At 38.1% G+C, this 56,526-nt stretch overlaps 1 long non-coding RNA gene across 1 annotated transcript; it reads left to right on the top strand.

The window, feature by feature from the left end:
- Positions 1-30,946: 30,946 nt before the first annotated feature.
- Positions 30,947-49,028, top strand: LOC121314166. Its single transcript, XR_005950081.1, has 3 exons — positions 30,947-31,366; positions 46,212-46,244; positions 47,930-49,028. It is a non-coding gene; the product is annotated as an uncharacterized LOC121314166 (long non-coding RNA).
- Positions 49,029-56,526: the final 7,498 nt, after the last annotated feature.

Here is a 56,526-nt window from a genome sequence, read left to right as displayed (position 1 = left end):
GAAGGGTTTTTATGACTGATTATGAAAGCAGCACTTTTTCAGTTGCATCTGCAACCAAAGATTAGGTTTTGCTGCGTCACTCCTGATAACAAAGAACCCGCATGGTTTAGTCACTGATAGTTGTGTGAGGCTTATTTATTCAAACCAACATGCATGATAATTTCTTAAAAGTCTAATAAGTGCCTGTTTACTTGTTGTTTATATAACAGGTCACTTTCATTTTGTCATACTGTCTTTGCTTTGTGCTGTCTCTAGAGACATTTTCTGAGCTAGGCCATGTCCACTGATGTAAAACGAGATGAACACTTGCAATCTATAGGTTGAATACAATCCTGGCAAGTCAAGATGATGACTTCAGAAATTAAAATTAGAATCACTTCTAAATGCTTTGATCTACATATCAATGTCAACATGCTAACTTTTGAAATAATCATCATCATACAATATTTTAATATCTGTTGCTTTACAACGCTGGCTGATATATTATTCCTATTGGGGTTTTCTCTCTGGTGATTATTAAGTGCAATTATTTCATATTTGGGCCAGCATGGGCATTATGGAGTGCGTGTTTACAATGTTTAAATCGTAATTGAGACTGGGGATAATAGAACAAGTCTAAGTGGTAATGTAGCTATGGTTAATCAGACTGTACCCAGTAGTGTAACTGCAATGACCTTGTGGGGTTTTGCTGGGTGTAACATTGTAATTTTAAATAAGTTCATCCATTCTTTTATCATTTTATCTTTACTATGTCTTTGTACTTAATAAAAAAGCGATCAAACTGGTTATCCGACTGTAAAAATGACCTGTATGCAAGTTTACCTTTATTGAAGTATCTCTAGAAGGGCATAACAACCTGCCCCACACAGAATTATAACAAAATAGGGTATATGACAAAAAGTACAAGGACATAGGAACTTCAACCTACAGACTTGTGTCAAATAAGAGGCAACACACATTTTAACATGGTGAGCATGCAGCACTGACTAGCTCGTATACTGTGCAATGTTCCTAATATCTTTCGGTTTATTATTTTACTCTTTAGACCCATATTGTAGAATACATGACATGACCGCATACGTTTTGCATATTAACCAGAGACAGTTTTTTCATGTTTTAACTCCACCTTTTTCAGTTCCCCTGTACAAGAATAAGGAACACTAAGGGCAAATAAGGGGATGATTCACAAAAGTTTAATACATGGACAGACCTTAGTGAGAAAGCAGTGGAACCACAATGGAATTGTACATAAAAATGTATATATAAAATATAAAAATATAAATATATAAAAACAAACAAGAGACAATTGCTAGTTTTATATCAGTAACATTCTTTCATTCATTACTTGCCAGATGTCGTAAATATAGATTTGTAATGGAGGTATCCTTCTGTACCAGGTTGTGTGATGCACTGCCGGTACAGGTTCTGCTTCCTGTCAGTGAGATGAGATGAGGTTAAAAGTTCTATAACGATGAATGCAGGCGAGCCTGATCTTTTGCTTAGTGGTTAAGATGCTAGCCGGTTTGCCCCCAGCCTCCAACCTGCTACACTTGTAATAAACCTAACAATCATGTATATAATCCTAACACCAGCACAGAGGGCAATGCTGTATTGTCTGTTATATACTGTGATGGCATTGTCAGAATATTTATTAGCACTGATGTTTTAGCCTACATAAAGCAAACACTAGAAGCAGCAATTCTGTTTCTAAGATTGAAACACAAAATCACCTTTACTTTAAACAAATAAGTATCCATGCTGTTTGAGGTGTTGTCATCAAACCACATTTTGCTTGATATATTCTAATAATATTAATTTATCACTAGCTATGTGAAATCTTGACTGTAGGTATCTGTTAAAAGCGATGACTAAGCATAGGTAAGTAGAAATAACTAAAGAAACTAGTAGGATTGTGTGACAAAAAAAGTTTTGACTAGAAGTCTTTATCAATGTCTTCTTAGACAAAGCAATAGTGTTTTATTGAATACAGGAAATGACCACTGCTCTATTGTTATATCTGTGTATATGTCTATGTACATGCTTTTATACATTTTAATACCATACATGTTTTTACTTTTCTCAGTTTACGATATGTAGACCTCTATTTTAAAAACGAGACTGCTTTCCAGATAATTTACTTAATTTTCACCAACATGTCTTGCTCATTATATTTATAAAATAACTAACCAGGACCCAGCCCCCCCCCCCCCCTTTCAATAGCAAAGCATTTCTATTTCAGACAGAGGCAGGCTTATTAATCACACACAGGATGTTATATAATGCTCATCCATCTATCAGTAACAACCTAGGCATGTTCCTTCTAAATATTTCTTCTGGAAAAACAACTAGTAACTGGGTCATGTTAGCAAACTAATCTGAAAAATAGAGAAAACGACAACTTATCAGACATTTAACATCCAAATAAATACGCATTTGTGCACAATGATAAGGAGGGTAAGCTGCAGGATCAGCAACTGCATTGCAAGGGCAGCAACTTATCAATAAAGCTGCCTCTGCCATGTATGTACTGCACCCACAGCAAGGTGACATCTGTGATTATTTGTGCGCAGCCTCTCTCGTGTAATCAGCAGCCTGAGGGGGAGAGAGAGAGAGAGAGAGAGAGAGAGAGAGAGAGAGAGAGAGAGAGAGAGAGAGAGAGAGAGAGAGAGAGAGAGAATGGCTCACTGCACTGCAGAGCTTCAGTAATCTAACTACAGTAAGGTCGTTTCAAGGTTGAACAATGTATACTGTATTTCTCCTGCGGCTTTCTAAAAACCTTGTTAACCATTTATTGGAATCAGGTCCATGATATTGAATAGAAAATGAAACATTGTGAAAATGCACATCAAGTTTCATTAAAATTAGATTAAAGGTGCTGAAGACATAATTTAATCAGTACACACACATACAGAAAATGGCATATTTTGAATGCTTGTAAAATGTGTATAAAGTCAACAGTTTATATCCAAATGCAACACATAGGTCTACAGTAGGCTAAGAGTCTAAAAAATAGCAATTGACAATTACAGTAGTGGACAATATTTCCATGCTAAAAATAATCTTGTTTTAATAGGTAAATAAAAGAGATCATCAGCCATCTAAAACATCAATGCTATATTCAGGTACTCTTATAACCAAAGCAAGCTGCTCTATTACAGACAGTGCTGAAGGAATGGAAAAACGTAGTTTTTAAACAAAGTAAAGGATGTAGAAGGTATCTTTTATTGTATAGCCTGTCTAATCCAGCCCCTCTACACAGTGACATTCTGTATAATTCGGCATGATTTTTGAGCCCTGACCAAATCCTTACTTAAATTATGGTATGAGTCTTGTCTATTCTGGAATTTTGCAGTCTCTTGCTTAAAATCAATGTAAATATGACTGTGCAATCCGACAACAGGTCATGTGATTTTTCTTTTGTAAGTTTAAAACTAGTATAAAAAATAAAACAAAAACAAAGCAAGGTGTTGCTGTGACAGGGTAACATCCTGGCCCAGATTGGTTACTGGCAGGAATTAGAGTCAGAGACAGAAAGCTGCAGTTCTAAAGCAGTGTTGCGCACAAAACAAGCACAAAAACAGGAATAAACAAAACACATCACGAGGGCCACAATAAAAGGTTCAAAACAAAACACTTGTGGGCTGGGCATTAGCCTTCACTACCAAGTTACGACATAATACAAGAATCACAACACAAATACCCATCCCCAGACTAATACGGACGCAGGACAATCCGGACGTGTGGACACCGGACCCTGCGGACGTGTGGACGGTGGACCCTCTGGATGCCCAGCTGGTTTTCACCGTGCTCCCCATCAGCGGCAGGTGTAATGGCTGCTGATGTTGGCTCAGAGGTTACCCTACTGACTTTAGAGCGGCTCCTCCCCCTTTTGCTCTGGAGACAGCAGAGACTCCTCCCCTTCCGGCTCTGAAGATGACAGCGGCTCCCACCTTTTGCTCTGGAGACAGAAGACTCCTCTCCTTTCTGGCTCTGGAGATGACAGTGGCTCCTCCCTCTCTGGCACTCGGACAGGAAGCACCTCACTCTTTGGCACTCAGGCAGGCAATTCCTTCTTCTCTGGCGCTGGTGATGGCACTGGCACATTTGCTCACCTCCGGTGTGGCAGAGCAGAGCTCTGCCCTATATAGATAGGCAGGGATGGGGTTAAATTCCCCTACCTGCCTGGGTTTATTGTGTTCAGGTGGCTGGGGTTGATTAGAGTAATTAACGATCAATCAGCACCCAGCCACCTGACATAACAGGAGGGATCAGTTTCCCATTAGGGAGGAGGGAGCTGAGGAAGCAAGCAGACAGTTGTGCTTGGTTTTGTGTTTTTTTCTTTTTTGAATTTCTAATCCAGTGAAGCCATCACCCAGCCTGGAAACCTTTATTTTTGTAAGTTTTCTTTTGTATTTTGTTATTTGTGTTTAAATGTCTTTGTTTTTGCGCTTGTGCCCTTTTATTTTGTGTTAAATTGTTAATAAAAGTATTATTCTTTTTGAACTTCAGCCTGTCTCTGGGCCTCTATCCACTCGCCAGCCTGTCACATCCAGGACTGGCTGCTCCTCCCCTTTTTCCGTTTTGGGGCAGGCAGTTCTGTCTTGTCCAGCATTTTGTCAGGCAGCTCCTCCTACTCCTCTTGGAAGGGGCAGCATGCCATCATTTGCCCAAACTCCCTGCACACAAAGTACCAACCTTGGTCCTCCAGGCAGCAGAGGAGGGCATCAAAACTACTGTACCAGACAGTTTGGGAAGCAGAGGGGCCCATCTCTGGCTTTCGGTTAGCAGCTGATCTTGGGCTTTAAGGTGGAGCCCCTCATCCAGGGACTCCACCTCCTCCCTTGCGTATGCCATCATAAAGCAGGGGTCTTCGTCTGGGCAGTCTTCTTTGTGGTGCCCAAACTCCAGACAATCCCCGTAAATGAAAGCCCCCTCAGCTTCCCGACGCCTCTGCTCCTGAGCCCACACCTCTGCTAGTTTCTCCATAATTATTGTTATTATTTTTCTAAATGTTTTAACTGCAATCCTGCTCTGGGTGACTATCTAACTTCCAACACCACATGTGACAGGGTAGCGTCACAGCCCAAGCTGGTTACCAGCAGGAATTGGACAAAGAGATTTTGTTGAGGCATTGTTGTGTTTATTATACTGTGTACATACAGTAATAAAGTAATTTTCTTTTAAAGCATTCCAATAGTTTGGTCATTTTACTTTGTTTTAGGTACATTATTCAATTTTTTACAGCAACTCTGTAATTCAGCACACTGTCTAATTTTCCGGTCCCAAGCCACTGTAGTACCTTCAAACTAAATCACTTCAATATCTGAAATGGTCTTAATGTGTTGTGGTTGTTCATTAAATTCCTTTTAATAAACAAGTGAGAACAATTTGTCTTTGAGAATGGTGACTAGAAAGACAGGTATAGATAACAAATCAAGAGGGTACACGTGGGTCCTTAGGAAGGCAGCTTTTGAAACTGAGATGGCAGATTGCTTGTGGAATGTGCTGGCATTCTTACTTGAGCACATTAATGAGTTATTCCCACCTGCTGTAGTTAGTCAAAGCCTTCTGCTGGAAACATGTCTTTCCAGATTAAGCTAATGTTTGTAACCCCTTGTGAGAGGGAGGGCACCGTTACTGGACGCATAACAGGACATGTGTTGCTAGGCAACCAATTGAGCAGGTAGGCCGGGACCTCAGGAGCAACAGCAGTAGGGGATGTTGATCCCAAACAATATAGAGAGGGTTTCGTAGAGTAGTAGGTTCCTGGAGCAGGACGTCTCTTTGTGTGGAAAACTTTTATTTTTAGCTTTGTTTTGTTTTCTTTAATAATTCTGACACTAGGGTTGCCGATTGCTGATACCCTAGTGGCAGCACTTGTGTATTAAATCTGCACTCCTGTGTGGCATGTCAACACCCAATACTCTGTCTGACTCGTTATTATTCAATGACAACCCACGCAGGTAACACCTGTTACACCACTCTAAACAATAGCAATGACTGGATGACACACATTGATTTTTGTTTCCTTTTAGGTAGTTATCAGGCACCCATCCTAGAATAAACTACAGTGGTGGCTTTACTTGCTAGGATACATCTGTGCACATTGAGCGTCTTTTCCATTTTGCACAGTATAAACAACACATTATACCAATCGATGGCTAGAAGTAAAGGAAAAGCAAAACACATTTCCATTCATTCATTTACTCCAGTTGTTAGTTATATATTGTTTTACTGCAAGTCAGTTTTCCGACGTGTCCTTATGAGGGTTAAATAACCACCTTTATTAGAATACAAAGTCTTATATGTATGAAAATAAATTGACCCAACAATGGGTGAAGAAAAATAAGTTGAGTAAAATCATCCCAGTGCCACCTGCTAAATAACAAACAATAAAATAATAAATCTTTGTGACGTGTTCATCCCGGTGAACAATAGTTGACTACACAAAAAACAAAACAGAGAGCCCAAAAATGAAACATGAAACAAAAACTAAAAATAAAAGTGTATATATATATATATATATATATATATATATATATATATATATATATATATATATATATGGTCACCTACACCACTTCACACATTTTGCTGAATGCAAAAAAATGATAAAATAGTTAACTCCCCACATAATGCAATATCTACTTTTGTGTGAATAAAAGTATGTAGGAAAGAAAAAAATCTAAAAGGAAAAAATCTCCGGGGGCCCTAGACCTTCAGCTGCCTCCCCTCCAGGCTTAAAAATATAGCATAAGCATACATAATAAATGGCATCATATAGCAAAATGCAGTTTGTTTTGTTTTTTCTTTGAATATAACAAAGGATATGGTAGGGCTGGATCCTGGAATAAAGTCCTTCTTTAGGATGCTGGATCCAGATGTTTTTGGGCAACGAGAATGTCTAATATTGTTCTTTTTTTAGTACCTCATAAGCACTTGAAGACCACCGATCAACCTTTTTTTTTTTAATGACATGTGCAGGAATGTTTCGCTGAGCAGCTGAGGTTGCAGCTCCAATCCTGAAGGAATGGCACGAACAGTTTGAGGGAGAAAGTCACCTTTTTGGAGATCTTGGAGCCTTGCAGAACACCAGGACCTGGCAGGTTCTGTGCAGTTAGAAACAGCAGGTCCAGAGACTTTGTTTACGAAAGATAGAGGACGTCCCTGAGCTGCAGCAGGACTTTGACAGACAGCAGGGAGCAAAAGGGAAATCAAAACCAGCACAACAATCTACATGCTACAAATGCATGGAATACGTGACCCGAGACCGAAGTTCAAGATCCACACAAAACACCTCGACAGGCAGCTAAAAGCAGAAAGAGCAATTCATGTAAATTAGTGCAATATTTTTACGTGCTTTAAAATGTACGGAATACATGACCTAAGGTTGAAGTTTAAGGTCTCCAATGCAGGGGTCTGATAATGTTTCAAGGAACTGGTTTCCATGGTGATTTTGCCATGCCAAGGAATCCACAGTAGTAGAGACTACGTCGTTTCTAGAAGGACATCATTGAATGGGGAGAAGCATCCGGAGTGCAGAATGTTGATAGAACTCCAGGACTCCTTTGTGATGGGTGGTTTGGAAGATGGAGGTTAGAATAGATCTTTAGATGTCATGCAGAAACATTTGTATCCTGAATGTTGGAGAAGATCATTGAATGTCTCACGGTGACATCTGCAAATTAAAATAGATTTTTGTTGGATCCGTTGAGATGGTTTGTTGAAATGGAAGATTGGTATGCGAGTGAGAGATAGGACATCCAGTTTATCAGGGGTTAGAAGCAATAAATTAGAGAAGCAAGTATAATACATTCTAAGGTGAGGAGCAGCTTTGTAAATGCGTGTAGAAATGTCTCTTTGTAACTTAACTGAAGTACTGCAGAACACGAAGAAACAATTTAAATATTCAAAGGCTGTATTTCAAGCCACAACCACCTAGCAAATCGACCAAAGCGCACCACTGGCCCACGTGCAGAACTAGGAATTGATCTCAATGAATATACAGACAATCAGAAAGTCAAACCAGACATATCATTAACAAATAGGGCGTTGCGTATTTCGAATGCAATATATGCTTATATATAAATAAAATGAAATGCTGGATAAAAAGGCACATCTCTTCTTACCCCCTGCAAGCAGACGAGTGAGTACAGCAATGACAGATACATCATGTCTAATCAAACATGACAGGGCAGCCGAAACACAGGGCCCAAAGCAAACACAATTCACAGTGGATTAGATTATTCAAATATGCTAGACCATTCAAATACATTGAATCAATGCTCAGATTTAGTCTAAATTGGCATCCATAACATAAACAAAAAAAAATAAAAAATAGACATTCACATTACCGGCACCTCCAGTGGCAAATGCATGAATCCTGTACAATGACTTTCCTCAAAAACTATCAAAATGCAAAACATTGTTATAACTCCCAAAATGAACACAAAGGGTACAATAGGTACAGCTATAGCTTCTCAAACAAACAAATGCCCCTCAAAACAAGCTACAATACGCCATGCTTCTGCATATTACAAACCAAAATCCACGCATTTAATAATAAAGCCTATGCATTTTTACAGTATACCTCGTTTCCATGGACAGGCAACTCGAGTTGATGGAAAACTCGATTTGGTGAAAAAGGAGGCGTTTCTGAGTTATCACGTGAGTTGGCAGAACAACCTACTGATTTCCCCCATAAATACTTGCGATTTAAAGGTCAAAACATGAATTAGCTGTAGACGATATTAGTCAATTTGTTGTGGGTGTCGCTATCTTTCTGTTGAGCAACTCACCAGTTCTGAGAGTCGGTGAGTTCGTTGAGTCAGCGTTGAGTGTCACTAGCTCTCAACGGTGAGTTTAGGAATGATTTTAAGAGTTGTTGCCTCTCAGTGTTGAATTCAGGAACGCAGCCAAAGCTTCACATGTTTTTGCGCAAGTGTTGTGTCGCAGTTCTGAATTTGAAGTTTATGCAATTTGAAGAGAAGTAACAATATGACTACATTTTCCATTCCTACCTTGTGGATTCTGAGTATGAGGATTACCAGAACATTTGGTGGCAGTCACTGAGATGAAGTGCTTGATGCAAAATGAAACATTGCAGTGTTTGTAAGATGGATTTGGTTTCTTAGATGATTCCTGTCAGGACGTTTTCCTCCCAAATCCTGGACTGGTTTATGCTTGGAGAATCGAATCCACAATGCGAAGATAAAGGACAATGTAGACAAGACTTGTGGGGGTAGGTAATCAAACAAACGACAAGCGGTAAACTTAAAAGCATGACTGAGTTTGCAAAATAGGTTTACCTATAGGTTCATAGGATCTTACAGGTAATAGGTTTGTAGATTAACCAATGAATATACCAAGCACTTGTACTACAGATTTCCTGCTTAAAACCTTGCAAGCTTTATATTCGTTACTGAAGTACAAACATGCATTTCAAATACAATAAATAGTATAAAAAGTGCAATGTTCAGCAAAACGTATAAAAGAATAAATACACAAAAACAAAGCACAGTTAAGAACAAACTACATGAATAGTGCTGTGTGGAAATTTGGCCGGTGATTGTGAACAGGTGTAGAGGTGATGCAGTGCAGAAGAAATCACAAACAGTCCAAGTAATGAGGTAGGAAACGGGGGTTTTAATTATAATCCGGGTCTGGTGACCAACAAAAGAAAACCGCTCTGGCAATACACGATGTGTAATGCGTGGAGCCAAACAAATGGGTTTACATTCCCAAACAAAAAACGTTATCTGCCTCACAATATTAAAACACGGTCACCAGTCCCGGGTGCGTGTAGTGGTGCTCGTGGTGGGTGATAACAGGTTATTTGGTGATAACAGGTTATTTGGTGACAGTTCGTGCAGTGCAGTCCCGGCTGGTGCTGGCCCAAAAAGCGACAGCTCCGGAACGTGTTTAGCTGTCTAGTGATACAATAAACAAGACAATTACTAACACTCAAAACAAACAAACACTCACGAATATTCCTCGTCAATTTCTACTGCAGCTCTCAGTCCTTCCAGGTTTACATATACAGCCCAAGTGAAGGAAAAGATTAACGTTTCTCTGGCCCCTTTTATGCTACCCTGCATAATCCCTTGGTAAAGGATTCCAGCTATGTCTATAGCTTGCAGCTGATACCTCGTTTACCTTTCAGATCAATACGTTCCTGCAACAGAGTCTCGCTTCCATCCAGGCTGACCGACTTCCCGACCTTGGAAACGAACTGTCAGGCCAGCCAGTCCAGATACTTTTCCTTTCGCTATTTAGCACCCTCACAGGTCGAGAGGGAGATTTACAACCAGAACTCATTGTATTTCTGTCATATGCTGTCATATTGATTAAAAATCACCTTTAGTCTAAATCATCATGCAAGAATAATATTTATAACAAACTATAAAAAGAACAACTGTTTTGTCACAGACGGTTCTGGCACGTCCCTTTTGTGCTATAAGTCATTAGATCCTTTTGCACGGAAGGCCTTGGTTGCAATGGTGTGTGGTTCTTTGATGGACCCAGGTTCATTTAAAATGTGTTTGCTCACTAACGATGGGAATGAGAATGTAGAGATGGGAGTCCAGCTAACAAGTTTTTGCAGGTATCAGGCTTTTAAAGACTGTCACCCACACCTGTGAGCAGAAACTGACTCACTATGGGCAGAAACTGACCCAAGACTGTCACAGCTACTGGAAGCAGGCTGGTCTTTGGGATACAAATTGAAACTGCAACAAATATTGTAATGACTGTAAAGAATATAAAACCAGTAGAAAATATTATTAGCAGATCTGTGTAAGGCCTGTGAGAAAGAGTTAATTGCACTGAAGGTCAGACTGGCCTGCTGAAAGTTCCAAACCTCCCTTATCAGGCAAAAACAGCCTTAAAATACTCTGATCCAGTGAGAGCAGAATGGCAGAAGCTATGGGGCACAGTTAATATGCCAGAAGCAATCAAACTAAGTTTGATTATAGTAAGAAAAAACAAAAGTATTTAAATAAATAAGAAACCTAATATAATAACATTAAGTAAATGTATGAGCAGTCCTAAGTTTTAATATTCAAGGTTGCATTTGCTGCTAAGCAGGTGCCTAATTAAAGAATATCCTCTTGCCTTGTGTATAATGAACAGGTCCTATTTTCAAACTGTGGGAAACTGCACCACAGATACAGACACAGTCAGTTTTTTCAAAGTTGTGGTATTTCTGTCTGACTGTGCAGAGTTTATTGGTACAGAAACTGACTTTTGTGGTTGAGGGGGTGAGAAAGTAAGATGCCCACCCACTGCTGTATGAGTTTGAACTCAAGTCAGTTGTATAAGTTAAAACACAGAAGCAATACCAGTGTAAGATTACAGGTAGTTTTGGACATGTTTAAGCAGACGTGTTACTTTGGTTGGATAAATGAATGAAGAAGAACAATGAGCACTGCTTTGCACAAAGTACCAAACTGACTGTCTCAGGTATGTTTTCTGTGGCTGACACTCCTATCAAAGCATTAGAGTCAGTCATAAAACCTACATATCTTTCTTAATTTCACAACTTATGATTAAATTAGTTGTACGAGTGGCCAGTACATTAAAGAAAATGAATGAACTAAAAACAGTGACTGTAAAACTTTTATTAAATGTCATTGTGTGTAACAGGTTGAATGAGGCAAAAATAGCTGTCCATCAGATAATGGAAGCTGATGGAAAATTAAAAACGGCTCCTTATTCTCCTTTGTCCATACTCCTGTGTTACATCAGCCTTCTACTGATTTGTTTAAGCAAATCATCTACTTGAAACTAAAATAAAGAATTTTTAGGTTTTACTTTTGCATTTCCCTATGACGAACAAAGGACTCTCACAGTTCCACAAATAGTAATAAACTTTGCGCTGCCTGAAACACAAACACATACAATATCATCCAAAATATCAACGTGGACAGGAACTGCGTGCAGACCTATATGAATACCATTGGAGGCCATACTATGTACTGGCCACACCAACTTTTCTTTATCATTTTCTGTTACACAGCTGCAGTTTTTGGATGAGAACATATTTTACAGCAGCAGGTGTTTTATATTAAGGGTGCATTCACACTTGGTTAGTTTTGGTTGATTTTTTCAAACAGTTCGGTTAGTTTTGGAAGCATATGTGAATGCTCCAAATTAACTCAGTCCCTTTCCATTTGTTTTAATCGAAACAAACTGAGTCCTTCCCAAGAGGTGGTCTCAGTCAGTTTGAGCAAAAGGACTGAATTTGGTTTCTTTGTTTGCAATGTGAAAGCACGTCGGTTTAGAAAAATGTTGAGAACCAGCAAAAATAAGTCATTTTGAAGTGAACCAAGTTATTTTGCACATAGGGGCTAGGTGCATATTTGAAAACAAAATGATCTGAGTGCTTTTCCTCCAGAGATCGTTTCTAAGTTAAATCAATGTGGTTTGTTTAGAAATTAACCATATGTGAAAAGGCTCTTAATTATACCCTTACTAGGGGAGTAACCTCTATAATTTCCATGACATTTTCTGTAAGTTGGATGTTGTGGTGGAGTGTCCCGCCCCTTTGTGTTTCTTAGTTTTTTATGTTGTATGTAGCGTGTTAATGCTGGTGTTTATGCATAAAATACACAGGATATAAATATGGGTTACCAGCACAAGTGTTTAAAATGTATATTTGTATTTAGGCATGAGGATTGCACAGCACTTCATGTGCAGGTAAAATAATATGTGAGCACGGGGCATTGCACTTTTATTAATTCACGTGCAGTTGTACCGAGACTCCAATTGAATGATTGATTGGCAATCGAGTATAAGCTGCATGTTTAAAAGCTCGAAAAGCTGCATGTTTTCACTCACTCAGGGTTGTGTATTCATGAGTGGAGAACCAGAGAGAGAAGGAGAGATTCGATTCTACTAACAATTGCTATTTTGTGCTGGAAGCTCCAGCATGGTACTTGTTCTCTGTCCATCCATTTTGTTTGTCTGTCTATTTATTTTGGCCAACGTGCCCTTTATTTTTAGTCATGTGTTTTATTTAAATCTTTTGTTTGCTATTATTATTTAATAAAAAACTGGACGCCATAGCGTCTCAGGTTCACCTCCATTCCTCACTGTTTGGAGTCTGTATTTCTGGTCTGATGTCACCCCTGCAAAGCCATCCTGTTCACAGATGTACAAAACATCAGTGATCAAAATACATAATAAAATACATAAACTTAACATGTATATATATATATATATATATATATATATATATATATTATATATATATATATATATATATATATATATATATATATATATAAATTTCCACTATACTGTATATCACATCAAATAGTTTTGGGGGAAACAAGGGACAAAGGTGTCTGCTTTTCATGAGTGACATGACTCAGACCCTGAAAAGCCAATTGACTTTCAGGCTGAAAAAACTACAGGCCAGGGACTGCAATTCATTTTATTCTGAGCTCTCTATTACAGTAAATCACAGAAAGAGAGATGCACCTGTGCAAGTCATTGACTTTGGCTATATTTGATCCTGCTGTATGAAAACTAAAATTCCATATCAAATAGACATTTTTACACCTCCAGTTTATCTCCAGTCTGAATGCTTTTCACAAAACTATGAAGTGTTTAGATATTCTGGCCAAAGTTATGTCTATTTATAATATGCATGTGAAAAATATTTAAACAAACAGATGGCTCCTGTATCAGTGTAGTTCCTCAGAGAACAACCTGCTACCCAATTACTGTAAAAACCTTTGTATAAGTCTATTTTTTAAAAAGGGGGGAGCGGCTTATATACCAGTGCAACTTGTCCACTGTTTTTTACGGTACGTTTTAGATATATGGCTGCAATTTCACTTTCACTTAGAGGAAACAGATTAAATATGTATGGTGGTTTAACACTGTAGTGGTTAAACTGAACACTGTTTTATGAGGAGGAGGTTGAATGTCATCAAAACTTGCAAAGAAAATGTACAGAATGAAATTTACTTGTTGCATAAGTATGACATTTTTGCCCATTCTTCACAGGAAAATTGCTCCAATTCTGATAGGGTTTGTAGCGATCTTCGATGGACTGCATTCTTCTCGGCATAAATTTTCGATTGAATTCAAGTCAGGACTTTGACTGGGCCACTCAAGAATATTAATTCTTGTCTTGTTCAACCACTGCAGTGTGGCTTTGGCTTTGTGCTTCAGGTCATTGTTATGCTGAAATGTAAATTTCCTTCTCAGTTTCAGAGTCTTGGCTGACTCAAACCGGTTTTCCTCAAGGCTTCAGCTGTATTTTGCACCATCCATTCTCCCCTCCATCCTGACAAGCTTCCCAGTCCCTGCTGAAGAGAAGCAACCCCATAACATGATGCTGCCACCATCATGTTTGACAGTTGGAATGGTGTTGACTGGGTGATGTGCAGTATTAGGCTTGCGCCAGATGTAACACTTGGAATTTAGAACAAAAAGTTCAATTTTTGTCTCGTCTGACCACAAAACCTTTTTCCACATCTCTGCAATATCATCTACATGCTTTCTCGCAAACTCCTTAAGTGCAATAAGATGAGGCTCTTTGAGTAATGGCTTCTTTCTTGCCACCCGTCCATACATGCCAGCTTTGTGTAGGAACCGGCTTATCGTTGATGTGTGAACACTGACTCCCATCTCAGACACAGAACTTTGCAGATCTCTCAAGGTCATTGTTGGCTTAAGAGTGACATCCCGAACCAGTTTTCTGCTTGCCTGGCTGCTCAGTTTGGGAGGGCGACCTGATCTGGGTAGTGTCTGGCTGGTATGATGCATCTTCCACTTTGTAATGATGGACTTCACCTTTGAAATTTCTTTGTACCCTTCTGCTCTGTGCCTCTACCACTTTATCCCTGACTTGTTTCTAAAGCTCCTTGATCTTCATGGTTGCTTTGTTAGATCACTATGTGATTTGCAGCTTGAAAGTCTTTATATACCTGAGGGAAATTATCTACAAGTTAAATCACTTTGAGTAAACACAGGCTGAAAGCATTTCACTAATTTTGTGACCTTTCAAACAAATCATTTGCACCTAAGCTGATTTAGGGCTGCAGTAGCAAAGGGGTTGAATACTTTTGCAGATGAGATTAATCTGTTTTTCTCTTTAAATCTTACTTGTTTATGTTCTATAAGCATTTTTTAACTTAATCAATGTGGAGTAGTTTGTGTAGATTCTACATGTAAAGTCTAATTTGAAAGCGTTGTGGTTTACACTCAGGTGCAAACAAAATGTGAAAACTTTGCAGGGGGGTGAATACTTCTGCAAACCACTGTATATATTGAAATAGCATTCAGGTATGTAAATAATTAACTATTTATAGTAGCTACCATGCTATCTTATCTCAAGAGGTTTAAATTGCTGCTGTGCAATGTTTTATTCAGATGAAGGTTGAACTGATATAGTATACTGCTGAACTTTGAACCTTTTTTGCTAAAAGACCAATGGACAGCAAATCACAAATATGAACTTTAAGTGAATACAATGTTATTGGCTAAATTATATCAAATGAGTTATATCAATACTCATATTGTTGTGGTTTGATAGGCTTTAAAGATGGTACTATACATGGTTCTATACAAATTTAACATCCCATTGAAATTGTAACTGTAGAAGAAACCGATTTAAACGTGCAGAAAAACATAGGTTAATGTAGTGCTTGTTTTGATTTGATTTTAAATTAATGCAGCTTGCATTCAGCCTCATTTGTATTGCAAAAAAAAATAAAAACCTGTTGTTGGTAACTTGACTGTAGTACACGTATCGCAGGGCTTGCTGTTTTGAGGGTGATGTCTCGTGCATTCTTTGTATGTAAAGTCTGTGACTGAATAAGGTGGTTCTAGGAAAAGATACTAATGGGGTGCTGGGAATAGATGCTACCACTGCAACACATATAAATATGTTATATTAAGTCAAATTGCTACAAAGGAACACTGTATGTAAAGAAACACCAATCAGCTTATAAAGTCAATAGAAAATAACTTATTTCTAAGTCAGTCAGGCTTGCCTTTTGGTTTCATTTATTTCGGATACCGACTATCGTAGCTATACTTGACCGAAGAAGGGAGAAAAATATCACAACTTTTTTCAAAGTAAACTGAACCTATTTTCCTGTTGTGGATCTATAACACCAGTACTCTAGAGACGGTTTAGAATGTTATTCTGTAGAATGTAGATGTTTTGAATGTTATTCTGTGAGATAATTTACTTTCTCTAATTATAAACTGTTCAATCATGCTAGCATAATAAATGTATACTTTTAGAATTATAATGTTATTATCTAGGTGATTTACAGTAGTTCCTGATTTCATGAGAACTGTTTGATAGTTAACAATTAATTTACCCTTCCTGATAACGTGAAGGTTAGGAAAAGGTGATGAGAAAGTCAAGATGGATTTCAGGCAAGAATTTACATCACACGCATTGTGATTTATTTATTTATTTATTTATTTATTTATTTGTTTGTTTGTTTGTTTGTTTTTTAATTGACATGATAATATAATTCTATGGCAGGTAGTAATTTACCATATGGAAAAAAAAAATGTGTATGTGTTTTTTTTTTTATGATAATACGATAATCAGTCATTCAAGTACACCAACTTAGTTTTTGAAGCAATCATTTACTTATATATCTATCATGACTTTATAATGAAAAAGTAATTTTAAAGTGTCATCCATACAATTCTTGCAATTGTAGAATGTTTCATAGACTAATATTTACAGTCACAGACAAAAATATTGGCATCCTACACTTCATATAAGATAATTCAAGAAAACATGTTAAATACAAGCATTTAGTGAACATTGGTCACTAATTCATATGGCAAAGGCCAAAATACACAATTTCTGGAAGTTTAAAAAACAATCTTTATAATTTTTTTTAAAAAAGCACTTAAGCAATCTCAAATATTTGCTCATGAGGTATCATTGCACATTACAGAATGTGTTGATACATGACTCTATTCATTCAATTCAATCACATCCATGTCTACAGTTCCTTGACTGCTAACCCCCCACCCCCATATCATGATTGAGCCACCTCAGTGTTTAACTGTAGGTCAGTGAAGGCTCTCACTTTTTTTCTCCAAACATACTGTAATGCTCAATCATTTACCTAGCCCTTTAAGAAGCAGAGCATTGGGAATTAATAGATGACATAGAGGAAATGGGTGGGTTAGAGGAACGGATATGAAGAGAGACAGAGTAGACAGAGTAATGGGGTGATCAGCCTAGACATGTGAGCCACATGAAAACATCTAAATAAAGTTCACGTTCAAACAACAACACTATGTTTGTATTATATTGTCTAAAAGAGAAGACAACATTGCACATACTATGGTCCATTTTGGGGAAAAAGTTATATTTTAAACTCATCGGACCAGAGAATAACATGTTACTTCTTCATTTCTCAAAAATAAAAACAGCTATTGTCATTACAAGGGACCTTTCAGGAGTTCTTATAAAAGTAAAGCTAATTTGAATGCTTATACGCCTGGTGTGACCTCATTGGTTTCCTGATCCTATTTGATGAATTGGCATTGGCAGGTATATGGAAATTTAACAAAAGGATCAATAGATTTGCCTCTATATCCAGTCAAATTCCCTTCATGTGCTCTTGTGTGATTTAAACAGTTCAGGTCTGGCAGACTATTTATTTTAGAGTGCAATAACTCCTATATGTACTGGATGCACTGGATGAAGTAAATTCACGTATATTGCAAAGCGGGGAAAAAAAACAAAAAAAAACAAAACGTTAATACTAATTCTAAAGCAAAAGTAAGCAGTGGCGACACTGAACATGGGGGCAGGATGCTAGGATATGAAAATGCCACAGCCGAGCAGAGTTGGCTGGGCTGCAGGTGAAAGGATTTGCTTTGTGGATATCCCAGGTAAAGTGCATGCTTTTAACACTTGTTCTCCTGTCCTTGAATGAAAAGCACAGGAGCGTCTTTGTTTCATTAAAAACCCATTTTCTGTCAAGACCGCATAGGGCAAGCCATCGACCTGGGGGACCTGAGTGGTGGTTTATTTACTTTGGAATTTTATGCTGGTCGATGAAATAGTGAAGCGCTGATGGGCAGTTGTTCCAATGTCACCCCCTCGACCAGTAATGCTTTACATTTTTTCAAACAGTTATTCCTCATCAGCACACGTTCAGTCCTCAATGACACAAAGTGTAAAGTCCTGAAGGGAACATGCTCTTCCACTTTACTGAACCACAGTTCCCACAGGCAGGGTTTTCTCACAGACAGAGGTGGGACGCGAACCCAGGACCTCCCACTTTGAAGCAAAGTGGCGATACTGCTGTACAAAACAGCCAGCTCCCTTTCATATTTTATTGTGTTGCCTACCAGCCCTGACCTCTACCCCCATGCACGCTACACCCCCATGCACGCTTACTCCAGAACCTTCCTCCCCACTGTATTGGCAATTACCAGATAAAAAGGTACGGGTACACCAAGAAAAAATGTTTTACAATACATAGGATCATGTTTCATTTAATGTCACCTTATTATTAAGAACTCCATGGATTTGAAAGCGGAGAGAAAGCGGTATGCAGCTACAACTATTTAGTTGTATGTTCAGTTAATTGAAAAGCTGGAGTGCTGTCTAATCTATAATGGCTGGCTTTGTAACCACAGATGCCTGGTTCTTTGATTTATTCAGCCGCTCGAATTGATCTTTTTATTCTTAGTAGTATAGAAGGATTCTTTGCTCTTTTAATACCTCTGAAGTCAGTGCTAGTTCCACAACTATTGTGTTTCTTGGAAGTCTCCAGTGCAAATAAAAAATAAAAAAAAAAAAAGCTTTTTTTTTTTTAAATAAAACTATCCAAAAAAACAACAAAGTGTACATAAAAAAAAAAAAAAAAACATTAGAAATATCATTAAAATGTCTAACGTTGAATTCATTACCATAATTTTAAACTAACATTGGCATTAGAGGGTTTGCTTTAAAAAAAAAAAAAAAAAATCCTTGTAAAGAAAAAAAAAACATTCAAGTTTATTGACAGTTATAGAGTAACAGACAATATACAAAAAAACCTACAATTTCAAAAAGGTATTATCAACTGGTACAGTACCTGTGTGAGTTGGGTATACAGTATAAAGCAATACCACTGTATAAGCCCACTACATATTTTCTTCCATGAATGCCAGCCAGACTATTCTCTTGATTCACATTGGGAAACTCTACTGTTGATTGTTTCTAGTTCTTTATTTTACTAAAAAAAAAAAAGGGAACCTATTTCCACTGAAGCAAATGCTTAGTAAATGTAGCTCTATGTGTACAAATGCATTATACAGAGGTCAGACCAAAACGTGTAAATGGACTGCACTGTGATACAGACTTTTAGCAAGTCATGTAAGTGGCCTGTCCTAAATGACTGGTTTGGTTGCACACATGGCATTCTATAAAAGATGCATCTCTCAGCAAGTCAATTTCCAGGCAATCAACGGACAATTCATAGGTCCTCATTTGGAAGCTGTTTGCATATCCACGACAGCATTTGCTAATGTTCTGAAGAGTAATGGTAGCTTGACAAACAACTGAGAAACAGCTGTGGCTAAAAGCAGAAGTGGCCAGAAAACCATGCTGTGTGACTGTGATGATCGAACATAGTAGTTGTCACAAATAAACAAGAATCCAGATACCAAAGTTTCCGCAGAGTTTAACGTGGGTGTGACAGGATGACAGCATTTACGTGTAGATGCTATTGTGAGTACAGTATTGCTATTCTTGTGTCTTTCTTTAAGGTTTGTCCAGTTCTGTGCTGGGATCCAAGCATGATGCACTGTAGTTAATAGTCCAATGCAAAACAAGCTTGGATCGTTTCAAATCATTCGCAATGAGGAATGCTTGGGAGAGGAATTTTATTTTGTAGTTTTAACCTGATTTGTATTAGTTTTTGTATGTTGTTGTTATTGTTGTTGTTGTTGTTGTTTATATACTTTCATTTTTTGCTTTGGTCAACCAAGACGTTTTCAATAAATAAATAGCTCTGTCTTTCTTTTGAAAAGTGTGGTTGCATTTATTCTTTAGCATTTGTTCACCACTCAGTGGGACATTAGCACCCAGGTCTGGTAAAAGAGAACTGTGTGATTGGAATTGCCGCAACAAATCAGTGCCCTGAATATACAGTATCCACGCATACATATATGTATGAGTATATAACATAATACACAGACTGCAGTGAATTATAAAAAGAAAATTGGATGAAAAGTGAAGTACACATTTTTGGGGCATTTTCCAGCTTTTTGAAAATCAAAACACATTATGATTTTTTTTTTATATAGTTTACATTGCAAGAGCAGTCCTTATCTAACCTCATAAAATAAGATCGTGATAGAGCTTTAACGCAAGGTGATTGTGTAGAAGCTAATCCAACTTTCGATATTTCATACTGCAGAAATAGGTGAGAGGCTGCATTTTTACAAACCAACTTACATAAATCATGTGATGTATTTTAACCTGGGTGGATGTAGAACAGCATGGTATGTCTGTTGTAAGATATGACAAGATACATGCAATAAAAACAGGCTCTTATTGTTGCTATTTGATTATGGAGATTAATCTAATCTTCTCAACTAACTGTGCCAGGCGCCTGAGACAGTTAGGCAATTTCCATGAGAAAATAAGTCTCACCTTTTTCACACTCTGTTTTGGTAGTACTTTCGGGTAGCATAGGTTTCCGTGTGGTTTTCTTTTAGCCAGAGAAATTCTTCTTCCAAATGCAAATAACCTAATTAATATTAAAATAAGGAAGGGTATATTAAAATATTTGTGTCTGACTTCCAATTTGGCCTTGCGCGACTATTGAGATCCTACAGCTTTCTTAAAACGGGTTTCCACAAACGCTTTAGGTTGTGCAGGTTGAGCTCTGCAAGTGCAGCCTGCCTCATTTAGCCACCAAAAAAAAAAATGGAATAAAAACAACTACGGGAAAGAAAAACAAAAACCGAGATAGTGTTACATTGTTTTTTTTTTTTTTTTTTTTAAATTGTTTTATGCATTTATATTTATTATAAACCTATTATACATGTACATATATCACAAGTTTTTCTACAGCAATTCTGATCCTTATGGTCTCTGAATGGAGCTAAAATACCAGCACTTTAGGTTAATGATATAAAAATGATCTAGTACAGTACATTTTTTTAAAATGCTGGTAGTAAATCTACAATAGGCTACAACGTAATTATCATTTGTTTTAGCCACTTCGGCAGTGGGTGGCGTGCTAGCAGCCTATTAAATTGATATGCTTGCTCAGGTATTTTTATGTCATGCTGATTTACGATCATGTTGATTTACGACATATTCCTGATGCATACCTGCAATAAGTTAGATTCAAGTGTCTGTGATTTATGAATCTCAAAGTGCTGAATACTGACCACCCCAAATTAGAAACCAGTTAAAGGTTGACAAAAGACAAATGTTCCAGACTACTGGCTTCCAGATGTATTGTATATGCAACAGAACACAGGTCTGTAATATCACTTCAGATGTTACTGAGACCAGATACTGAATTATTTGATATGTCCAGTAGCCCTTCTGGGCTCATAGAAGTGGACTTCATTTTGAGTCAAAAGGCAATACCTGCATGCTGTGCTGGAGTGTTGATTAATATGCACCTGTGGGTCATTCCTGTGGAAATTAGAATGTGTGACCTTGTCCTGGATAAAGTGACCTACCTCCACCACCACTATAGCCATAAACCTTCATAAAACAAGATACAAAAAAGCATCTATTTAGTCTATTTTGAAGGAAGGCTTCATATGTTTTCTATATTAAAAAGGTTGTTCTCTTACCCATGTTTAATGATCAATAGATAGTTCATGTAATGTGTTTTCAAGTTTTTTTAATTTATTTATTTTTTGTTAATGTTTAATTTTATTTGCCCTCCAAGGTTATACAAACTTGGATATGTAATTTGTTAACTTTTATAACTTACTATTCCTCCAAGCTGGCTCAAAGAGAGACAAAATAGTATGCAAACTTCAAAGGGGGAGGAAGCCTGTGTTCCTACTGTCTAAACAAACCAGACTACAAACAAGGTCTGCTTTACATATTTATGGAGCTGGAAGTGTCCATCATCCCTTTATAATACAGTAGTACCAGAATATCATATTTACAGTCGAAGGACCCTCATCTATATATATTCACATCTGTTTTATGATCTTGTCTGTATGTTTTTTTTTTTTTTTATGGAATAATGTTAAGTATACATAGTATTTAACAAGCGTATACCTTTGTATAATCAATAGGTTTAGCTATAAAATATGACTACTGAATGCTTAAAAACACTTTTCTACACTCACAGGCTGTTGCAATGCAAAAATTGGGCTTGGGTCACTGGGGAGTGACTTCTATTATCTTTTATCACCCTCTGCTAGGGATGCAGTGGGTAACTCAGATACATGTTTGCAAAATAACTGGGGCTGAACCAGCAGTAGTCGGTGACCTTAGGGAGGATGTCAGTGTCACAGAGATCTGTTCTTGGAATGTTTTAATGACTCGGAATGAGAACGCCATGAAACCAGAACCAACTGAGTTGTTTTATTTAAAGATACGTATACAGTAATTTCCACATACAGCCAGTCTTGCTTTTTTTAACCTTTAATAAAACAACAATGGTGATTAAAGCAAAATTCTAAAGTTTGCATACAAAAGATCATACCTGCTTTTTAAGCCTAAAATGAAAACAGAAAAGATAATGAGGCTGATATTATTTGAAAAATCCTGTTGCTAACTATTAAGGACATAAAGTAATTTATATAAACCAGAAAAGGGATATAAGGTACATTTTCAGTCGGCTTTGAGTTTCCCATTTCACTGTCAAAAAAAAAAAAGTATTTGCCAAAAACAAAGCCTGTTATCAGCTTCATTTTTTTTTTTTCTTTTGTTCCTTCGTCACAGGTTAGTTACATTTTAAACCAAATCTTAAAAGGGAATTGAAAACAAATACTGTACAAAACAAATACTCTGTGTGTGGGTGGTTCACTGATAACATGGGAGTCAGAAAGTTGTTGAGACGTCGTACAGGCGTACAGGACTTATTAATGTACTGACCTTTAGGGTAATAATCCATAATCAAAAGGAAAATCAAAACAGGAATAAACCCCACTGTAAATAAAACTACCTTTAAGCAGGGTCTGACCACCTCCTCTAACCTGTGAGCCACGAGATCACATGATGTTCTAAAACAAATAATGTCCCAGGGACTGTACTTCACCAGTATGAGTACGTAGGAACTAATAATGCAGCTGTCGTCTTCAGACATCTCCGCTGCCTTCTCTCGCTCTCCAATGCTGCGTGCTGCTGTATCAGGAACAAGCAGCCCTTTCTGTTACTCTGTCCATATACTTTTGTTCTCTTTGTTATTCTAATGCTCCAGCCAGAGCGTTCATTGTATTGTATCCTGCAAGGGCTAACAAAAGGAATAGGAGAGCGTCATTCTTATGCGATCCACTGTCTTCCCAAGATCAGCCCCCAACCAATCAAAGAGGTCCATGCAACACTCCCTCACTCAGCCTCTTTGTGTCATCGCCATTATTGACAGACGGGTCAAACAGGGCTTACAATCGTATCCTGCAGGATCATACATGTGCCTGATAGCAAGCACAGATTTCCTCTGTCACGTACCCTCCCTCTCAGAATGGCACAACTGGTCCATTCTCAAATTCTACACAACCCCCCCACCCATGCCTTCCCAAAAGAAAGAATCTGCATTTTGTTGCAGTTTTCCTGCTTAGTGGACTACCGTGAAGGCATATGGCTACAGAGCCAAGTACCTCTGCATGATTCAGTGTTGTTATTTTTCATTAGATGGAGTAATGCTAAGGGGGCATGATCTGTAATCTGGGTGAAGTGTTGGCTCAGGAGGCAGTACCAGAGTGCCTCTACTGCCCACTTCACTGCCAGGCACACCTTCTCGATGGTACTATAGCTCTTTTCGTGGGGAATGAGCTTCCTGCTGATATACAGGACCGGGTGCTCACATTCCCCGTACCTCCTGAGACAACACTGCCACAAGACCTCTCTTGACGCATCCCTCTGCAGGGTGAACCTCTTACTGACATCTGGATTGTACAGCACTGGCTTGCTACACAGTCTGTTCAGAGCAAGAAAGGTCCTATGTGGGGCAGCCTTCTGGGTGAGGTCAGTCAAGGGAGCGGCGAAAGTGGAAAAGTTCAGGATGAGCTTCCGATAGTAGCATGCCAGTCCCAAAAAGGAGCTCATCTGGGTTTTATTCGTAGGAGTCAGCCAGTCAGCCAAGGCTTGCACCTTTGCAATCAACAGTCTGATCTGGCTGCTTCCTATTCGATATCCCAGTTCTTCCCAATTGCACACTTTTTTGGGTTAGCAGTGAGCCCAGCGTCCCCCAAGGATTGCAGTACTGACATTACCTTACATAGCTGGCTAGGTCAATCCTTGCTGTCAAAACAGTGCAAATGTACTGTGGTGAACTTGTATAAGGGATTGTGGCAAAGTGGTTGATTGTGTACAGGTGCAGAGGTGATGGAGGGCAGGAATAAAACAGACAGAGATTCAGGTATGGAAAAGGGTATCTTTACTTTATAATCCAGGTCTGGTGACAAAAACAATGATCCCCGGCAATACACAGCATTGTGTAATGCAGAGGGTTAATAATAACGGGTTTGCAGTCCCAAACAATAAACACAGGTATCTCCCCCACAATATACAAACATGGTCACCAGTCCTGGGTGCGTGCTGTAGTGCTCGTGGTGGGTGATACAGTTTAATGTGTGACAATAGTGAAGTGCTGTTCCGGATTTTATGCTGGCCCTTAAAGACAGCTCCGGAATGTATTAGCCGTCTATGAAAACACAAATAACAATCATAGACAAGACAAACAAACACGATATTTCACAAATACTGCACGGGTCTTTCTGAAGGAAGGAACAGATTACGATTCTCTGTTCCCCTTCTATGCTGTCACACATGACCCCTTGGTAAACGAATGCAGCTACCTTTACAATCTGCAGCTGCTACGTCAGTTTCTCTTCTGGGTCAATATGTTCAACTGACTTCCCGTCCCGGGGAAAGAACTGTCAGGCCAGCCCATCCAAAGAACTCTGTTCTCGCTGCTTAGCGCCCTCAGAGGTCAGGAGGGAGACTTACAACCAAGATTGTATTTCTGTCACAGGGATATACCAACAATCAAAACAATCTATATTGCCTTACTTTCTTCTTTTTCGTTTTTGCAGTATTTTTTTGTGTCTGATTTATTTATTCTGCCAGAAGTTTCTGTAGGAGTGGTGTTTGGTCAGGTGTGTCTGGTATCACACCAACACTAACAAAATTCCAGTGGTAGCATTTCACATTTGATAGATCCTTTGAAGTTTTTCTTTTAGAAACATTATTAAATCAGCTGTTTGAGATCATTACATGAGTTAACAATGGACTGCCACATTTAAATATCATTTGTAGCTTAGAGCAAATACTGAAAAAGAAAGAGATTTTCAAACTACGTATACGGAGTAAAATAACAAAACTTTTGAGAGTGATTATCTGTGACCCATATAATATGTGTAGAGTATGAGTGGGCTAAAAATCCACAATGCCCGAAAAAAGTATTTTCACGTAATTTTCAACTTTTGCAGCACTAATGGTGACGTAGTATATGTGTGCATTAAGGCCCGTCAAATATATGGATACCTCGGGATGTTGTGTGGCACGAGGCGAAATCGAGGGACTCCGAGAAGTCTGTACATTCAATGTATACGGATACCCGGAGAGCCTTATTGCATTTATAATCCAGGTCAAACAGTGGATTTGAAAAAAAAAAGCAGAAGTCAATTTTAATAAATATCCATGTGCCAATAAAGGGATCACAAAACTACTTTTGGGATTTCTTTGCTGGTAGATAACAAAGCAAAACGCTCATTAGATTTTTCCTTTTATATCGAACTCATTTAACAATCCCCCACTCCCTTCATGCAATGGACTCAACCACAAATATGATGTGTCATATTATTAGGAAGCCAATTAGAAACATCATCAAAAAATCTCGTGGCATTGACTGTGTGTCATTTTCTTAGCTTTCGGTGGGGTGGTAAAGTAGATAAAAAATATGTTTTGCTCAATTAGTGCATTTTTGCTCATTTTGAGGGTTGGACTGTTTTGTTGTTTGTTTGTTTTGTTTTTTAAATAATGAAAACAGGTTTACCCTGTTGCTGTATTATGTGTGTACAGCACCTAGAGCATACTTTGTAAAGAAAATAATAATTATGTTATGATTCAAGATTACAGGCATTGCAAGATTCCATTCAGAGTTTAAAGATCGATTTTGCAAAATAAGTTTAGATTTATTTGGGATTGTTGTTTCTCATTCTTTTTCAGTAAATTGTTCATTTTTTTTATTCAAAATGTGAAATAATAATATTTATAAAAATTTGCAGGCTAGTTTTCATTCACTTTGTCAAAAGAAACATTTTGGCATCTGTGTGGAATTTTGAATGCAAAAATCTAAATAATCTTTAGTTAAAGCATTTTGAATCTAAACCATTTTAACAGTGGTGGTACAGTAAACTGAACTGTAGGTCACAAGTTATAATCCAGTTGTCTCAAGAATTCAACCAGCATGACTGAAGACACATGATGAAGAAGAAGTATTGATCTAGCTGTCCTTAGTCAATTCTCAGGCATGCTTTTTTTTTTAAATTAAGCTTTAGAATGTGGACAGAGTACGGAAAGGTTACCACTGATGTAACATACTGTAGGAGGTGATGTGAAGGACATGGAACAAACACACAGAAATTTGCACTGGCTAATATATCCCCTTTGGTCACACAATTTTAAAAAAGTTTGTGTGAACTCAAATGAGTATGCCCTGTCAAAAAAACACTTCTGCATTAGCCTTTAGGGGTCCATTTATTCAGTGCCTGTCAGGCGCGTCAGATCCAATTTATTTTCACACGTGCTGTTTATTTTACACGTGCTGTTTAAAAGTATTTTTTTTCACCGTAAAACAGGTTTAAAGGTGCTGCATACATTGCCTATAGTAAGTATTCACACCCTTTGGACGTTTTCACAGTTTGTTGTGTTACAACCTAAAATCTTGATGCATTTAAATTGGATTTTGATTTACACAACCTACTCAGCACTTTCAAAGTGTGAAAAAATAGGGGGGGTGAAAAAACAAATCAATTAAAAAGAAAAACCTGAAAAGTCTTCATTAGATAAGTATTATCCCAAATTGAGCAGCAGGGTAAGAAGGGCATTGGTCAGAGAAGCCACCAAGAGGTCAATGACAACTGTGAAAGACAGTGTTCCGTTAATACAAAAAAATGACATCTTCTTCTGAACGTGGCTTGTGTTCGGTATGGTTGTCTCAACCTCACCTCTTGAAAAAAAATGAAATAGCTTGGTTTTTTTGGGTGGTTTTCATGTGTGTGTGTGTGTGTTTTTTTTTTTTTAAATGTTTTTAATATCGAAAATAGTAGGACACTAAAGAAGCAGACGTTAGCCTCCGTGATTTGAAAGGCAACATGCACAAGGCATGTACGCTATTAGAAAAGAGGTTCATATTTACACTCTTTTGGCAGATTGATTTGGAATACAAATTGTTTGAACGATAACTTTCGAGACCCTTTGCTACTCATTAGGGACCTGCAGTTATGAACCGTGTTTAGTGTGGATGCAAATTGATTTAAGCACTTTTGAACCCTTAACTCAGTTATAAAACGTTCATGTGGCCAGGGCTTGAAAACATTTTTAAATAGCATACAGGCAAGGATTGCTGTACTGTACCTGTCAGTTTGTATGGTAATGTTCATTGACTTGTATATATATATATATATATATATATATATATATATATATATATATATATATATATATATATATATATATATAATAAAAATCCGCCAGGAAACCTCTGGTGGCCCTAGCGGAGTTTAGTGTTTAGTGTAATAATATCGAGGGGAGAAGAGCAAATGTAATATTCTACTGCTGGGGAAGGACTGGTTGATTTTAATTTTGGCTGCTGATGTTGCTGGACCCAAAGACAGGCTGCAACAATGACAGGGAATACTTCAGGTAAGACTGTGGATTTAAGCTGAGGAGGAAGATTGTTGATTTCTGGAGGCCAGACATCTGTATAGTGTGCAAGTTATTTTTCTATTTGGACATCATGTAGGACCCACCTCTATTTAAATAAAAAGAATGGACAATGCTTCTAGTGAATATAAAGGTAACAGTTTTATTAGAAATAAAACAAAATAAAGGAAAAATTTAAGGTGGAACAACTAAAGTAATTCAGAAAGGAAGAATTAATTAAACTAAACAGTACAGAAAAGAAAATATTAACAACGACACCCCACTTCCAGTAGTTGATTAGCAATCTATGGGAGATTCCTTTAAAGGTTACAACCTCAGAGTCATTTAAGACAAAACTTAGTCTTAACAGGGGTATCATTAGTAACACAAATATTTACTTTTTAATATTTGATAATCAAAGCATCGTTAAATCAGTCTCATATATATATATATATATATATATATATATATATATATATATATATATATATATATATATATACAGTGCCTTGCAAAAGTATTCAAACCCCTGACCAATTCTCTCATATTACCGAATTACAAATGGTACATTGAAATTTCGTTCTGTTTGATATTTTATTTTTAAACACTGAAACTCAGAATCAATTATTGTAAGGTGACACTGGTTTTATGTTGGGAAATATTTTTAAGAAAAATAAAAAACTGAAATATCTTGCTTGCATAAGTATTCAACCCCCACACATTAATATTTGGTAGAGCCACCTTTCGCTGCAATAACAGCTTTAAGTCTTTTGGGGTAAGTGTGTACCAGCTTTGCACTGGGAGTGATTTTGGCCCATTCTTCTTGGCAGATTTACTCCAGGTTGTTCAAGTTGGTTGGACGACGCTTGTGGACTGCAATTTTCAAATAGTGCCACAGATTCTCAATGGGATTGAGATCAGGACTTTGACTGGGCCACTGCAGGACATTCACCTTTTTGTTCTTGAGCCACTCCAATGTTGCTTTGGCCTTGTATATATATACATAGTTTTGGTGTACAACGCAATTCTTACTCTTGCGAGGTAAAGACGCTCTTTGTGTCCAGACAACCTATTGAGAATTATCTATTATCAACACAGATAAACGCAGGAAGATAATTAGTTTGTAAAATGTAAATCAATTTGTATAAATCACGTACAACAAACAATTACTTTAGTGTTGATTAACTCAAAGCATGAATTGAAAGCAATAATACTTTTCTTACGTTTGCCTCTGTATATTACAATTCTGTTAAATTCATAAACTAAATCATATTATGACCCTCTCTGACACTATATTCCCCCTTTCTTGAGGGCGACAAGGTCCTGAGATGTGGTCCTTCAATGACAAAGTCATTAAGCAGGGTCATTTCATTATCATAGCAAGTTAAACTGATGTTAAGCAGCATGCATCGCCTATGATAACAAATAACCAAAAAATTCCTTTAGCTTTGGAAACATCTACCCTATATGAAAACATAGATTACACAACATAACACATTGCTATGCATAGTTAGTAATACACCAGCCTCTGAAAAAAGTTTTTCAACTTGGTTGCTAGTTATATGCACCAGGTTAGGGCTTACCTAACAGAGGTGACGGATTAGTCAGTCTTGTTTGTCTCATGATCTTCGCTGTCAGTATCTAACATGTCTAGTGAGGGCAGGGACCTAATTTGAACTGGTTTGCTCATTTGGTAATTCATCACACCCTGACCATTGCTCACTCCTTCTTGTAACACCCTGATGCTGATTACCAGCACCCAGATTAGTACACTTGTCATCACCCAGGAGCAACATCAAGATTACCAGGTCTACCACTCCCCAGTCGTGAGACAGCACATTTTGTTTAATTTCAGTTTCCAGGACAGTAGTTTGGAGTCCTGTCTGATCCAGGGCAAACTCTATGGTTTTAGTGCCCTCCGTTTATTATTCTGCTGAGGGTACCATCCCATTTCAATTTGTAACCTCTGAAAGCATCTACAATTTAAATCTCGATTTCCTACCTCTCAGGATTTAGGTGATATAACGTTAAATCATCAAGATGCACAATGGCCCCTTCAGGGACTTGTATAAAAACAGTCTCATTGGGCAGTTGCACCTTAGTGGCTGTATCATGCTGGTCATATGTTATCACAATCTGATTGAGGCATGTTGATCATCCATTTATCCCCTACTCTCTCCACTTTAGTTTCACTAACCTCCTCCCTAACAGTCATGGTAGCTTTTTTCAACACCTCTTCCATCAACTGAAGAGGTATGAGATAAGTGGGGATCTGTCCCTGAGCCAAGCTTCCTACCATGGAACTAATCTCTCGAAGTAAATCCTACATTAGCATCCTAACCGTTTGCACATATGCATAATCCCATTCAATTATATCAGCGATTCTACCTATGGTATTGTGGCAGGCTGGCGAGTGGATAGAGGCACAGAGACAGACTGCAGTTCAAAAAAATATACTTTTATTATAAATAGATACAAAAATAAAAAGGCACAAGGGCCAAAACAAAGGGATTGAAACACAAAAAGAAAGACAAAAAAGCAAAATGTACAAAATAAAGGTTTCCAGGCTGGGCAATGCCTTCACTGGATTTAGAAAATTGAAAAATCACAACCAACAAAACACCAACCTGCTTCCTCAGCTCCCTCCTCCCAAATGAGAAGCAGTGGCCTCCTTTTATGTCAGGTGGCTGGGCGCTGATTGATCGTTAATTAACCTAATCAACTAATCAACCCCAGCCACCTGAACATAATAAACCCAGGCAGGTAGGGGAAATTAACCCCATCCCTGCCAATTTAAAAAGGGCAGAGCTTTGCTCTGCCACAGGTATGAAGAGTATGGTTCAACGTGGTGGAGTGAAGGTTAACAGTGAGTACCATGCCCTGCAGTGTTACCCCCAGGTTTTGTAATTGCTGTTGCTTTTGCTCAGCTGTTTCTAAAGTGCCAGCCTTAGCCAGCTGTTACTGCACCTGCTCTTCAAAGGGGCAGGTTCTCACCAGTGTCCTGTGTGGGAGGATCTTGAGCCACAGAGGTGACCACAGGCAGGGCCATCTCATTCTCATTGCTCTCATTACTCTACCCTACACACTTCACTGTTGAGGAAAGCTTCAGCTGGGGTGACTGCTATCATTCCGCTGGGGTAGGTGAAGTACGCCTGTTCATTAGCCCTTTCTCCACCAATGACCTGGGTAGTTGGCCAATTACCGGAATGGTCAATTCAAAATCGTGGAAGGCACCGTCTATTAGGAATCCCATGTCTGCGTGAACAGGGATCCTGACACCACCTTTGTTATGTTCTGCACCAATAGGTAAGCAGATATATGGTTTAACTCGAGTCTGGGGGTATCACAAATCATCAGGTTTAGCTTGCTGAACTGTCAACAGAGTCAGAAGAAAGCCTGACTTGCAGGTATTTCAGTAATTGATAATCTAATGTTTATCTGGGTTGATTAGTTCTCTTATTAATAATTAATTGACGTGTTACAAAGATCGAGGATTTACTATGAACACAGATACATGTGCAGACACAAGGAATGATTAATCACCAGAAGTATTTTATTAAGTACACAAATAATAAACAGAAATCAGAAAAGTCAGAAAGTAAATTTCTTAGACAAAACACCATTCAAAACTCTTACTGCATTCATGCTGGCTAGCAGGAAATTGAAATATGGCACTGCCTGTCTCCACACACACAAAGCAGCTATTCAGCAGCTCAAGCAAGCTGTGACTTAGCTAATGATTTACACAAACACACACAAACACACCCACATAAAAACATACAATCTTAGAATATATCACATTAAACTTATTAATGGTATATAGATAATAAGTTAAGGATATGGCAAGTTTACTTTTAAAAAAAAATTCTTCATACAACAATATGAGGTAGATTACTTATAGTTACTACATGAAGTTTCACTAAAATTTAATTTACACCCAAAGTGTGTAAACTAAATAATTAACAGTTCAATTCTATGTGAATGTGTTACAATTAATTAATTTAGTTCCATAAAAGGAAAATGCAACTGGAATTATACTCAATGCTTTTGAAGCTTAGAATTTTGGTCTGCTGGTTTGGAAACTAAATCTGTTGAAGGGTACAGTACAAAAGGCTCTCCTCTCAGCAGCAAAGTCTTCAATCCCACATTGGATCAAACTCGGCAACAAAGCTTTCAGTTCTTGATAGAATCAACAAACAGCTGCAACAAAGCCTTCAGTCCTCGGTATAGGATCCATAACAGCACCCTTCTGTTCTGTCCTCTTCGCTGAATCTTTTAGCTACGCAGGTAGCAGGGTACAGTTTTTTTTTGGATACTGTGGCTTTAGGTTTGCAGCAGACCTAGATTGGTTTGTCTTTTTAAGGCAGTGTCCTTTTCCACTATGACATCACCAGTTTATGTCTTCTTTGCGTGAAAACGATTGTTGTTGCAGATGTGAGTTATCTGTCCATATCAACTGTCCGCTCAGCCTAATCCCCTCCAGGCGCCCGTTACCTAATCAGTAGGTCACATAGTTCAGTATGTCTGCAAGCAAGGGGCCCCCTTCTCAAGACACAGCAGTTTGCCTTATTTCTCAAGACACACAGTTTCATTAATGAATCCAGTTACATTTCTAATACACATTCATGTATTATTATCATATTCAGGGATCTGTCCCACAGAGTCGAACTGGGACCCCTGCTGTTAGTACGGGGTTAGTAGCAGCTTGGACGGGGTCTACTGTTGCCATTACATTGCACCCTTGTTTCCTATTGATGATTGGTTAAACAGACTTAGGAAACCTGATCTGAGCTCACAATCGCTTCCGCTTGTACCTATTCCCTTTCTTTGGATACCTAAAACTTCCATCCTGCCCTGTGTATTTACCCGAGGGTGCCTGGTTGGACAGACTGTGAGAAACTTTGACTACAGGGACCTCTGTCCCTTCCAGACTCAGCTGGGAGTCGGCTTGCTTAACCAATACATGGTGCCCTTGTTCCTCACTGCACCATCTTCCTAATATGAGACATAGGTATAGCTATACTTAGGAACTCAACAGTGAACTGGACAAAATGGTTTTCTCCTCTGAGAGGTGGATGCCAATTGCTGAGGAGAGACTTTAGAAGAGAGTTCTAAAGTGTAGCAGAAAGGGGATGCGATTAATATTGAGTATAATCCAGCAGAGGGCTTCATATAGTGAATCAAAGATCTTAGGGCTGCTGCGGCATCCGAAAGTTAATATAGTAGCAAAGTAAAATTGCAACGTCCAACAGATACCAAAAAGATGATGGAGAAAAGGAAGTATAGGCATGACTTTGCAGGAGTCAGAAATGCCTGCTTTAGCTAACCAGGAACCCCGTCCTGGTATTTTGATGGAATGGATATCATAAAATATGATGATTTAATGAAGAGAAAACTGATCTGAGGGAATACTGCTGATGGAAGAGCCACGAGAGGCAGAGAGGTTTATGATGAGACTCTTCTTGTCTGACATTTTCCTTGTAGCTACTCCAATGGGATTCATGAGGAACTGAGGGAAGGGAGGGGCTGAAAATGGACCCTCCCTGAATCCCTTTGAGATCTTGGAATTGATGAGAGAATCAATGACTTCTGGTTCTTTTATAGCAGTTTGGAGATGTTTAAATGTAATAGAGCTGAATTCATGTTACTTGTCAAATGCTATAGCTAACTTGAAAGCTGCAACTGTTTGATATGAAAACATGTAAAAAGGTCTAATTAAGCAAATTATCAGTTCAACTAAGGTTTTAATTAAGTAATTGAGAACTCAGTTGGAATGAAAATCAGTAGACACAGTGGTTCCCAGGACCAAGACTGGGAAACACTGCCTTACAGCACTTAGGCAATGAAAGAACATGTTTTGTTTAGGTTCAATAGGACAGCAATGGTAACCTTAGCAACATGGCAACCAATACTATGAATTTTGTGTTATAGAATTACCATCCAAGATTCACACACATTGTTATTGCACTACACAGGTTATATTTCTAAAGGATACAGAGGACAACTGTTCCCATCAGCTGGTGTATTAAGGCAGATGCCAATTTCAGACATAGAGGTCAACAAACATCCTTTCTATTGGTCAGTATTTCATATTCCCTGAAAGTTTTCTCTGCAAAGAAAGTGCTAAATGCATAGTGGTTACACATGCCCTTTAACAAATATGCCAGAACATATTATTTGCCTACATATTTGAACTACTGTATGTAATCCCAGATCAAGTTTAATTGGCTTGCACAGCAGCTTTAGAGCTAAAATACCAAAGCACTAGGTTAAAAATTCAGCTTCACAGGATCCCCGTGTGGCTTTTCTGGTAAAAGGGAGTTATAGGTTCACTGGGAATTCCAGAGGGAGCATCTCATTTGCTCTGGCAGTCCTTGGGTGAAAGAAGCAATTGGTCTTGGGATTGGAGGATACACACTGACCTGAGGAATTGTTGTAGTGAGCGAATGTAATTTTACATGTTAAACTGGGGAGAAAATTGGGAACTAAATTAATTTTTTAAAAAGAATATAGGTTCTAATGTGTCTAGTGATTATTACTATTCCAGGGTTATTTAATACATTATCTTCAGAAGATAATAGCTTTGTATAATTGTGCAGGATAAGAAAATAAACATGCAAAACCAGTAGTGAATTGTTAAGATCATAGTTTTCATAAAGACAAAAGGTAAAAACATTCTACAAACAGTGTCTAAAATCCTTTGCCCTGAATACCCTTTTCTTGTTTTATCACAGCAAAACACAAAGGCTGCCATCTTATGTTTCTGTATTTGCAGGTCTACATGACTAGCATTTTTAGACAGGAGATTATGTGACTTGCATTAAACAGAGAACACACTGCAGAGAGACATGAATGAAATGTTAACAGTTCACAGTCTGCTGAAAATCCTCTTCACAATAGTGTTCTTGGACAATGACCAGAAACTAAAAATGGGCTTGATTTTTTTTAACTACAATTAACATACAGTAGACTAAAGGCCTAATTTATGAAACGTTTACCGTACACAAAACATGATTGCCATACACAGTTCTGTCCCTGTCCTGTTTACTTTTCCCATTTCTGGGCGGAAAACAAGGATTTAGCGGATGAAAAATGAAAGGGGCGGAATAGCATTTAATTATTGATGTTTACATATGCAAAGCAGCATGTTTAACACATATAACGAAATGCCATATATTCATGAACTATTCAAGAAATTCTGACAAGGATTTTACGCAGGCAAAAATGACCCAAAAATTCCGCTGACTGAATGTGTCGCAAAGCAGAAAACATAGGTGGAAGCTGTGTACGATTGGGGGAAGGGTATTTAATGTCCTGTATTGCCATAACATGTTAATGTGACACTACAACATATCAGCATGGTTTGTTTTGTATCACACATAGGATAGACTAAAACAACAGTCTGCTAGCTATTCATTTGCTTTTACTCGTGTACTGTTAAACGCTATTGTACATATCTATAGTTTTACATAATGTAATATGCACAGAGAACACATTAATGTTATCTTAATATGCCCTAAATACATAAATAAAACCTCCTACAATAAAGAAACATCTCCCCAAAACCTAAATACAATTTGTTTTTGGAAAAATGTAAATATATTCTTAACCTCAAACAAAAAGAGACAAAACAAAAAACAGGTCTGACCTTCAGTTGAACTCTAATTTAGAGTTGTAGTCCTGAGAGCTATGCGTTATACATGTATGCAGTGTGATGTAGTGGTTAGGGCTCTGGACTGTTGACTGAAGGGTGTGGGTTCAATACTGGGACACTGCTGCTGTACAAACCCAACAGTACAAATGAGTACCAGAATTTGTATATAAAATAAATAATTGTAACACGTGTTGGAAAAAAGCCAAATAAGTGCCTTATTATTATAAACAGGCGAGAGCGGCATAATGAGCCAATCTTTATTTCATATACCCTATGATAAATACCCCCTTATTGATAAAACCACCTGGAACACTCAGTTCTAAAGTTTCATTTGGGATAAAAATGATGCGCATAATAAAACTAAGTGAGTATAGCATAATACTATTAAAATAACCTACCCAACCAACCTTCAAATACCACTATTGATCAAACAAATTTCAATTGTTTGGCACAATGGTACAAGATTAATCACAGTTGTAATTAAACACATTTACTAAAATTGTTATTAAACATAGTTACAGTGTACATTTTTCTGCAGGTTCTTTCTGGCTTTAACAAAGACGTTCTCTTGGTTTCTGGCTCTGTCATATTTTTATCCCTGCCGCCACCAGTAAGTAAGCTCCTTCACGTCTCGACTGGTATTTTTACTTCTAATTAGTTAGTAAACAGGGTGTGATGCGTTTACTAAAGTTCTTCAATGAATTAAGATTAATACTGCACGAAAGAAGAAGATAGGAAACGTAATTCAGCTTGAAATCAAGGTTTTAACAACATAGTGTCTTATTAGCGTGAGCAATATTATCACCACCATTTGAAACCATGGTTTTAACAACATAGCATCTTTTTAGCATGAGCAATATTATCGCTGGCCTTCTTGTTCTTCTTTTGAGGGTCTAAGGTTCTTTGCTGAATTTGTATAATTCCTTTCAGAATATTCATGAACGCTCTAGATTGTTGCAGCTGCTTCCTGGTATGCTGTAGATTAGTTTCACTGCAACTGTCTAGCAGCAATCAGACCTTGTGACCTATCACAAAACAAATGGTCCTAATAAAAAAAAAAAAATTTAACAGAAGATAAAGGGATGTCGTAATAATACGTTCAATGCTACAAAAGAGGAAAATGTATTTTAAAACCTTGGTTTAGTCACACTTAGAAATATGTGTTTTTGTGTCTGGCAGCCATCTTGGCTGAGGTGTGGAGGAACAGCCCGAGGCCACATTTGCATAGCCACATAGTTTAATTGGTTTGTGGGGTATGTGATTAGTTAATTGAAAAAATGTGGAATGTTTTAATTGATTACTAAGCAGTGTGGAATGTGGCCACATAGTATACAAAGACAAAGGAAAGTGTTTGCTGCAGTGGAAAAGAGTGAAAGATGGTTCAGTGAAGGGGCTTGCGTAGCCTGACCAGTGGGAAAGGAAATGAGAGTATGAGTGCACTGGGATAGCCAAGGTTTGGGGGCTGTTTTGTTTATGGATTTAATATATGCATATGGTAAAGTGGTTTGCAGTGAGATTGCCACATCACTGACCACATTAAGGTGAAGACTTCAGGTATTGTGACTCCGCCCCCTTTCTGGATGTCCGACTTCCAACTTTTCCTGGAATGAAATGCCAACCCATCCAGTCCGGAGCACACTGTTCCTGTTGTACAGCGCCCTCACAGTTGTAGTAGTGCAATAAAACACTGTGACTACTACATACGTTCTGTAATTACAAAGTATATATATATATATATATATATATATATATATATATATATATATATATATATATATATATATATATTATGCAAATATATATTTAGATATAAAACAGTCTTTCGTAAAAGATCTATATTTTTCAGAACAGCACTAAAGTGCATGAAGGCACATTCCACATCACAGTTTGCATTGTTTATTTTAAATAAAAATGAAACATGCTGAATAATGTTAACATATTAGATTACATACCGCTTTGTAGTATTCCATATACTTAACAAACAACTGACGAAAAATGAAAAATGTGACATTTTCTAAATCTATCTGTACAACATTATGGCACCATTTTGTAGTTCATTTGATCACACGATCTTAAATAAAAGTTCTAAATTATGTTCATATTTTATTTTATTTTTGTTATTGTAAGTGAAGCAAAGCTTTTAGCCATAGATGTTCATTATATTGAAATACATAGTTCTCTCTCGTGCGTGTGCACCTGCATTTCAGAGTAACACATACCTGGTAAGTTAAAAACACTCATGGCCTCTGTCATCGAAATCGTTACCATGAGAATGAGACCACACCCTGATAGTATTACTGACCACAGGCATCTATTTTCTCTGAATTTTTTCATGAAACTCATCTAAACTAGCACTGTTGGTGCACCCTAAACATGTCCTGGATAAAGGCATCATTCAGTATTCAAGATCCTTTCACCCAGGAACTATGTTATGCCAGGATTGTAGATACCTATGGAACAGTATCATTTGATCCTGGTAATGTATAACTCTCCCATCCACTTTGTGCACTGCGGAATCTAAATTTGAGATCCACTTTAAGAAAAACAAACAAAATCCTTGTTTCAACCTCTGATACTGATTTTGAAATCCAATCTACATTAAAAAGAATAGGGCATTTTCACAGCCGATAGTCAGCAAACACTTTTAACCAATACACAGAACAACCTGATAAGAGGCAAGCAAAGAAAAGGCCTTATCTTAAATATAATGTTCCATTGTTTGGTCTACAGGCAAGTACAAAACCGGTTCTGTTCATTTTTTTTTTTTTTTTTTTTTTTTAAAGACAACACTAGCTTTCATCAATGTTGTTGTGCCTAACTGTTCAAAGGCTTTGTGGGAGCAGCAGCAGGTGGCTGGTCACTTTTCTGCACGCCAGTTCCTCAGCTTGAATGGACTAAGGGTGCAGCGCTTCATGCTTGGCAAAGATACCCTTTGAAGAAGATTGTTTTTTTTGTGTAGGAGACTAATACAGAGAATACTGTACTTTATCAATTAGGAAAAGAGAAAAAAAAAAACTAAAGTTTTCTTGTTATTATATTTCTTGTTATTATAAATTGGCAAACATCCTTGTATTCAATGCAAGATTCTTCCATTAGTAATGTATTAGTATTTAGACCATATTAATCCTGGCATTACACTTTCTTTTCTTTAGGTTGATATGCTTATTTAATATAAACATGAAGAATATGAAGAATAGACCAATGAAATTGTTAAAACCTGCAGATAAGTTACAGCATATGACAGAAACTATATTTCAAATTAACCTAAGCTAACCATCACTGTTAAGAACATAAGAACATAAGAAAAGTTACAAAAGTGGGTAGGCCATTCACCCTATCTTGTTTGTTTTGTTGTTAGTAGCTTATTGATCCCAGAATCTCAACAAGCAGCTTCTTGAAGGATCCCAGGGTATCAGTTTCAACAATACTGGGGAGTTAGTTCCACACTCCTGCAATTCTCTGTGTAAAAAAGTACCTCCTATTTTCTGCTCTGAATGCCCCTTTATATAGTCTTCATTTGTGACCCTTGGTCCTTGTTTCTTTTTTCAGGTCGAAAAAGTCCCCTGTGTCGAAATTGTCAATACCTTTTAGAATTTTGAATGCTTGAATCAGAGCGCCACGTAGTCTTCTGCATATGACATGCCTTTTAGACCCAAGGTCACCAGAACTGTCATTTATAGGACGCTGTGTGGTCCAGTGGTTAAGAAACGGGTTTATAACCAGGAGGTTCAAATCCCAGGTCACTGTGTGACCCTGAGCAAGTCACTTAACCTCCTTGTGCTTCGTCTTTCGGGTGAGACGTTGTTGTAAATGACTCTGCAGCTGATGCATAGTTCACACACCCTAGTCTCGTATGTTGTAAAGCGATTTGTGATGGTAGTCCACTATGAAAGGCACTATATAAAAATTAATTAACTGAACACAATATTCTAGATGAGGTCTTACTAATGCATTGTAAAGTTTTAACATTACTTCCCTTGATTTAAATTCAACACTTTTTACCATATATCCAAGCATTTTGTTGGCCTTTTTTATAGCTTCCCTGCATTGTCTAGATAAAGACATGTCTGAGTCAACATAAATTCCTTTTTCATAGATTCCTTCTTCAATTTCAGCATCTCCCATATGGTATTTATAATGGACATTTGTAATGCCTGCAATTATCCGTTGTCGATGATATGGTTGTTTAATACTGGAAAGAATTTGATCTTCAAAGCAATAAGTAGCATGGCCACTTCCAAACTAGCATTATTAGCATTATAGGAGCCCAAAACCATACTGCTCCACAGCATAAAGGATCCCTTAAAACACTTCCAAGTAAGACCAGTATATGCTAACATCTGGAAATTATCAGAAATATTTATACATTAATGGATTGAAATAGCAATCACTGCTTAAAGACATATTTCATTACCTGAGTCTGTTGCAGCTGTCTTTGCGACAAACTACTTCAAAGGAATATGAAATTGAATAAACATCACTTTATTCACTGCCTTCCTGTCAGATTTGCCTCAAATGACATTTGTTATTTGCCTTGCAAGCTCATTGCTTAAGCATGTTTCCCTATAACAATATTGTCTTCTCCATACATATTGAAGCTTTTCAGAGGATGTGCTGACGGCTTGGTGGTCTGTAATTACGAAGTATGATGTGTAGGCCTTGAGACACAATGTTGTTCTTCCCTTATCATCTTTGTCTTAGACCCCACCTCATTTAGTAGCAGGACTAGCCCTGGAATTCATACAATACAATTACTCATCCTAAACATTTTTAAGAATCTAGTTTACGTTTTGCTGTTCCTTTATAAGTAACTTCCTGCCGCCATGTTTGGCAACATATTAAATGTTGTTTATATTATAAATAAACAGTGTATTCATGTCAATAACCCTGTGGGCTTGGAAAAAAAGGTTAAAGATTATGCTGTTGCTTGATCCTTCTTCCAAGCTAATCTGACCAATATTTAAAATATGTTCCTTTCATTAAGTTGCTCTTTGAATTGAAAACATTGGCTGACTTGGAGTGACTTGGAGTATCTTTATTCAATACCTCCCTTCTTGCTTCTTTATGCAGGTAAAACAAATGATAAATAAACACACTGGTTTACCATTGTTTCCTAAACAAACAGTATCAAGAGGGTATTTAAGTTGATGCTTGACGTGACATTTTCAAAGCTGTGAACCTGAACCTTATTTTCTATTTATATGCTTATGCTATTCTAATCAGACATTATGATAATACATATACAGGATTTTTATTTATTTATTTATTTATTTATTTATTTTGTGACCTAGAAACAGTGGAACGTTTAGAGGACACTATCATGTATATGGGATTTTTTTGCATAGCTCTAACAATGTATAATATACATCACTGCCTGTCCTTATACTCTTGAGAAACAAAAGATGATAGATAAACAGTAAGGACGTAGACACTGACATTGTTGAAAAGGAGTCCACAAATGTTCTTTTTATTTTTTTCAAATATACGTAAGGTGTTTGAGGTGCAGATGTGTCGCAGCGTGTGAAGAAAAGATTGTCACCATAACGTTTTATTTTTTATCTGATTCACAATCTCCAGGGCAACACTACTGTTTTAGAATGTTGTAGCCATTTCCATCAATATGACACCTAAAATACCAGCAAGGTTGAAACTCACAAGTTCTCCTTAAATTTGCCACGTGCTTGAAAGGCTGTTAGAACCTGACTCGGATAATAATAATTGCACAGAATGTAATGCTGAGTGTTGAACAAATCCCCAAATGTATTATAAAAATAATAAAAGTGTCAATCACAAATAGTAGCTTACTACATAAAAGAAGTTATAGAATAGAGTGAGAATTACTTACACTCAGCTGAACTTTAGCTGCCCAGATGCAGAACAATGAAAGCAATAGCACTGAATTGCTTAAAGAGGAGATAAAGAGTCCATATTGACATGCAAGTGGTGTACTCTGCCAAAATAAGTTAAAGTCTACAAATTTCCAGTGTAACAAAAGTGTTTTTAAAAACAGGAGAAAACATCTGCTTTACAGTAACTTCCAAACATGAACGTAACATGAATGTAATAATATATGAGCATGGGGAATTGCACTTTATTAATTCACGTGCAGTTGTACCGAGACTCCAATTGAATAATTGATTAGCAATCGAGTCTCGGTACAGCTGCATAAAAGCAGCATGTTTTCACTCACTCGGGGTTGTGTGTTCGGTGAGTGGAGAACAGGTGTGGAGAGGAGAGAATTAAAAACTCAACAAAGTAAAATATATAACCTTTGTTTTGACTCACCGTGTTTGTCTGTTAGTCCACTGTTTGTTTAAGTGTTAGTCCATTTTGTTTGTCTGTTGATTTTGGCCTCATGTGCCGTGTGCTGTTTTTGTAACAACCTTTTTATTTACTGTCTGTTTATTTATTAAATGCTGAGCGCAAAGAAGTGCTCAAAAACTCCACCTCTCTGTTTATTTTGTGTTAGTTCCTGTTTCTGGTCTGACGGCACCCACTGCAGCCGTCTTTGTGATAAGGACTTAAGAAGGAAAACATGATATTGCAGTGTAGCTTTTTCTTCAGTCATAAAACAGGTTCTGGATCTTTACATGTACTGTATGTATTGAGGATATTGAGGTTAAAAATATAATTTAGAATATAATTAGGGAAGAGAAATGTGCAGTCTAAGGAAATGTCATCAATAGGTGTTCTGCTGTGGAAGGATTAAAAAATAATTCCTAACAGTTAAGCTTTTGGAAATTATTTTAGAAGTGAGTTTCTGCCAAAACTACCCTGTGCTGACTGCAAATACCACGGTACAGATTACATGATCTAATATGTCAAGTGAAAGCCAGATTAGTAAATTCCATGTTAAGGAAATAGAATATCAAGTATTAAGAAATGCATACGTTAATGGAAATAGCACTCTGTGACAGACAGCAAAGTAAGGTTATTCAACTGTTTTAAAAACAGTTTTAAATAATAGCTGAACAACCTTACAGTACTGTGAAGAAACTCCACAATACATCAAAATTGATCTATATACTTAACCCATTAATTACTTTGAAACAACAAGGTGTATTTATGTCATTTGATACATTCCATTTAGACTTTTGTAGTTCACACAATTAGAGTAAGTTATCATAACAATATAGTTAAAGAGAACATTTAAATAACAGATCCATGTAGATGCCTGCTAAAAATGCTCCAAAAAATTACAAAGTAACCAGTCCTCAAATGTCAAATTAATGGGCACTTATGAGCACATAATGGGTTAATAATGCTAACCAAGGCCTAAAAATGAAATTCCTTGCTTCTAATTAGCTGTACAAGCAGCATCCCCATCTCTCCTCTTTATTGTACTACGAATCATGTGGTTATTCACTTCTTTTTAGACTTTGACTGAGGATATGTAGATATTTCAAATACAACCCACTAGATAAACTGTTGCATCCTGGTAGCTTGTGGAGTGTAAAAACTAATTATGTTTGCTCTAGCACAGTACACAGCCTCTATAAACAGCAGCTTCCAGTTTCTGTAGACAGCAGACCATTCTGCCTTCCTGTTAGGCAACATGTAAATAGGGTGTGCTTTAGAAAGCTACTGATTACTAGGCATAGAACATGCTACCATTCTGATGACAGTAAACTGACAATAAACAGATGATGAGAATTCCTTGTTTTCTTTTGGGGGGGGGGGGTTATTTCACTGTATTAGATGCCTTCAAGGACATACAAATGTCTCAGAACAACTACTCCATGGTATATGCGACATAAAAAGCAACCAGGGTTTCTTGTAGAAGACATTATTCATTTAGTTTGAAATTGCCAAAAATCCAAGAAGATAACTTCTTGAATAATCTATGTTTATTAAGAGATGGCTGGATGCTTGTCTATCCACTACCTTAGTTACATTTTCAATGGTGGAGTGAACATGAATGAAAAATGGCACTATACATTTCAGGGTTTCCATTGGCTCATTTTATTTTACTCAAGACGTGATGCAATTGAAGGGGAAAGGAGAAGGTTGATATGCAAATTAACCATGCGTAGTGATCTCGTGCTGTTTACGCAGACAGCTCGGGAAAATGTGGTTTCCATGCACAAAGAACAGGTACAGGAGACAATCTCACCTGGAAATCCATGGTTGTGAGATGAAATCTTGTTTGAATGAAACTGTTTAATACACAGTGTTAAAGCAATGTAATAAAGCTTGTAAATGCTTTGTGTCTGGTTGTTTAATAATGTGTTTTACTGCTCTTGCCCAAATTGTTTTTCAAATGTCCATTGGTGGGGCGGCATATTGTTGGTAGGAAATAATATTTCAGCTAATTTATCACACAACTTATTAATTAAAGAAAAAAGAGCTGATTGCTCCTTTTTTAATGTTTTTATTATTTTTTGCACTGCACAGATGTCTCAAAAGTGTATTAAGATGCCTTTTTGTATACTATACGTATAGTAAAAATATGTTTATTTATCATACTACTTGTATATTCAACGCATTTTTAAACAAACTTAAGATAAGACTTTCAAAACTTTCCATGTGCTGATGTGACAAATGATGCAACTACAAAAGTAAAACATCCCCAAATGAACTATACTTCTAGTAAAAGCACCTTTCTTTATCATACAACTTGAATGTTCAACGCACTTTTTAAACAAACTGGAGATGAGTTTCAAAATGCTCCACATTCCCTCATGAAAATAACTTATAGGTTACCTATAGAATACTTCTATAGAATTTCTATAGAAGACCTATAGGCTATTGTATTGAACCTATATATTTTTATAGAGAATTGGGACATTTGTCTGATAGGTCTATAGAAACCTATAGGTTATTTTCTTAAGGGTTGTTTTACTGTATAGTTTTTGAATTAAAGAACTTTAAAAGCACCAACGCCCATCATTTATCAGAATGGGAACATTAAATATGGAGTGTTTTGAAACACTTTTATCTCATGTTTATTAAAAGGTGCGTTGGATTTTGGACATTGTACCATAAAGAATGGCATATCTACTATAAGTATAGTTCATTTGGGAATGTTCTACTGTGTAGTTCTGGAATTAAATAACTTTAAATCAGCCACATCTCATCATTTGTCACATCAGCAAATGGAAAGTTTTGAAACTTTTCTCGTTTGTTTAAAAATGCGTTGAATATTCGAGTAGTATGGTAAATAATCGTATTTTTTTAGTATATGTATAGTATACTAACAAGTATCATAACATACTTGAAAGAACCACCCCACCCAACATCTCCCCACAAAAGTCTTTAATTTTATGGCACCAAAAGAAATATCGAATGAAATCCTCAGCAGCAGCTGTAGTGTGTGATCTCTGCCTGGGAAAAAGCAGTAAGCCAATGTCCTAAGTGCATGAAATAGCAACCTACACAATGGTTAAATATTCCCAAGGAAAAAAAAAAAAAAATCTTAAGCAATCAGTACAGAAAACTTGTTCATAATCTTACTGTAAAATTTTACTTGTGTGTGATCATGCTGGAATCCAAATAGGTTAAAAGTCATGGAGTGCTCACATCAACCCAAAATTAGAATAGCGTGCTCTCTTTACCGCAGTCTTCATGTGTAAATAACCATTGTAAGGGTTTGTGAGCGTAGACTAAACTAAGATACACTGTTGTTGTGGAACCCCCGCAGGAAGCTGTCGATTCAGCTGTCGATTTGTTCTGCGATCAGTCAGTTACTAGAAACTGGACGACCACTGATGGGCCGAATGGCCTCCTGTTGTTCTCAATTTTTTCTTCATGTCTTCATATTTCATTATTTTTGTAAACAGCCATTTTAAAGTGCATACTGTAAAGCTAATCAGTAATTCCAGTAAATCTTATCTAACATGCATTATTATCACTTAGTAGAGCTCACATTTTCATATATGAAAGAAGCACTCGTTTTGTTAAATGTTTATTTGATTTTTAGTGGTACTTTTTTTTATAGCATTTATAAACAATAACATTCTCACACGTATATCACACTCTTTTCCATGCTGTACTTCTCACTGCAGGAAAACTTTTGACACACGGCAGTTGCTTTTGAAAGTTTGAGGCCTTGTAGGAAAAAGATTCTGAACCCATCAATTTTTTTTTTTTTAGATGATAAATTTTCCTCAGCGCTTTTTGCGCGTGTGTGTGAACAATGGATTGCTGAAGTTCCTTCCTTGGCCGGGAGAGACAAAGGCAATAGGAAATTGTAATGTGTTTGTGAGTGGCTGACTAATTATTTGGCTAGGGTTTTCCAGGGGATAAGACCCCAGAGAGATGCAGTTGCACAGGAGGTGAGGTATAGAGGAAGAGGGGGGAAAGGAAGATGGAGGAACCAAAAAACACAGACAAGAAAACAGAAGCATGAACAAGGGATTGAATAAGGAAGATTGACAGGGAAGGCGTTGGACAGGGGAGAAGCCTTTGCTCCTGCCCCAAGGTTCAATTTCTCAAGAAAAAAAAAAAAAAAAACCAAAACAAAATATTCTAAATGTGTCCCATTTATTTTCTTTAAAGGAACTCCCACAAGCTAGATGCACCGGTTCACATGTGAGTACCAGTCATTGCTTTTCTTACAACTGACTTGTTTTCAATAGTGACTTAATTGCTTCATGCATCTTTGAAAGTTCACTGGAGGCACAGCATTGTATTATCAGCAAGAAGCATTCCATAAATATTCTTCTCCAACAGCTTCAAATAAATAACCATTTCTCCTTTACCAAAATGTGTGTTTTTCATATAAGAAGTTCAGGGATTCATTAAATTATAGCAATACATGATTTATTGGAATTGTTTTGTTTGCACCATGTGCTTCAACTTATACGTTAACCACACCCCTATAGATGTTTATCACAGTAGTTCTGCAGTTTTTCCTTGCTTTTCCCTTGGTTATTTTATGCATTATCATATGTAAGTAGCCATGTTTTTTTCTATTACTTTGCCATACCTCTCTGGTCATTACCATGCTTGCCTATGCCTTACCATGCTCTCACTTTGGTTTATTACACTTTACATGCTTTACAATGGTAAACTTTTATAAGGGTATGACCATGTTACTACTGTAAATTATTTAGGTGGATGATTATTATCTATGCTAAACTTGTTGTGGTTAGGAGGAGGCATTGTCATTATTATTATAATCCTGAGCAGGCATGTTTATATTAAATGTGTTTTCGTTTTTCCATGAGTGAACATCTTAGTAGGATTAATAATATATTTTCTATGTATTACATACTGTAGGTTTCCTCTTTACATTCACATTTAATATGTAGTGTTGGCAGCTGAATATAGTAACTTTTGGAAAATCAAACTGAAACCCTGTTAATTTATAGTCCAGTGGGATCAAAGAGTCTAGTTTAACCTACTTGTTAGTGGTGTCCTATGAAGCATAAAAGACAGCCCGAGCTGTTATTGTCTTCACAGTGTAATTTGTGCAAGTCACATCTGAGTGTCAAGTGGACTATAATTCATGACAATATTGTTGACCTGACTGATTTTTGGAGGTGAAATATTGTAGACATAAGTGACGCAGGACTTCCAGACCACTTTTTATCTGACCTGTGGCTCTCTCACTCTTGTTATACATGTCTCAGCTGTGCAGGTTTGAAAGAACCATGTGCAATAGTAAACAGGCATTTGTTTTAAACACGGATCCCTGCATTCAGATAGCATTGCACCTTCAGTACTCATTTCATCTGGAGGGTGACATTGTTCTAACCTCTTCAATGTCCTGTCACTATCCAGCCAGCTGTTTCCTCTATGGACTGATATGCTTTCAGCTAGTAGCATGGATTGACCCAGAAAACACTGCTGAGGTTAAATGGCCCCGGGAGAGCAGATGTAACACATTAAGGCATGGGAACTTTCTTTAACTAATGCGGAATGAGATATCATGTTTTTAAATAAAAATACATTTTTGCTATAGCACGTGTTTCTTTCAAAACAGCACATTTCACACCTACATACTATGAACGGAAGCACCCAACAGGTAAGATTTTTAAAATTTTTGTAGCTTCTATCACTGGGACTTTATTAATTACCTGAATCCTTTATAATGATTAATGTCTGAACTCCATAGGGAGATACACTAGACAAGCTGGCTAATGAGGAACTGAACAGAGTTCTTAATAGACTGATCCCTCCCCTGTATTGCACAACTACCGCAGGAAGGTTACACTGTTCCTGTTGCTAGCAGCTCATTTGTTTGTTTTTTCCTTTTCTTTTATCTCCTGCAGGATGTCGCCTACACACTCTGATGCTTATCAAGACTCTTCTGTTGGAGGCTGTGTATTTCTTGTATCAACATAATTAAACTCATCCTTTACTGTGTCATTCTGTGCCCACTAGTAGTAGCAAAACTGAATACATCCCTGTTTCATATCATTATTTAGAAAAAAGAATAGAAGGAGAAAGCTGTTGTATTTCTCAGATACCTTTAAACTCTATTTGTACACTTACCCCCTACATTTAAATACAATTGGTCAGCAACCTTATATATGATTTCTAGCGAGACACATTGCACTGTAATTATGTTGTGTATTCTTATAGTTAATGAAGATTGGTCTATCTGCAGGTATAGCCACACACAGAATTGCAGAACTCCAAAAGAACAAGGTATAAGAAACAGTTATGTAAAATATTGACGTATGCCGGGTTTTCAAAGGAGTGTCAGTTTCCTTGTTAACTAGACAGGAAAAAACCAGCACCAGCCAAACCACCTAACTGTGGCATATTTCACTGTTAACACTGCAGGTATGTACCTGACATGTCTCAACAGGATCAGGTGCCTCGGGTTCTTTTGAGGTCCTGTGGAAGGCTGTGCTTATCATCTACTATATCTTTGCAGATATAGAAACATACATACAACAGTTTGTTTTTTTTTCTGAGATTATTTGTTATTGTTGTGTGACAAGCTCTAGCTGTAAGCAAACTGATTGCATCAGGGTTTCAATCTAGCGACCTGAAAGATTTAACTCTTTTAGCTCAACAGACAAGAGTCTGTGATGTCTCTGGCTTGACTAACATACCACCCTATCTAAATCTACTTTGATCTGTAATTATAGCCAAGGACATCATTTCAAACTAATCAGGACACAAATAGATGTGCTTTTATTATCTGATAAAATAAAGGTACTCCAGCTAATGAAGCACATTTTGAGACAAGTAAAAATAAATAAATAAATAAAAACCCAGATGTTTTAGAGGTTATTTGGTATAGTTGTTCCTGCATGATGCTATTGTGAAAGCTAGTGTCTTGGGGGAGTGTCACAAAGTAGGCCGGAGTGGGTGACGTCAGAACCAGGAAGGGAATACACCGAGACAAAACAGATGAAGTGAAATGGTGAAGACGCTTGCTTGCGCCAGTTTATTGTAAATAAAAGGTTCAAACAAACAGAAAACAGGACACGGCACTTTACGCCAAAACAAAAAAAGACACACAAAACGGACTATACTGAACAAACACAGCGAGCAGATGGACAGACTAACAAGCACTGTGAGTTTTAAATAAACAAGTATCGTGCTGGTCCCACCAGCACGCAATAACAATTGATATTACACTCTTTGGTTTCTCCTCCTCTCTCTCCTGTTCCCTACTCACCAAACACCCAACCCCGAGTGAGTAAAACGTGCATCTACATATACGGTTGTGCTGGGATTCAGTTACCAATTAATTATTCACTTGAATCCCAGCACGTGAATTAATTATGTGCAACCTCGTGCTCACATATTAACTACTTTAAATGCATGTGACGTGATGTACAATCCCGTGACTAAATACAATTATAAATTTTTAAGCACACATGAAATACAGACCCATTTATATCCCGTGTACCAATGCCTATACACCAACATTTAACACACCACACGCAACATATAACAGAAAAAATAGACACAAGGGCGGGCACTTTGTCACAGGGAGATACTTGGTTATGAGCCTTGGTTATTGTTTAGAAGAGATTGTCTTTTGATCATAGCTTAAGCTATTACTGTATCTACTAACTACTTCCTTCAGTAAAGTGATGGATGCTGATTGTAAGTGTCACGAGTGACTATAATTAGTTAGGGTTGTGCACATTATGTTTTGCTTTTGTAAGGTAAGGCAAATAATTGATTTTAAGATTATTTTACTCACGTACAAAGCCCTGAATAATCTAGCACCCGCCTATTTAAAATAACTTTAAATTTTCCATGGGAGATCGGGAGTTCACTAGTTACACACCTTGGCTTTGGAACATGCTCCCTCTTGCAATAAGGGAAGCTCCATCCCCAGATATTTTTTAATCCCTTTTCTTTTTACTGTGACTTTTTAAATTGCTTTTAGTTTGTGTTTTTATCTGTTTATATTTTTATTCTTGTAATATTCTTGTAGTGCTGTTTTATTGCTGCTTTTATTATTTTTGATTATTGTCATTTATGTATGTAAAGTGCTTTGTGATCCCTGAAAGGCGCTATATAAAATCAATTATTATTATTATTATTATTATTATTATTATTATTATTATTATTATTATTATTATTAATAAATTGGTTTCATTTGCACTTATTATGTTTCACACTTTATTTTTGTTCATGACCCAAATGGAGGCAAGGTATAGGGCAGCTATATGATAAAACACAATAGGAAGAGTAGGGCAGTGGAGCGCTAGGAAGGGACAGGAAGCATACATCAACTCCTTCTATATAAAGATGCACAATAACAGTGTTAACGATAGCTACACTAAAAATACTATAAAGAAAAAAAAAGTAAGTCAAGCACTTATCTTTGGCAAGGGAGCGGCGGGATCAGTCCAAGCCAATTCCCTCTGGCAACATCATATAGCCTCTCTGCAGCACTGAAATCCTGGGTCAGCCTGTCGTATCATCCGCCTCGGCACTGCAGACACTCTGTTGCCAATCAAGTTCTCTCTACAGCTAAAAGTAAATTGACGAAATAAAACTGCCACTATTCGCCAGTCCGTAGCTCCTTGTTCTATGTTCGCTATGTCCGCTGCCTCTAGTCTCCATTTCCGTGGCTGTTCCGTTGGTCCTTGCTGCTCCTCTCAGTCTTCCCCTTTTGTCTCTAAAAATCAAGCCTTTTAGACTAAAATTCCAATAGGCGATCATTAGGTCCAGGTGCTGGCAGTTCTCTACTATTACTTTGCAGGGCGTGTGCACAAACAAAAAAAAAAACAATTCCACTGTGATTACAAAAGTAAATAAAAGTCCATATGAACACATTTAGTTACAACTCAAGTGCACAAAATAATAAATACAATGTGAACAAATCAATAATTTGTGCAAACGATCAAAAAAAAAGAAAATAAGGTATTCTCAACCCTGCAACATTCTCCCCTGCTTTGTCCATGGCCGTCCCAGGCAGTCTATAAACTTATTGTCTATACCTGGCTGGAATCCTGCCTATATTTTCTCTCTGGAAGTGCTTTGGTACTCCCTCTGGCTCTGGGCACTGTCCAGCTTGTGGACCCTGACAAATGCGCTCAAGCTCTCTACTAGCACTAACTATTTGAGGTAGTTCAGGGCTGGCCTTTACCTCAGGATATAGTATTCCTGAACATAGGTTGTTCCTATGGAGAGTCCACTCGGGGCCGGTCTTCCTTTCTGGTCTCAACCTATAAACTGGGCAATCTGTTCCTGCAGAGCCAACTGCAATATATGGTTTCTTTTCCCAGTAGTCAGACAATTTACCCTTTCCTCGCCTACGGAAGTCTCGCACTAACACGCGATCACCAGCCAACAGTAGTGCATCCCTAGCTGTTCTATCATAATATGCTTTTGCACAGCCTGCAGCTCTATCTGCATGGTTGCTTACTTTCCCATAAGCCAAAGTAAGCCACTCATGGTGACCTCATGCCCACTGTTCAGTCCCTCCACCCTGGGAGGTATTAGCTGCCCCTAGTGCCATGTCCACAGCAAATAAAAGGGCGGGTATCCTGTTGATGCATGTACAAAGTTGTTATATGCATGCACTAGTTCTGGGAGATAATCCACCCATCTACTTTGCTTCTCTGACTCCAGAGTGCCCTTCAGCAAGGTCTGGTTAAAACGCTCACACACTCCGTTACCCTGTGGGTGGTACAAAGTAGTGCGGCTCTTGGTACAACCATAATACTGACACAACGCGTGTATTAATGTAGATTCAAAATTAGCTCCCTGGTCCGAATGGAATCTTTCTGGACACCCGAAAGGCTGAATCACATGAAGCCATAGGGCCTTAGCAGTTGTGAGGGCTGACTGATCTTTAGTTTTTTTCTCCAGTCCCAGGTGCCCCAAGCGGATGTGGTACTTCTCCCATACCTCTTTAGTGTATGCCTGCAGGGTTACAATTTGGTATCGCAACTCAATGGTCCCCTGGTCCTGTGTCCACCAGCAAAGAAAGCCCTCGTTCAACTCCAGACGATTCCACTGCTGCAGTACATGCCTTGTCAAAAGTGCTTCTCCACTCCATTTGGTGGCTGTAGGGGGGCTTCCCCGGTGATGTACCTTTTACTGGACTGTAGTACTGGATCCTCATCTTGCAGTTTGGTTCAGTAGTCTGGGTCCCAGTCCCAAACTTCTTGTTCGTCATCCTGGGCAGCAGTACATGTTGCTAACCGGTGGGAAGAAACCATAAGTAATTATACTTCTATCTCCTGGGTGGGAGCTTCCAGTGATAACCTAGAGAGAACATCAGCATTAATGTTGACAGACCAGGTCGATATTTCAGTTCATACTGAAAATTAGCCAACTGGGCTGCCCATCACTGTTCTATGGCTCCTAGTTTTGCAGTCTGGAGATGAACGAGAAGGTTATTGTCAGTATACACCACAAACTTTGATCCCCGTAAGTAGTCTTTGAACTTTTCTGTCACAGCCCATTTAAGTTCCAGCAGCTTCAACTTAAACAAACTGTAGTTCTGATCATTGCGCTCTGCCGGATGCAAGCTCCGGCATGCAGATACAATCACACGCTCTGTCCCATCTTGATCCTGGATAAGCACTGCCCCCAGTCCACCCAAGCTGGCATCTGTGTACAGGGCAAAAGGGGCTGTGAAATCAGCATATGCTAAAACAGGTGCTTGTAAGAGTGCTTCTTTCAACTGCAGAAAAGCCATTTGGCATTCAGCTGTCCAGTTCACTTTAGTGGGTTTCAGCTCCGCCGTGGTATTGTACCCTCTAAGAGAACATGTAACGACCTGGGTGTCTTGGAGAACCCATAAATGAATCGTCTATAATAGCCTACAAAACCCAGAAAAGACTGTACATGCTGGAGTGTAGCAGGAGGCTCCCAATTGTGTACTGCCGCTACCTTCTTTGGATCAGGGGCAACTCCTTGTGCACTGATCAAGTGCCCTAAAAATTTCACCTGTCACTGAAACAGGTGGCACTTTTCAGGTCTTAGCTTCAATCCATGTTTTCAGAACTTCTCGAACACAGCTTCTAGGTGGCGCATATGAGTTTCAAAACCTGCAGAGTATACAATCACATCATTAAGATATATCAATAGTGATTCATGAACCTGGCTCCAACCTGCCAATAACCACAGGCAAGGTCAAGTGTAGAGTAACAGTTAGCTTGGGTCAGGCTAGTCAATGACTCCTCAATGCGTGGGAGGGGATATGCATCCTTATGGGTAACAGAATTAAGCTTGCAATAATCTACACAGAAGCGCCATGAGCCATCTTTGATTTTATTTAGTAAAATAGGTGATGCCCAGGGGCTTGAACTTTCCCTTATGACCCCAGCCCGTAGGTCGTATGAGAGGTGCATATACACCTGTAGGTATCTTATGCTGCACTACTTCCGTTCAACCAAACCTTTTGAGAAGCCCCTTGGACCTGCTAACAGTCTACAAAGACCTGCTTCCATGCATCCCATACTTTAGGGTCTTGCTGTTGAGAAAGAAATACAGAATTATTGCCTCCTTGCTTGAATAGTTCCGCCCAGCAGGCCAAAATCACATTCATGCCCAATATTGCAGTACTAGCCCCCACACAATTGTCTTGTGCAATCACTACCCCCCCGGCTGTGATCAATACTCCACCTATCTTGAAGTCAAGCAGGGTATAACCCGCATAAGGGATCTGTAGACTATTGGCAGCTTTCAGGGTAGCCATTCAATGTCTTTGGCCCGTTCCACATTCCTGTCCTTGAAATGCCTATTGAAGAAACTCTCACTAAAGAGGTTTACTTGGGAATCTGTATCGAACAGACATTTTATCACAGTCCCTTCTACACAGACTTCCACCAGGGGGCACTCCCCACCACAGCTTGCTCGTCAATTTCTTGGGGGCCTTGATTGTTTGGTCCAGTTACTCGACCCACAGTACCTGGAGTCAATAGTTTAAAGCTGGAGTTGGAGGCTAGGCACGGCCATGCAACATGCCCACTTACCCCACACCGATGGCAGACAGGTTGGCCCGTTGGATCCCATTGGTACTCTAAAGGGCGAACAGGCCATCTCCTCTCCCAGCTCCCCTTTGTGGTGACTCTGCATGGATGGGGCTACATAGGGTGCCTGTCGCAGGAGACCCCCCCATCCCTGAACGGAGTTCCTGTAGCAGTGACCTGGACATTTCAGACATTTGGGTTTGGACCTCTTTAAGCAACTCCCGCTAAAACTCTTGCTTTTCCAGTCACCATATTCTTCACCCCTCTTAGGTGGTGGCCCCTCTCTTACCGCCTGATAGGCCAGTACTCGCCATGCTGCACACTGTAGTTCCTCTTCCATGAGCACAAATTCTGTCTTTACATCGTTAAAAGTAAGCCGGGGGTTCCTGCATACCTGCCTCCATAGCCTTTGTCGTCCTGTGTCCTCGTGGAGCCCACTAATAAACTGGTCACTTAGCAGTAGGTCCAAATGGGCCAGTCCAGTAACATCTCGCTGTTGCAGTCTGGCACCCAGTTCGCGAAGTCGGACAGTAAAGGCCCGAACGGTTTCGTTTGAATTTTGTCTGCAATTAAAAAAGTGAAGACTTGAGTGCAGCTACTGGAGTTTTATCACCATATAATTCCACCAATAAATCAAAGACCTTTTTAACTGTAGACCTCTCTTCACTACTTAAAATTAGAATTTCTCTCTTTGCATCCCCTTCTAAAGCACCCAGCAAGAAGTCTACTTGTTGTACCTCATTTAGTGTTAGCATGCGCAACATAGCCGATGCTTGTTCTTTCCATTCATCCCACTTCACCTCTGAGCCTATGTCCTTAAATTTAGGGACCCAAGGTGCTTCCATAAAGAAGGGCATCATCATGGCAACCTGAGGTCCTTCCTCCACCAAACCACAGGTAAATGCACTGCTCTTCCCAAATAAAGATCCTGCCGGCTACGTCAAAATGTAGTGTTAGTTTCTTCCGTGGCTGAGGTTTATAGTTATTACTGCACTGTAGTCAGGACTACGCCACTTTAAGTTTAAACTCAAGGAAAATTGTATTAGGATCGGGAGTTCCTTATAGAGGAGCAGAGCAAATACCATAGAAATAAGGCAGGAAGGACAACCTAAAAAATAAAAGCCACAAGGTTTATTACAGGTCAAACCATAAAAAGTATAAAATAATCCAGCTAGAAATTGGGAAAAAAGAAAAAGGAATAAGGTACAAATACTCTAAAAAAAATAAAAACAAATACAAACAATTAAAACAATATACAATATAAAAAATAAAAAATAAAAAAATACAAGTCCCAATCATGGTCCTCCTTATCCAGGTCGCCATCTTGTCACAACAAACAAATGTCCTCTCTATATAGGGTTAGGGTTAGGGTTAGGGTTAATCTCCCTGTAACAGTAAACCACAAGGATCGTTTAGAACTTTAAAGGGAATATAGAAAGATAAGCATGGCAGCCTGATGCAAGGAAGGAAGGACCGATCAAAATTGATAGCAAATCTAAGTATTTACTCTTGAATTCTACTGTTTAAGCAGTGCTTTTTGGATTAAAAGACGACCGTTAATGTCATGCTGAGGGCTGTGTGGCGTTGACAAATGCTTCAGAAGTAAAGACACTTGGCAGAAATATTGAGATTACCAGTATTAATTGTGGTTTATGATAAGGTGTTGTATTGCTTTCTTTCAAGGTACCTCACTGCACGACCGATGCCCCAGAAGAGGAAATAGGCGCTAGCCAATGGAGAGACAGCCAGTTCCCTATACACACCCGAGATGTGAGGTCTTACCCTACCTAAGTTAAATACCAGTGGCCAGGTCAGAAGACCAAACCAGAGTAGGAAGCGTTGAGATCAAGGTGTACAATGATCAGGGACTCGGAGAGAGTGTGGAGATCAAGTGCTGTTTGTTCTTCTATTGCAGGATCTTGCGTAGTGGTGCTGGCGAGAGGGGGGACTGAGCCTAAAAGGAGCTAAATACAAGAAAAAACCAATGGATTAGGAGGCTCTTCAATTTTACCTTTTCTTGTTGGTGTTACTGCTGGGACAGTGTTTGGTGACTTGAATTAAGGCCCAGGTAAATATTCTGGAACTATCGCTTCACCAAACTGCTGATTATGTTGATCAGGACTGTGTTGGGGATAATATATTATGTGGAGTGGAATCATTGTAACACTAATAGCACCCTAAAGTCAAGTAGCCTGTCAAAATATTTTATGGAAGGTGTGACAGGGTCTTCCTCATGTCACGCGTGTTGGTAGCTGCTGTTCAAGCACACAGAGAGACAGACATGGTGTTAAAATGCCGGCACAGGGGCACAGGATTTATTAACAAACAAATAACAAACAAAAGTAAAATAAAGGTGGTCATGTGTCGTTACCAGCGATGGTAACGCACAGAGGACTAGTACATCAAGATGTACAAAAAGTGCAAAATAAAACACAGTACAAGGTGCCGTGAAAACAGCAGGCCTT

The sequence above is a fragment of the Polyodon spathula genome, chromosome 4 (assembly GCF_017654505.1).
Source record: "Polyodon spathula isolate WHYD16114869_AA chromosome 4, ASM1765450v1, whole genome shotgun sequence".
NCBI classification, from domain to species: Eukaryota; Metazoa; Chordata; class Actinopteri; order Acipenseriformes; family Polyodontidae; genus Polyodon; species Polyodon spathula.
Note: the sequence above shows the minus strand (reverse complement) of the source record. Positions and strands in the feature narration are given on the sequence as shown.